The sequence below is a fragment of the Mercenaria mercenaria genome, chromosome 12, assembly GCF_021730395.1.
Source record: "Mercenaria mercenaria strain notata chromosome 12, MADL_Memer_1, whole genome shotgun sequence".
NCBI classification, from domain to species: domain Eukaryota; kingdom Metazoa; phylum Mollusca; class Bivalvia; order Venerida; family Veneridae; genus Mercenaria; species Mercenaria mercenaria.
The window spans coordinates 35,955,289-36,006,842 of NC_069372.1; the positions used below are offsets into that span (position 1 = coordinate 35,955,289).

At 35.0% G+C, this 51,554-nt stretch overlaps 3 protein-coding genes across 7 annotated transcripts; all 3 read left to right on the forward strand.

Moving 5' to 3' along the window:
- Positions 1 to 3,025: 3,025 nt before the first annotated feature.
- On the forward strand, positions 3,026 to 23,179 carry LOC128547316 (NADPH--cytochrome P450 reductase-like). 5 transcript variants are annotated; one of them, XM_053519652.1, is made up of 7 exons: positions 3,026 to 3,120; positions 14,504 to 14,729; positions 18,604 to 18,661; positions 19,752 to 19,880; positions 20,279 to 20,428; positions 21,825 to 21,949; positions 23,020 to 23,179. In XM_053519652.1, the coding sequence occupies exons 2-7, from the start codon at positions 14,581 to 14,583 to the stop codon at positions 23,111 to 23,113; spliced, it is 705 nt and encodes a 234-aa protein (XP_053375627.1). In that variant the 5' UTR covers positions 3,026 to 3,120; positions 14,504 to 14,580; the 3' UTR covers positions 23,114 to 23,179. The 5 variants fall into 5 exon arrangements, with proteins under 5 accessions (XP_053375627.1, XP_053375628.1, XP_053375626.1 ...); XM_053519653.1 differs by lacking the exon at positions 3,026 to 3,120 and adding an exon at positions 3,127 to 3,245; XM_053519651.1 differs by lacking the exon at positions 3,026 to 3,120 and adding an exon at positions 13,933 to 14,042.
- A 1,908-nt stretch (positions 23,180 to 25,087) lies between these two features.
- Positions 25,088 to 34,164, forward strand: LOC128547317 (uncharacterized). Its single transcript, XM_053519656.1, has 5 exons — positions 25,088 to 25,106; positions 25,887 to 26,045; positions 26,843 to 27,043; positions 28,306 to 28,375; positions 30,076 to 34,164. The coding sequence occupies exons 2-5, from the start codon at positions 25,926 to 25,928 to the stop codon at positions 32,778 to 32,780; spliced, it is 3,096 nt and encodes a 1,031-aa protein (XP_053375631.1). The 5' UTR covers positions 25,088 to 25,106; positions 25,887 to 25,925; the 3' UTR covers positions 32,781 to 34,164.
- Positions 34,165 to 36,012: 1,848 nt separating this feature from the next.
- On the forward strand, positions 36,013 to 44,055 carry LOC123533221 (heat shock 70 kDa protein 12B-like). Its single transcript, XM_053519657.1, has 6 exons — positions 36,013 to 36,169; positions 36,900 to 37,043; positions 37,613 to 37,876; positions 39,029 to 39,247; positions 40,233 to 40,377; positions 41,435 to 44,055. Exons 1-6 carry the CDS (start codon positions 36,161 to 36,163, stop codon positions 42,502 to 42,504), a joined length of 1,851 nt encoding a protein of 616 aa, XP_053375632.1. The 5' UTR covers positions 36,013 to 36,160; the 3' UTR covers positions 42,505 to 44,055.
- The last annotated feature ends 7,499 nt before the right edge of the window (positions 44,056 to 51,554 follow it).

Sequence of the window (51,554 nt, forward strand, 5' to 3'; positions counted from 1 at the left end):
GACATGTTATGTTGTATATAAGAAAAATAATCTGTTCTGAGAAACATCAGCCTCTAAAAATACCAGTCGTTTCACCCCCTAGATGTTTCACGCCTAGTTGTTTCACCTCCAAAAACCCTAGTTGTTTCACCTCCCATATGAATATGAATAGTATGATTGATTTAAGTTGAAGTTCAAGATTAAATGATTAAGAAGAAGTTAAATTAAAAGGAATGGCTATATATATGCAAATATGATATGTAATGTTAGTTGATTTATGGTGAATATAAAGCCTTTGTAGATAAATATGAGTGAATAATATGACAGATGGTCAAATAAAAAGAAATGCATTAAAGTGGCAGAGTTTCAGTATGTATTAAAAGTTATGCTGTTAAATGATAGATTTAAAGTTTTCATTATTCTCAGTTTTCAAAACAATAATAATAAAAATAACAAAACAAATATAATTACTTGTTTAATCATAAAAAGATATATTTTGATTGATGTAAACATGTGTGAATAGATTATTTATCACACCTAATTACAAATATAAAGGAACATGTGTATGCCTACATAATCAAATTAAAGGGATAATTTAATCCAATTATCACATATCATAATTCAATGGTCAGTTTGCTGCAAAATGTTTAATTTGTAGTGTTTAAAAAATTTCTTTGTTTCCGGTAACATGCTTAAAAAAATTAAAGTAGGTAGGTCGGAAATATTTTTTTGGTGTGGGGGGGGGGGGGAATTTTTTTTATTAAGTGAGACTTTTCGGAAGTTAATTTTGCGTCAAAACCTGAACACAAATAAGGGGACATCACTGACCAAGTTTAAAGCATAAAAAGTGCAGTTTTGCAAATTGTTGTTAAAAGTTGAAAAAATGTTTTCAAAGGCCATAAAAACATTTAGGGTCGGGCCAAAAATTTTAGGGTAGGTCGGGATACCGGAAACAAACAATTTTTTTACGCCTAAATATATTATTATGCCGATGGCTCGTTCTCCTCCGTATATGCCCGGCATCTAGTTGTAATATGCAATATCTGTAAACATTGGCAGCACATCAAGTGTGGAACCACTGGTAATTATGGTAATTATTATTTCATTTATTTTTTTTATATTTTCTGTCATCCAAATTTTCCAGATAAGAAAAAGTTTAGTTGAATTCAACAAAACTACAGAACACAACATATCTTTTATTTTTACACAATTCTTCATAATACTACAATTCATGGGATTTGGAAAAAAACTTAATAAAACACATCACAACGTTTTTGTTTCAAAAGTCTCATAACAATTACAATATAAAAAAAGTTGTTTGATTTTTTTTATAAACTGTCTGAGAACAGCCGTTTAGCAATTACGTGTAGGTAGAAATTTCTCGCAAAAAAATAAAACTTATTCCAAGAAAATCACAAGGAAAATGGTCTAGATCTTTTCTCAATGCAATAAGCAATATAACTAAGCCAAAAAATATAACTCCTCATGTCACAGTGACTCATTATACCAGATTTTATCCGTAGCATGGAACTACATTTTGGACTACTTCACAGGTAACACTGAGTAGCCACTTCAGGTTTGGTGTAATCCGTCCTACCTTATGCACATGAGTAAGGCTCAACTGTTGGACCCGATCTTCAATTCTCAAAATACCAAGCATTTGAATATCCGAATTTGTAAGCGAAGTCCTAGCAGACACATTCAGCATAAATCTGACGACTTCATTCTGCGGAACCTGAACCTGAACCTGAAGCTTAGAAGTGAATTACACTTAAATCGCTAGTTTTTCTTTATGAATCGTTATAAATGAAAAGTAGATTTTCAAAGGAAGATACAAGTTGATGCATATGTTCAAGGTCGCCGTTAACAAAATCTTTGTAAATAATTAAACATCTTCCTTCTTTGAATGTCTCACGCAGACTTCGTTATAGTATAAATTAAAGAAACACCGTGTTAAGTTCTGAAATTGACAGATGATATACTCATTAATTTATTATTGTTTTAATGTGTAGTTTTTAGATTATTTCTTTCTTGTTTTTTGAAGGTGAGAAACACCGTGTCAAGTTTTGAAATTGACAGATGATATACTCAGTAATTCATTATTGTTTTAATGTGTAGTTTTTAGATTATTTCTTTCTTGTTTTTTGAAGGTGGTCGAGTAAGAGACACACTATCATGTGCAGTGTAGGTCATATAGCGGCATTTAATGGTAGAGGAAGACCCTATAGGTGCACTCCCAGGCATTGTTTCATGCATGGGCAGAAACCAGAGCATAAGCCGCCTGGACTGTTTACGTGCATGAAGAATTCAAACACCTTATGTAAGGTTTTGGACGGAGATCTCACTTGAAAGTATATATAGACAGTGCAGAAGTATGATTAAAGTTTTTTCATGAAAGTTTCTAAATATACAGATCACCAGTTAGAGATAAGTTAAATCACCTACATAATGATTATGAATTTTAAATTTCAAATAAGTGACGTAATATTTGAAATTCATTAAAACATTAAGACATTTTTTTAAATCCAGTGTAAATTGATTTTAGGAGTAACAGGAATAACTTTAAAAACTGACAGACGGTGTTGAAAAATAAAACAACAGTAAATTTTGCATTGAAAACATGAAATACTATACAGTAAACTAGTCAGGTTTTGTTTTTATATTACCTACTGCAGTAAGTCGAAAACTATATGGAAATCGGTTTGTTTATTTCAAACAATTGGAAAATATCTGGGCACTACTAACTTGACACATACGCGTAGTTCATATGCAAACTAATTACAGTTTGTTCGTCGCACTCGATTATAGCTCAAAATAGCAATTTAACTAAATTACAAATAGCAATTTAACTAAATTACTTACATCACTTAGCAACTTTCCTTTGTTCTAATTTAACTGAGCGCAAACTCCATGAACCGGATATTGTAGTTGAGAGATTTTTATCATGTAGGTAACTTTAGAGTTATGTAATTATCACTTTCATTTCATTTCAGTCCGATACATTCCGGGACTCGCATGTAACGGAACTACTTAGTCCGAATATGAATGACGGTACGGGTACGGGGAATAAGTAGGATATCGAGGTAACTGAATTAGGCTTTTGACCACATGGAAATTAAAGTGTACAGCACATCAGCTGTGGTGTGTGTTGGGTGTTTAATAAATATTTTGCCTGTTACAAATACTTTGTCAGATGTTTCTATTTAATTTTTATTAAGTTTCTGTTTTACTCTGTTGATATCATCCGAGCAATATTTAGACGTATGGTAAGTTTATGTAACATGATGTTGATTTATGACCTACTTTATAACCTTTCACAGGAAACTAGGTGAACTGATTCAATATATCAAAGAAGTATAAAATACACAGAATGGCAACTGGCTGTAATCTCGCGTGAGCTCGTGTCAGAGCGTGATTCGGCGTTATCTTACTAAAAACAAACATCGGCAAGCATGGAGTTACAATTTGTACCTTTAAAACTACATTTAAAATACATGTTAGCTTCTAAAACAAAATTAGTTTAATGAGAAATGGTCTTAAGACACGAAGTACAGGGGTTTTTTTTGCCATCGAAAGAAGCGTGGTCATACGGTGATAATTATTTTACCGATGAATAATTGCTTTCGCATACAAAATGGCGCGTGGAGAAAGCGCCACTTCCGGTAACGAGATCTCGTTTTTTTGTCACGGGAGGTTGGCGAGATTTGCTCTATATGCCTTGCAAGTTGCCAATCTATTTATTTTTATAGCTCTTTGAATATATACTATATAGTATCGGGTTATCATGAGCACCTGATCGGTATACCGAAATGCACTGCGATAGGATCATATACAGTACCGCGATATCCAGGTCACATAATTGGTATACACCGAAATGCGCAGTGATGTTTTGAACAGGCAGGGCACATCTCCTGATCGGGGTACATACGGAATAATTACCTCATTCATGGTAAAATACCTGATCGGGGTAAGACAAGAACATAAATTTTGTACTTTGTTTTTCTTTAAAGTGCCAACAGAAATATATAGATCTACTGGTTTCGAAGCAGTCCGTCGGCTAGTAGTATCCGTCAACACGTTATTTTACGTTTCGTGACGTTCTTCACAATGAAGTCGAGATTGTTTCCATAACGCTACCCCTGCAATCCAGAGCTCTGTGAAATTTCAGCAACAAAGGGTAAAAACTTTCCAAGAAAACTCGAATTGTTCATTCCATAATTGTTTTATTTACATTCCGCACATGGGGGATTTCACGTGCAACTAATGCGCATGCGCAAAGAATAACTCCGTAATCCCCAATTAAGTTGAAAGTTCCTCCTTTTGGCAGTCGAAACCTGATGATTTACCAAAAATACATAATAAAGATAAAAATGAGTCATTTTTGTGCATCAGCAATAATTTTTTTTTCATAATTAAGAAAGCAAAAACCAATATGAAGTATAGATGATTAGGTTACCCCTGCCAGATTTTCTTGTCCAATGGGGATAACTGGTCACATACTATGTGCTATACAAAGTGACGGATGTATCCCTTACTTAGTATATGTGTATATAAGATATATAAATTGTCGCTTTGATGTCAACTGGCCGATTAGCTCAATCGGTAGAACATCGGATTTACAAGCATGAGATCGCGAGTTTGAGTCTCAGATTTTGCTTTTTTTTTTACCTCCTATTTTCAACAAGCCTAATTAAACACCTGAACCTTCAAACTTCTTAAAATTGTATTAATTAATTTCACCAGAAAGATTAAAAAAAACACGGATGGTGCTTTTCTAGTCGTATTCACTGTAAAAATGTACATAAATATTAAAACAAAAATAATTGATGATGGAAACTACTTCTGTAGTCAACAGATTCAGCTCTATTTATTCACCCCTTTTGGAGCCCCTCTGTGTGTTATCACGTGCGCTAGACACTATTGATATTTATGTTTTCGTAAAGCAGAAGAGCTAAGGTGTTCTCTTTGGGAGCATTTTATGGAACTGAAACGTTCAAGAAAAAAGATATTTTAAAAACCTTCATTTTATGACGGAAACTGCTTCGAAACCAGTATACTAAAGCTTTATATCATCATTACAAACATGCTTATGTACCATTTTATCAATTTTGCATTTGTTAATAAATGTTGAAAATCTAAAACTTTTACAACAAAATCCATTAAAAAATCGTTATATTGTTTACTATTTATATCGTGCAAAGTTTACCTGAGAATATGAGCATTACTATTAGCACTTCCTTAATAAAAAAGTAATCAAATATTTTGTACTTTTCTATTGTTCTTGTTGTACCCTGATCGAGGTATATTGCCCTGAACGGGTTATTTACCCCAATTGGGAGATGTGCCCAGCCTGTTAAATTTCGGGATATTCAGCAGATCTAGCTATTTCTGTGGAAATTATATATGAAAAAAAAATCAAAAATTGAAAATCCAAGAATTTAAGTCACCACGAAACCGCCGTTTTGGTCAAAACCAGAGATAATCCTACAAGGCGATTTGAGCGAAAAGCTGATAAACTTGAGAGCAATGTTTTGATCTTATGCAACAGTTGTATATTATTTTTCATTTTATTAAAGATTACTTCAAAAATTATTTCAATTACCATGATTACGGTCAATTTCTGTAAATGAATTGCTCGGGTACTGTGGATAAAAAATTATTTCGCAGACGTCAGAACTCCCGTACGAAATATTGTAAAAAGATCGCCATGTTTTCGAAAAAATCAATAAGTAAATTGATTAAATGTATAAATCTGAACAAGTTAAATCAGGCATTATAAAAGCACGAGAATCGAAATATGAATGAACATTTTCACGGTGTTTTGATCGAGTTTCGGACATGTAAATTTCGGATAAAAATTTAAAGGCGACTTTTTCATATCTAAGTGTATACTTAATTTAGAAATTCATGAAAATGATAATGCAAGAATCAATTTATTACTGTTTATAAGTTACAGCTAGCTAGACCCATAGAAAGTGGATATATATAGGCAGGAAACTGAATGCTATGCCGATTCTTCTCCTTAAATTCCTCAAATTCTCCCTAAATTCTGTGGAGAGAGAAGTCACTTCTCCCAAAAAGTTTGACTTAGGATGATCCCTGAAAACCACGAAATTTCGTGCCGACGAAATTAAATGATTTCACAGTATTATTATATGATATATAAGCAAGAGAAATCAGTATTCCCGTTCACGCTAAAACCTGCGTGATTCTCGTATAAAGAGTCATTTGCACGCACAGGGCTTTTCATCCTTGCATAACAGACTTGTATAAGGCCTCTTCCCGATCCAAAAATATATTATTTTTTCCCAACTGTGGCAGAGATATTTCCCAAAATACAAGGTAAAATTTTCCAAAATCATGCCAACAGATGATTAAGGTTTTGTTTACATTTTAGTATTTCCAGAGTAAGCTTTTGTCTGGTATGGATTTTTTGTGGCACTATAATTTATATAGCCTAACAGCCAACAGAACCACGTGTGACGCATTACCAGTCTTATCCGTTATCTTCCCTGGCCTGGATGTTAGTCTGTGTTTCAGGGGAGATAAATTTGATTTTTCTTACGGTATTTACTTCTAGTTGATTATTTTTCCCAAAATGGACAATTATCACTCATAAATTTCCCAATTTGAAAGGCCAAGGCCTCTTCCCAATTTCCTGATGAAAAGCCCTAGCTGACACAAGTTTTAAAAATCCGCGGATACAATGCAAATTTAACATAAAAGATCTGACAGAAAATACAATGTTACAGAGCTCCAGATAAGGGCTGTTTTTTCGTAAATATGTATTTGTTTGGGATCAGATATGAATTTATTTTTAAATGTGGTTGTATCAGTAAGAATTCATTTTAAATGTGGTCGTATCGGTACTAATAAACTTAAAAAAATGTGGTTGTATCAGTACAACATGTAACTGTATTCAAAGGAAGATCGAGCCTTATCGCATGTCCATGCCGAGTTGCACATTTGGTGGTCTGTAACCCAATATATTTTTCCAGTATTTAATTTATTTAGGGAAAAGTAATAGACCGGTTGACCACTTTTGTGCATTATTTTGCATCTTTTTTCCAAATCTATCAATCGAGTCAAAATATAATGGCAGCACGCAGTGCAAGAGGCAGGTCGAAATTCAAAAGAACACATTGCTGCTTACATAATTATGTTTCTTTATTGGCGGAAGATATAAACATTGAAAACAAAATTATGACACATTTTTAGCCAAAGAATGATGTAAGAGTCTTACTTATTTTATTTCAAAAGTAAGTCACTTGGTATCAGTACTAAACAGATTTCCTTGTTACTAACTTTTGTCTGTTATCTGGCAGTAATGTTACTAATTTCACAAAATATCAGGTAGTACCATTGTTGTGGTTAATCAAAATCTCTTTTAGTCCAAGCCTGACCTGATAAGCCTAATGGGATATTAAGAGTTTTATAGCTTTAAAACTTTTGTGTAAAGCTTTATCAGCCTTGCGTAAAACTTTTTACTGCATAGCTGGAAAGATAAAAGGTCAAGGATTCAGGAAATAATTGCATTAGTCTCATTCAAAATAAGGAATAGGTACAGGAGGGCTTTGAAATATTTTATGATAACTGAAACAAGTTATGAAAGTTTAAGCAATAACTAAAATGGGTTATAAACTGCGATAACTTGAAACAGTTACACCCCTGACTGTATATAGGAAAAAAAACTTTAAAAATCTTCTTGCCTGAAACTGCAAGGCCTAGGCTTTTGATACCAAGTATGTTGCCTTTCCTAGTGTTTCTCTACCAATATTGTTCAAATTACGTCCCTAGGGTGAAAAGAGGTCTTGCCCTGAGGGTCCCAAATTTAACATAGACTTAGGAAAAATATTAAAGATCTTCCTGTCAGAAAGTTCAAGGCCTAGGCATTTGATATTTGGTATGTAACATTGCCTGGTGGATCTCTAACAAGTTTGTTCAAATTATGCCCCTTGGGTGAAAAGAGGCCCCACCCTGGGGGTCACTTAGTCTTGTTATAATTATGAGTTATATAGGAAAAAATACTTAAAAAATGATCAGATCATATTTCCCAGACTGTTTGATTATAATTACCTGATGATCCAAGTGATTAGGGACCACTTGACTGTGACCTTGACCTGCTGACCTACTTTCTTGTTTTTTAAAGATACAGCCTTGAAATTTGGAAGACATGTACAGTTTTGCACACCAATCTTAAAACTGTCTTTCAGTGACCATGAATGTGACCTACTGACCTACTTTCTAATATTAATGTGCAGTTTGCCATTTGAAACATTGTGGCTCATATTACTCAGGTGAGCGATTCAGGGTCATCATGACCCTCTTGTGTACCTTTGACAAACATTAAAACAGCTTTAGAATTTGGAAAAAATTGTTTAAAGAAGTGACAGATTTATACCTTGCACGCCTCAAAGTTTGCAACAGAAAAAATACTGACAGTTCTAAAGTATTATTGAACATACAACAAACACTTTTGACTGAGCAAAAATAAAAAAATACAGGCCTTACAATGAACTTGAGATTGAATGTCCTTAGAAAGATAAAGACTTTAATAAGACGCCTGGGAGTGTGTGTGGTGGGTAGGGGGAGGGGGAGGTAGGGCTTGGCGGGGGTGAGGGAGATAGGGCATGTGTTTGGTGGGGTGGGGGAGGGAGGAGTTGTGTGTGGTGGAGTGGGGAGGGAGGGGTTGTATGTGGAAGGAGGGGGTGGGAGGGCTTTTGTGTGGTTGGGTCGGGGAGGTAGGGCTGTAAATTTATCTGCACAGTCAGTTGGTGACCCTTACTGTTTTGGAGTCAGTAGGTCAGACTGATGTTAATATTAAAAATGGTGATTGATATTAAAAATGGTGATTGATCAATAGTTTGAGAATAATTGGGACTTCAACCATTAGACATTACAGCTTGATTGTCAATGGTCTGGAGGTGAAAACTTTTCTTGGAAGTCCAGGGATGGTTTAATATTTTCCAGGGACAGTCATTGAATATCTCCAGAAAATTTTTCATGGATGTCCAAAGAATTAAGAACTTAGGAAATTCATGGAGATATTTCCCACGTTTTACCAAATTACAAAGTACATATTCCTTTCCTAACTCATGGAAAATCTGTCCAAATACTCAGTCTGGAGTCAAATTTCCATGGAATTTCACGAACATTCCATAAAAAACTCTGGAACTAATCAGCAGGGTTATATCATTGACATTCAGTTCATTGCTGAAAAGTAATTGTTTGTAATTAAGATATTTCTTATAGTTTTAGCTCACCTGAGCAATGAGTTTTTGTGATCGCTCGATGTCCGTCGTCTGTCTGTCTGTCTGTCGTCTGTCTGTCAACATTTAGCTTGTGTATGCGATAGAGGCTGTATTTTTCTACTGATCTTCATGAAATTTTGTCAGAATGATTACCTTAATGAAATCTAGGCAAAGTTCGAAAATGGTTCATCTGGGGTCAAAAACTAGGTCACTGTCAAATCAAAGAAAAACCTTGTGTATGCGATAGAGGCTGTATTTTTCAAGTGATGTTCATGAAATTTTGTCAGAATGATAACCTTGATGAAATCTAGGCCAAGTTCGAAAATGGGTCATCTCGGGTCAAAAAAGTAGGTCACTAGGTCAAATCAAAGAAAAACCTTGTGTATGCGATAGAGGTTGTATATTTCAGTTGATCTTCATGAAATTTGGTCAGAATGATTGCCTTGATGAAATCTAGGCCGAGTTTGAAAATGGGTCATCTAGGGTCAAAAAGTAGGTCACTAGGTCAAATCAAAGAAAAACCTTGTGTATGCGATAGTGATCTTCATGAAATTTGGTCAGAATGATTGCCTTGATGAAATTTAGGTCAAGATTGAATATGGGTCATCTGGGGTCAAAAACTAGGTCACTAGGTCAAATTAAAGAAAAACCTTTTGTATGCGATAGAGGCTGTATTTTTCATTTGGTCTTCGTGAAATTTGGTCAGAATGATTGCCTTGATGAAATCTAGGTCGATTTTGAATATGGGTCATTTAGGAACAAAAACTAGGTCATTAGGTCAAATCAAAGAAAAACGTTGTGTATGCGATAGAAGCTGTATTTTTAGCTCACCTGAGCAGTGAGTTTTTCTGATCGCTCGATGTCCGGCGTCTGTCGTCTGTCTGTCTGTCTGTCGTCTGTCAATATTTGGCTTGTGTATGCGATAGAGGCTGTATTTTTCAACTGATCTTCATGATATTTGGTCAGAATGATTACCTTGATAAAATCTAGGCCGAGTTTGAAAATGGGTCATCTGGGGTCAAAAACCAGGTCATTAGGTCAAATCAAAGAAAAACCTTGTGTATGCAATAGAGGCTGTATTTTTCAATTAATCTTCATGGATTTTGGTCAGAATGATAACCTTGATGAAATCTAGGCCGAGTTTGAAAATGGGTCATCTGGGATCAAAAACTAGGTCACTAGATCAAATGAAAGAAAAACCTTGTGTATGCGATAGAGGCTGTATTTTTCAATTAATCTTCATGAATTTTGATCAGAATGATAACCTTGATAAAATCTAGGCCGATATCGAAAATGGGGCATCTGGGATCAAAAATTAGGTCACTAGGTCAAATCAAAGAAAATGCTTGTATATGCGATAGAGGCTGTATTTTTCGATTGATCTACCCGAAATTAAGTCAAAATAATAACCTTAATGAAATCTAGGCTGAGATTGAAAATGGGTCATTTTGGATCAAAAAGTAGGTCACTAGGTCAAATCAAAGAAAAACCTTGTGTATGCGATAGATGCTGTATTTTTCATTTGATCTTCATGAAATTTGGTCAGAATGATTTCATTGATAAAATATTAGTCAAGTTTGAATATGGGTCATCTGGGGTCAAAATTAGGTCACTAGGTCAAATCAAAGAAAAACTTTGTGTATGCAATAGAAGCTGTATTTTTCAATATATCTTCATGAAATTATGTCTGAATAATAGCCTTGATAAAATCTAGGTCAAGTTTGAATATGGGTCATCTTGGATCAAAAAGTAGGTCACTAGGTCAAATCAAAGAAAAAACTTGTGTACGCTATAGAGGCTGTATTTTTCAACTGATCTTCATGAAAATTGGTCAAAATGATTGCCTTGATAAAATCTACATTGAGTTTGATTATGGGTCATCTGGGGTCAGAAAGTAGGTCACTAGGTCAAATCAAAGAAACACCTTGTGTATGTGATAGAGGCTGTATTTTTCAACTGACCTTCATGAAATTTTGTCAGAATGATAGCCTTGGTAAAATTTGGGTCAAGTTTGAATATGGATAAGCTGGGTTTAAAAACTAGGTCACTAGGTTAAATAATGGAAAAAACTTGTGTATGCAATAGGGGCTGCATTTTACACTGGATTTCATAATATTTGTTCAGAATGGTTGCCTTGATGAAATCTAGGTCAAGTTTGAATATGGGTAGTCTGGGGTCAAAAACTAGGTCACTAGGTCAAATCAAAGAAAAACCTTCTGTATGCGATAGAGGCTGTATTTTTCAACTGATCTTCTTGAAATTTGGTCAGAATGATAGCCTTGATGAACTCTAGGTTAAGTTTAAATATGGGTCATCTGGGGTCAAAAACTAGGTCACTAGGTCAGGTCAAAGAAAATACTTGTTTATACTCATGATTTTTTGCTCCAATTTTAATGATAATTGGTTAGAATATTTTTTCCATGAAATCATTAGGTCAAACATGTTTACACTGTTATGATGTGTTATGGTGTGTTTCTCAGGTGAGCGACCTAGGGCCATCTTGGCCCTCTTGTTCAATTGATCTGCATATAATTTGGTCAGAATGATTGCCTTGATGAAATCTAGATTGAATTCGAATATGGGTCATCTGAAGCTAGGTCACGAGGTCAAATCAAAGAAAAACCTTGTGTTTGCAATAGAGGCTGTATTTTTCAATTGATCTTTATGAAATTAAGTCAGAATGATTGCCTCGATGTAGTCTAGGTTACGACTGAATATAGGTCATCTTGGGTAAAAAACTAGGTCACTAGGTCAAATCAAAGAAAAACCTTGTGTGTGCGATAGAAGCTGTATTTTTCAATTGATCTTCATGAAATTGGGTCAGAATAATTGCCTAGATGAAATCTAGGTCAAGTTCGAATATGGGTCATCTGGGATAAAAAAGTAGGTCACTAGGTCAAATCAAAGAAAAAACTTGTGTATGCGATAGATGCTGTATTTGTCAATTGATCTTCATTAAGTATGGTAAGAATGATTGCCTTGATGAAATATAGGCCATGTTTGAATATGGGTCATCTGGGGTCAAAAACTAGGTCACTAGGTCATATCAAAGAAAATACTTGTTTAAACTCAAGAGACCACATTTTTGGTCCAATCCTAATGAAAATTTGCCAGAATATTTGTTTCTATGAAATCACTAGGTCAAACATGTTTACACTGTTATGGTGTGTTTCTCAGGTGAGCGACCTAGGGCCATCTTGGCCCTCTTGCTGATTGTTTCATTTCCAAAATTTTTAGGTTTTGTTTTAACTAGATTCATTTTGTTTTAATTTCTTTTGTAATCGACAGTTAACATGATTAACATAAACATCTTTTCAGAATTACCACAAGCTTGGCCTGTAGCATCCTGGCAAGATTCACAAATGAGGGCATTTGGGCTATTTTAGGGGCCACCTAAGAGCTAAAAACAGAAAAAAGACTTCTTCTCATGAACTGATTGATGGATCTTCAACAAACTTGATTTGATTCATCATTGTAAGGTCCTCTCCCAAGTTTGTTCAAATTTGGGCCCTTGACCCCTTTTAGGGGCTGCTTAAGTGCCAAAAATAGAGAAACCTTTAAACAACTTCTTCTCATTAGCCACTTGATGGATCTCCATCAAACATGGTCTGCTAGCATCATTGTAAGGTCCCTCTCCAATCTGACTAAAGTACTTGATCTTCCAAACGAAGATCTGAGAAAGAACCCATTCACATTCGTCTACTGTATATTTTGGATTTCCAATATTGCTATTTTTATTTTCGGAAATCTATTTTTATTTGAACCAATCAGACGATTTGTTCGAATGTCAGAGAGTAAGAAAAATATGCAGTCAGTCCAGGGCTGGAACCCGGGACCCCTCGCTTACAGAGCAAGTGCCGTACCAACTGAGCTAACTGGCTTTCTGACATTGTACAACATAAGAATTGTAAATATCAAAAACCAAGGCTAAATATAGATTTTTTTAAGCTTGCAAAATATTGTAAGTAAGCTTTTTGATTGGCTAGCGGAAGGGTCGTCAGAACGAGGCTATCAGTAGCTCGTCTTCAGATCCTAAGCATATATCGTAATAGGAGATGTACTTTAGTCAGATTGGGTCCCTCTCCCAATTTATGGGGGCACTTAGCCCAAAAAACCGATTTCGTTTCTTTTGTAATCTGAGAATAATTACTTCGCAAGTTGTAGTCACACGGGGAAGCCACCAAATTTTGACTTCTGTTGCAAAAGTAAAAAAAAAAAAAAAAGCCCTGTTTCAATAAAATGCCATTTTGGGAAATTATAGCATATGAATTTCCCAATTTGATAGAGGGATGAAAAGCCCTGCTAAATGTAAATTTGAGACATTTTTCGTTTACATTTACATGCAGGCTGATCTGTTTGCTACAAAATGTATTCAGTCAGTAAATTTTCATTGAACACCCCTTCAAATGATAAATGGTACTGCCTAAATTGAATGATGGACCAGTCCATTTTAGAAATTAACAAGGTAAAGGTTAATATATAATATTAAGTTCATCCTTGGGTCATTTAATAGCTCATTCAAGGTTATAAATTGGTACACACCTGACTGAAAATACAGATAACTACACTGAATACGTGACCTGGATTTCGTAGCTAATACTGTCATTGCCTATATTTACACATTTAGTAATTTGTTTAAATGACCTTCATTTCAACTTCGTACACTCTTGATACACGTAATATCGGATGTGCATGAAGTATGTGTTAGTTTATAGTCATTACAGTGTCATATTTCAGCACAGTATTTTTATGTTGTAAATATACATTTTGTATCTTCTTGTTGTATTGAAGAGGAAATCAAATATTAAAGAAGTACATAGGATTATATACATATCTTGTGGATTTTTTTACTCAGTATAAGTTTGTATGAGATATTTCACATAATGTTTTTATTTTAAAAAAATGTAATTTGTTTGAAATTGTTTATATTTCTTACACGTTTCACATTAAATTTCACGTTGTTTTTTTTCAAAGACGATTATTGAATGGGGACATGAATTTGGGGATTTCAAATTTGAAGGATAGGATGTATAGAAAATTGCCTGTTTATTGGGATTTTATATCAGAATCTCTACTGACACATGCAACCAAGAAAATCCATTAGAATTAGTCCCCATGAATATTAGTAATTTTGCAGTAACTGGATATGAACAGAGACTGGTTTTAAATTAATTAAATTGAAAAATTTAGTTGTTAACTTTGAGCGATGTGATTTATTTTGACTTCTTTAATTGTATTAACTTTTAATTTTATGATCTTAAATTTAATTTCAGAGCAAATTAGTAAAGAGGGGAAATAATTACTGCTAAATAGAAAACCAGTCCAACAACAACAACAGCAAATTTCAAAAATGACAGAAGAAAGTGAAACAGAATCTGGAGCTTATTTTTCCAATTTAGATTTCTTCATTCTCTCGCTCATGGCAGGGATGGCAGTCTACTGGTTTTTCTTCAAAAACAAACAGAAAGAACAACCAACGTTTAAAAAGCTGACAGTTGCGTAAGTTAAAGTTTGAACTGATTATCTACACATTGTCATTCCTAAAAGATTCTGGAGACTGTTTAAATTACAGGTGAATTTTTCCACCCTATATCATCCCTTGTATCAATAAAAACATGATATAGGGGATTGCATCTTGCACCTGTGGTTCAGATGGCTCTGACCTTACAGGGACACAAACCTGCAGCTTCTGGCCCATGAGTCTGATACACATCGTTTTTACTGTATTGAGGCACCTAAAATTAAGGCTGATATTGTGGTACTAAATTCTTTGAATATAATCAGGATACATTACGATCTAAGGTTGCGAAACTGTGTTTAGTGACCATTCCCAGAATACAGTTTTATCATTGGTCAGTTTCAGATCAGCCAATTAGATGCTGATAAAACAAGATTGATTTCAAATCTGTTTAAAACCGTGGATACAGGTTTAAAAAAAGCCTAAACTGGCTGCAGTTTGATTACATGCATTGGATAGTAGTGTATTAATATTAGCGGAGTACTAATTTTCACGCTATTAGTGGGATCGGGCATGCGCTAATTCATGTCTAGCGCTAATATTAGACTGAAATGAAAGACTTTCCTAATAAAAAGTAACATTTATCGTATTGAAAATATCGTAATTATAATGCAATAGAACACAGAGAAATACATATTTATTGTGTAAATATGACAAAAGCTGCATTCCTAACTAATATGCTGCTGAAAGTTTTGAATAGAATAATTAAACCTATTTGAACATTAGTGCAAAAGCCATCTATTTTCAAATTAAGTTGCATTTTATACCTTCGCCATTGTTCGTAAACATCGTGTATAACACCTTCGGAGTAGATCGCCAGTTTTTCTGGTTGCGCTAATTACGAGTGTCACCATAACATTTTACTGCTTTGAAAACCAAGTGTGAATTTGAAAACAAACAATTATCACCATTCTGCACTGTATACATGTACAAATTTACAGTATACAGATTAACACTGATCTAAACAAATGTAGATTTTATGTCATACTGTAGACCTGTGTATGTTTATTTGCAGGCCAGGTCGATTTCATTACGAATACCAGTCAGCCGCCAGCCATTTAGTATTGTAAAGTTTTTCACACTCTGATGGGCTGTTATAAGCCAGATTGCATAAATAGGCTTCATTCGCCATACCGTATTACATCGGAAATTGGTGTTTCAGATACTGTCAGTTGGTTATTTTAGCGCTGCTGATACTGCGCTAATACAAGTACGCGCTAATAAGTCAAATTACTCAATTTAAGGCGTTTCCACTAAAATTTAGCTGCGCTAATATAAGTACACTTAAGTATCTTTTTGTGTGTAGTCAGGTTTTAAAAATTTGTTTGCCAGGTTAAAAAGTTTTAATGGTTTACAGAAGTCCTTCTAATAAGAAATGTTTACAAATTTATGTTGAATATTCTTGAGGAAGGGAAAATTTGAACCTTGAAAAGAAAAGTAAATATAAGAGGTGCTTACTTACCTAGATTTTTATTGAGTGCATTCATGATGTAAAAAGGGAACTGTATGATTATTTCATCACATTTACATAATGCCATGTCATGCATTACATGATTGATAACTTTTAAAAGTACCAGATCACTTCTTAGTAGTGTGTGTGTACTGTACAGTCAAGCACCGCTTGCTCAAACGTCTGTGGCTGGAACATACTGGCTTAGTCAAGCAATTCTTGTATGGTCCCTGGGCTGTTTTGTTATATTCTATCTTTAGATACTTTAAAAAACTCGAGTATTCTGCTGGGCTCTTTGCATAAGTGATCAGTGTTTAACTGTATTACTGTGCAGTTCTTTAGAGCGAACACCACTGGTAAAAATGGAAATGTGTTTGTTGTGAACAGGTTGTTGCTTTTAGCGGTTAATTAAGAAATTTAGTAAGAATTTGTCTAATTAGAGAGAAAATAGAGAGGTTGTGATTTCATGAATTATACTTGTAAATCTAGGTAAAACTTTACTTACGAAATTTCTGTCTGAAGTTTATACAACCTGTATTTCAATATCCTGTATATAGCTCCCATTGGATGCAAAAAAAAATATTCAGTGGTGGGACTTAAATCAAATATGATGTCAGAAGTCACGTAACATTATGGCGTCACAATATGTCAAGAAGTTAGCTGTTTCAAACCAGAGTTCAGTCATTTTGTCTCAAATTATACATAGTCAGTTTTGGCAGATATTATAACAAAAAATAAAAACGGTCATTAAAGCAGTACCTTGATGTGCACTGGTGCATTTGACTGTCATGGATTTTGCCAGGCCAGATCACACTTGGCACAAGCACTCTGTGGGATCAAGGTCGGCTATATTACAGTCAACAACAGTGAACACAGTCACTGCTGATCAAGGTACTTTACTAGTAACACTTTTATACCTTCTACCTGAATAAACACTGGATATAATTTGTCTGATGTGGCTCTGCACATTAACCACTTTTAAATATTTTTACATTTTGACTAGCACTGTTTAATGATAAGGGTCTAACTTTTACCACAGTCACCTCAGACTGAGATATTTATTTAATGTTGAAATATAGAATAGAATCTAGGCCAACATTAAATCAACACAGGCAGGGTTTTTTTTCGGCCGTTTTTATAGCCGTTATTCGGCTATATTCCCAATGTCAAAAAGTATATATTTTTCCCAAAATGAGTGCAAAAATTCCCAATCTACATTCTGAAAAAAATTTCGTCAAAATTGCACAAACATTGACCAAATTATGGACAATTTTGTAATGGAAGTATGTTAAAGAGGTTGTACAATGTGAAACAAGTGTATGAGAAAGTGCTTAAACACATCTTTACTATATCCTATGGGACTAAATATTTCCCAATTTTGGGGGTATAGGCTATGTTCCCAAATTAGCTAGAAAAAACCCTGACAGGTATTGAGTGTTCAACATACTGACTAAAGGTTAGGGTTAGGTTTAACATAGCTTCATTAGTGTACATTTAATGGGTGCATACACTTAATGTGGGAGACTTAATGCAGACTGTAGAATCTTTCAGGTGTATAATTATGCCCTTACAACTAATACAAGACTTAGTGTATAATTATTGCAGCCTCTCTATTGCCTGTCTTTGTAAGGAGATTATCACTCTTCAGAGACCTGTATCAGTGTTACAGGTTACACTGTATTGGCATATTAAGATGACAATATTAGTGTCACATAAATCGAAACTAGAATAATCCATCAATAATGATGGATAGATACCGTAGTATGTCGTGGATTGAATAATAAAATAAAATTACCTAAACATTTCGAAGTTGGTCTTTTTAATCTCTTTCTTGTTATAATAGGCAGTTACAACATCAATTAACTTTTAGGCTTCAATTCCAAATGAAAAAGAGTTCGAGATACCAGAAATTTTTATGTTCTGGGGTAGTGGTGGAAATGGCTTTTTAGGTTTAAATTTTGCTATAATAATAAAAACAATGTTTTTCAAAAAAAGTTACTTTTCGAAAAGTAAGTGACATTTTTAAATGCATTTTTGGGGTGGGGGGGGGGGGGGGGGGGGGGGGGGGGGGGGGGGGGGGGGGGGTATACTGGATACTATAAGATAAAAAAATTTTGGCAAGGGTTTTATTTTGTATTTTGTCCAAATTTGCTAATTGTCCATATCTGTAAATAACAGAGAAAGTGTGTAATAAAAATAAAAATAAAAAAGTCTTGAATATTGTTTTAGAAATGGCAAACTTTAAGCTTCTTAAAGTCTGAAGTGAAATTAACTTGTAATGGTATAAAAAGTTTTTGGGAAATAGGAAATTACCCATATTATAGGGTTTAGCAAAGAAGCATTTTGTGATCTTTTTAAAGTTACGTTTAATTTATTTATGACGTTTCTATTTTGTATTATTTCAGGCCATTAGCGCGAAGTTCCTCATACGATCCCAGCTTTATCAATAAAATGAAGAATTCTGTAAGTGCAGTTCAAATAATCTTTGCAGATTTAAATTTTCTTTAAATATTGAAATATTGAATAGAGCAGACATTATGTAAACATTCACAAGATCTGTATTTGAGTTCATTCGGTTCATTTAGTAATAATTATAATTATGTATTCACATGATTGTATGTTTAACATATGGTGTAGGAATATTAATAAGCATAAAGTTATACTTTGACTAGACCTTTTTATACGCCCGAAGGGACGTATTTTGTTATGACACCGGTGGCCGGCCGTCTGTAGGCCCGTTAGCAATTTCGTGTCCGCTCTGTAACTCTTGAACCCCTTGGAGGATTTCGAAGACACTTGACACAAATGTTCACCGCATCGAGATGACGTGCAGAGCACATGTTTTGGATGGCTGGCTTCAAGATCAAGGCCACACTTAGGGGTCAAAGGTCATATGACTTTGTTTCGTGACCGCTCTGTAACTCTTGAACGCTTGAAGGATTTTAAAGAAACTTGGCACAAATGTTCACCACATCGAGATGACGTGTAGAGCACATGTTTTGGATGGCTCGCTTCAAGGTCAACGTCACACTTGGGGGTCAAAGCTTATACCTTTGGGCATATATTGCTCCGCATTGAGGTGCTCTTGTTATACGCTTAAAACACACAAAAAAATGAATCAGTCCTTCAGTGCTTTTTGCTCCACCTCCAATTATGCGAGGGAGGTTTGTCAGTTATTATCAATTAGTAAGGAATTTATCAATATTCTCTATTCAGTCATTGACTTACCTGCTTAGCTCAATAGGGTGAGGGCAGATCTATGGATCGCAGGGTCATGAGTTCGATCCCCGGGCAAGGCATTATGTTCTCTGTGACTATTTGATAAAAGATATTGCGTCTGAAATCATTGGTTCTGCACCACAGTTCCATGTGGATAAGTTGGTAGTTCCTTGAGGAGAACAGGTTACTACTGGTACAGAATCCAGGAACACTGTTTAAGTTAACTGCCAACTTTACACAACTGAAATATTTTTCAACCCAGAACAAAGAAAATATATTCTGTCAATACAAGCAACATGGGTATATTCTTATTTTGTATCCTATCTTGGTACAGGGAAGGAATGTAGTGGTGTTTTATGGTTCCCAGACAGGGACAGCTGAGGAGTTTGCAGGTCGTCTAGCCAAGGACTGTGCTGGTTACGGTATGAAAGGCATGGTAGCAGATCCTGAGGAATGTGAAATGGTAAGGAAAATTCAACTACCTTGTGCAGTCTGTCTTTACTATGCAAACTGCATCAGGCAGTTAATAGTTATGCTTTAAAGGATCTTAAGGTAGTGTATAAAATAAAGAGGAGTAGGACAAAAAACTTTCCACAGCTATTCGATGAAGCTGATTAAACCGTTGCTACTATTTTAACAGTTAATGGATTTTTGGATTTTCAAGGCAGATAAACCCTCCAAATGAAATTTCACATTAGACATAACCCCTCCCAGTTTAAAAGTTGACACTGAAAATATAAAACTTATTACATGTAAGCATAATTTAAGCATAAATTGACACTATTGCATTACTTATGAATATAGATAACTAGGCCCTTACTGTTAAAACCCCAAACAAATGTGACATCTTCTTTTAAACAGGAGGATCTGGCACGACTAACTGAAATAGAGAACGGAATGGTGATATTTTGCATGGCAACGTATGGTGAGGGGGACCCTACAGATAATGCACAGGAATTTTACGAGTGGTTACAGACTGGAGATGTTGAACTTCCGGGCGTTAAGTTTGCTGTAATACAATCTTTCTTTTGTTGTCTGAAAATTGGTATAATATGTTATCTTCTTAAAATTTGATCAGGCAATATAATATTTATGGAAAAGTGTAGTGGGTAAAGATTTGTACTCTCATTTTCATATCCTCCCCTGGCATTCGTTGGTCTAGGAAGCATTGGTATGAAAATTCTGATTACCGTATGTTCTCTAATTAATGCCCGTCTCTTTAAATGGCCACTCCACCCCCACATTTTCCTAAAATATATATTTTTTAATTAAGGTCATAAGTGAATACCAGCGGTATACTAGTGCTATAATTGTTAAGATTTCTTCGTTATATGCTACATTTATAGTTATATTTATTTAAAAAGATGTGAAAAAAGGCCTAATTTTTCTTAGTAACTCCTCCTCCTTTCTTTTGCAAAATGTAGCACCCCTTGGGGGCATTAATAAGGTAATATATGGTATGTCATTGTATGTAATAAGAAATAATACTTTGTTCTAAACATCTCTGTCAGAGATGATGTCTCTGTAGTAACCAGAAGGACTTCAATTTTACATCCATTATTTTACATTTAATCTCCCTGTAAGGTGTCTAGCCTTTGAAGGTATCTAGCCTTTTAAGATTTTTAGCCTTTGATGCTAAAACCAGCCCTCAACTTCAAGGCATAATAAGCTGTTTAGAAACGAGGAATCAATTTTGTATTTGTCTTCTCAACTTGAGATATTTGTCCTGAAAGATATTTTTCTAAAGAAAATGGAACAAAAAAGAAATCAAAGTAATGGAAAAGGGATGCCTGTATCTATAATAATTGTAAAATCATTAACGATTGTGGTGAACTAATTTTCGTGGAATTTATAGCTGCTTTTGAGCCGTGCCATGAGAAAACCAACATAGTGGGTATGCGACCAGCATGGATCCAGACCAGCCTGCGCATCCGCGCAGTCTGGTCAGGCTCCATGCTGTTCGCTTTTAAAACCTATTGGAATTGGAGAAACTGTTAGCGAACAGCATGGAGCCTGACCAGACTGCGCGGATGCGCAGGCTGGTCTGGATCCATGCTGGTCGCATACCCACTATGTTGGTTTTCCCATGGCACGGCTCATATATCTATGAAATTAAATCCAGACAAAGGAAGAAGAATTCACATTTTGTTTCATAGTTTATATTACTTGAAATTCACACAAATTTATTTTTTGTTGAAATAGCCATTTTGTGGTAAAAATCTTAATTTGTTTATATAAATGAAGTTAAATTGGATGGCAGTATTAACATGCTGTATTTGAGTCTATATATTTTTTCCTGAAAAAAGTTAAAAAATTCACAAACTGTCTTAAGTATTCCTGAAAAAGTTAAAAAATTAACAAAACATGAAATTCAGTGCACATATAGCTTATCAGTTGTGTCTTTTAGGTATTTGCCTTGGGAAATAAGACATATGAACATTACAATGCTACGGGGAAATATGTGGACAAAAGGATGGAAGAGCTTGGTGGTGAGAGAGTGTTTGAACTTGGCATGGGGGATGATGACGGCAAGTTAGTGGATCTAAATTTAAGTTTGTTTAGTTGTATTAAAGGCACTGGCCTCCAGATTTTGAAAAAAATGATTGTTTTAGATATCTGAAAATTAATGCTGTATTTTTTAAGAATGCTTTGAAACTAAATTACTGACATACTAGATGTTACGGAAACACATGACAATCAGTTGTTTTTACTACTTTTTACGACGAAAATCGAAAAGCATTTGTAACACTTTGCGCGAGGTAAATTGCCTCGATTATAAATATGTACATTTAACACTCCTTGAACACTAAATACTCTATAGCGGTATTGGTAATGACAGTGGAAAACTTCTTTATTTCCGTGGTGGTCCGGGTTCGATTCCAGACGCGGTCATCATTTTTACTTGATTTGGCATTTTTAAAATCGTTTAGAAACAAAAACTCATATTCTAATGTTCATAATATGACCAAACTTCAATTTGAAAGAAAGATCATTTTTTAGCCAAAATCTGGAGGTCAGTGCCTTTAAAGTGTTTTTACCAGAAATTCAGAGACATGACCACTTTAATGGTTTGGACTTGACCCATTTGTTAGATTTTCAAAAAAGATCATTTTAACCCTCTGAATTAAGGTAGTTTGGCATGTTGGATCAAAATTTATTCTACTATGTAGAATTTGATTAAACCCTGATTTTTCAAAACTTCAGAATATACTTAGAAATTTTGGCAAATAAAAAAGACGATTGTTTGCTTCATTGTTGCTAGACTGATTTGAAAAATTTTCGTAACAGGAGTTTTTGGGAAAATCACAATTTTGATAACATTTTCTCGAATAAAATTTTTTCTACAATGTAGATTTGAATGATGGCAAGTAAGTTGACCCAATTTAAAGTTTGTTTAGAGACATGGCACTATCAGCTGCTGACTTTCCAGTCAAAAGAGGTTATGTGAGAAAAAAACTGGCATTTTGCCAAGTGTGAAATTTGTTCACTGCTTTTTGCATAGTCGTATTGCATTTATTTTCACTTGATACTAGAAGGCATTTACTGTATGACTGTTTCATTATAAAGCAGTGCAGCTAGGAATATTTCAATATTTATTGCAGTATAGAAGAAGACTTTGTTACATGGAGAGAGAAGTTTTGGCCTGCAGTTTGTGAATATTTTGGTGTAGAGGCTACAGGAGATCAAGTTAAGTAAGTAATGGTCCAAAGTTTGTATGCATTTTGGGGTAGAGGCTACTGGAGATCAAGTCAAGTAAGTAATGGTCCAAAGTTGGTACATATTTTGGTGTAGAGGCTACAGGAGACCAAGTTAAGTAAGTAATGGTCCAAAGTTGGTACATATTTTGGTGTAGAGGCTACTGGAGACCAAGAAAAAGTAACTATTAACCCAAAGTTATTATTTGGTTTGGTGTAGAGGCTACAGGCAATCAAGTCAAGTAAGTAATTGACCAAAGTTGGACATATATTGGTGTAGACGCTACTGGAGACCAAGAAAAGTAACTATTAATCCAAAGTTATTATTTATTTTGGTGTAGGCTACAGGAGACCAAGTAAATGAAATAACTGCATTCATTTTATCAACATTTTGATGTATTGACTACCAGGGTGTCCACTGGGATTTTAGAAGTTGGAGCCACCAGTTTAGACACTTTCAAAATTTTAGAGCCACTTTGAGCCACTTTGGAGCCAATCCATTTTTAGCTCATCTGATTTTTTGAAAAAAAATGATGAGTTATTGTCATCACTTGAGCGGTTGTCGGCGTCGGCGTCGGCGTTGCCTGGTTAAGTTTATGTTTAGGTCAGCTTTTCTCCTAAACTATCAAAGCTATTGCTTTGAAACTTGGAATACTTGTTCACCATCATAAGCTGACCCTGTTTTAGCAAGAAACATAACTCCATCTTGCTTTTTGCAAGATTTATGGCCCCTTTTGTACTTAGAAAATATCAGATTTCTTGGTTAAGTTTTATGTTTAGGTCAACTTTTCTCCTAAAGTATCAAAGCTATTGCTTTGAAACTTGGAATACTTGTTCACCATCATAAGCAGACCCTGTACATCAAGAAACATAACTCCATCTTGCTTTTTGCAAGAATTATTGCCCCTTTTGGACTTAGAAAATCAGTTTTCTTGGTTAAGTTTTATGTTTAGGTCAGCTTTTATCCTAAACTATCAAAGCTATTCCTTTAAAACTTGCAACACTTGTTCACCATCAATAAGCTGACCCTGTACAGCAAGAAACATAACTCCATCCTGCTTTTTGCAAGATTTATGGCCCCTTTTTGGGCTTAGAAAATATCAGATTTCTTGGTTAAGTTTTATGTTTTAGGTCAACTTTTTCTCTTAAACTATCGAAGCTATTGCTTTAAAACTTGCAACTCTTGTTCACCATCATAAGCTGACCCTGTACAGCAAGCAACATAACTCCATCCTGCTTTTTGCAATAATTATTGCCCTTTTTGGACTTAGAAAAATCATTTTCTTGGTTGAATATTATGTTTAAGTCAACTTTTCTCATAAACTATCAAAGCTATTGCTTTAAAACTTGCAACAGTTTTTCACCATCATAAGTGGACACTGTACATCAAGAAACATAACTATCCTGCTTTTTGCAAGAGTGATGGCCCTTTTTAGACTTAGAAAATCATGGGTAGGACAATATTTCTATTATACAAAAAAAATCAGATGAGCGTCAGCACCCGCAAGGCGGTGCTCTTGTTTGAAGCCGTGGTCTGTTTTGTATGCATAATGTAAATGTTATATCTTTTGTATTTATATTTTCTTATAACAAATAAATAAATAACAATTTTAAGTCTTTTTATCAATGATGATACAAAATTAAATAAGCATGCTTATTAACAACACAATCTCATATTCATCATAAATCAACTTTCAACTATCAACAGACTCTTTTAAACAGAAAGATGTGCATTTATAGGGATTTTTCGAGAGCTCTTAAAAGGGCAGGGTACTGTTAAAAATGGGACAGGGTGCAGTTTGCACATTGCACGCCTTTGTCTACAACAAACAAAAGGTATATTTTCAAGGTTTTTTGGTTATAAATGTCTCTTTTGTAAGTTACTGCATTGTTTACTACATGGTGTGCAATACAATTTATGAGAACTAACATTTTAATTTTCAATATTTCACATCATATACAATGCCAGTGCACAAAACGACGTCTTCTCACAGGTAAGATACAGCTGATGTAAAAAATCAGTGCGACTACTAGTATAATCAAACTAACTTTGCTTATCACATGTTTAGACATTGATTAAAACTAATTTTTGAACGATAACTGATAAAAAGTTCATATTAATGCGAACATTTTCAAACAAAACTGTTGAAAAGCTGAAATAACTAAAAATGAAATGGAATAAAACATTGGATTATATAAATTCTATTTCACACATGGACAGCAGTTTTAATATTTTCAGTTACGGGAGCGATACTTGTCTGCTTTTTAACTCGCCGAAGATAGCTTCATCTTAAACTGAAAAAGTATGTGAAGTTTGACATTCGACATTATAAATGAACAACAACATTTGGCACCGTCCTGGATTCTAAAGTCAAATGCTGTTCTGGGTCTGAATTTCCAATGTCGTTCAGGGTTTGAATGTTCAATTTTGTTCTTATTTCGAATGTCCAATGTTTTTCTAGGTTTAAATATCGTTTTCTAGGTTTAAAGTCGTTTTAAATGTCCTATGTCTTACCTTGAATGTTTATTTTCTTACCTACATCACGCTTTGAATATCATTTTCGTTTTTCTTTTGAATGTCCAGTGTCCAATGTCGAACTTCTTCTCAACATCAAACACTTTAAGTTACATTTTCTTTCCTTGCTCAAGATGTTTGAAAAAAAAAAGTTTAACTATTACATGAAAAATGTTTAAAATGAAACTAAAGGGCACTGGGCGAAATTTATTTTAAAAACAAGCTATAATAAAACACAGTCCATTACATTATAATACAGGTAATAACAGGCAGGAATGAAATATTCCACTCTAGTACAATGCAACTAGAAGAGGCAGTTGCAAATAGTTACATAGAAGATATGATTGCTGTTCTGCAAGATGGGAAGGAACTGAAAAACAGACAAGATTCTCAGTGCGCTGTACAGAATCTTCTAAAGGTAAGAATTAAACATTCGGCGATATAATGCCAGATGGCAATTAGACATTGTTCATACCTATCATTTTGTTGATATGGCAAAAAATGTGGTCGATATTGCAACAAGTAAGCTAAGCATATGACAAAACAGATTCTGTCAGACCTTACGAGTACCAGAGACTTTTTTCGTGAAATTGGGTGAATAGACAATACAATATTGAGAACATGCACGTTATTTAATTTTCTCCGTTTTTCCATACGTTTGTGCGTCTTTCCTTTTTTCTGTCAGTAACAAACATGGCGGATTTTGTCCTATTTGGACTTGTACAAGACATTTCTTTCATTAAACATGAAAACTGGATATATGGCAAGATGGAGAAAAGGCACATCCTTTTGTTGCTATGGTAAAAAATGTGTTTGCTATGGCAATAAAAAAGCTAAAATATTAGATAAATGTAGATTCTGCGATAGCTTTAAAAGGACATGTATTTTTGTCATGAAACCTGACTTGTAGCATGACATTGTATAGATGGTTTGGAGAATATGCTGGTTCACCAGTTGTATTTCAATTTAAAAATGTGGTTGCTATGGCAGCAGGAAGGACAAATGCCCCTTCTAGCTGAGCAGTATTGGGAATAGTCTTGTTTCAACGGCAAAATGATTAAGAAATACACAGTCATAGGAATGAAAGTGAATTTTAATTTATTTATCAATTGTTTTCTAACCGTAATGAGTTACACTTTATTTATATTTTTCCTTAGCAGGTGGTTTGTGGAATATATCTGTTGTATGACACGTGTATAATTTAACTATCAACAGTTGAAGAATGAAGACTTCATAATTTCAACAAAATCAGAAGTGGAAGTAGTTCACGCGGCCGTGCAGTCAGTTAGCTCTACGATGGAGGAGTTCGAAAAGAAATTACGAGAAAAACTAGAAAACGTACCTACTACAGAAAATGTTACAGATTTAGAAACGAGAGTCACACTTTTGGAATTAGACATGGATACGGTAAAAGAGGTACATTTTATGGATAGTATATTTTAACTTATTTCACATTTACGTACGGTTACTGCATTTTGTATTATTTACTGTTAGTTACATTATGGACAGCACGCACATGCGTTGATGTAACACGGAAAATGTCAACGTCAGGTTCAATTTACCGCACGATTGTACTGTAACTTACAAACCTAAACACACCTTTTTTTTCTAGGAAACGCTGTTAAAGCAACTGATTATTAACGCTGTCAAAGCAACTGATAAACGCTGTCAAAGCAACTTTGATAGCAACTGATAAACGCTGTCAAAGCAACTGATAAACGCTATACTGTCAAAGCAATTTTGATAGCAACTGATAAACGCTGTCAAAGCAACTTTGATAGCAACTGATAAACGCTGTCAAAACCGCATTTCAGTGTTTGTTAATGCGTGCCATTAGCACCAAGAATTGTTTGCAATAGAACACGTTGATTAGGTCGACTTCCTTAATTAAATTGTATTTATTTATTATTTCGGAAAGATTGTTACTAGAAGCATTATGACTTATGGATAGGAGTCAATTCAAATCAGAGTCTTTAGGTACCTTATTGGAGTCTTTAGGTACCTTATTTCTGTTTTGAAAAAAAAATCAAGGACCTCAGTTGATACATTCAAGCCGCTTGCTTAAAATCATTTGCTTCGTATTTCTATTTGTTAACGGAGAATTATCTCACGAGAGGAAGGTATCTATCCGGTTCAAGCACCTCTGTGACTACATTTTAACGGTGACTCCGCGTCACTCTCTTCTTATTTCTATCAGTTCGAATCCCCGCTGCGGATGGAGCAATAGCAGGTTATTGACTCGCCAGGGATGACTGACGTCATTTTTGCGCCATTTTATCATGTGTCGTCACGATAAATGCATTGACGTAGATTTTTTTTACATTATTAATTGATTCAAGCAGTCGAGTAATCGTTGTTGAGTTAAGGTATAATATGTACAGCCTTATAACTGACAATGATGTTCCCTATGACAGTAACGTGTTTTAGCACTTCTAAACCAATATTGGTGTTCGTTTGTTTGTTTGTTTTGGGTTTAACGCCGTTTTTCAACAGTTTTTCAGTTATGCCTTCGTGCAAATATAGGTAAAGTCGTGCTGAGCCCTCGTGCAAATATAAGATTAATCGTGCTTATAACCACGTCAGACCCACCACTGCCGTTTAATAAGTGTATAGTGTTGAACATTCAATAACAAACGTAGTCACGGGCAATAAATCTTATAATTCACGTATATTTTCAGGAAATAAAAGAGCTCAAGATAGCACGGTCAATTCAAAGAGATCGCCATGATTATATCAAGTCCAAATTAGGTAATCCATGCTTACGTCATAGATATTTCATAGATAGTGAATTTTAGCACGGGACAAGAAATTTGTCTCATGTCGGATAAGTGTGTAGCAAAATTTCTGATTTGCAATGAAAATGACCATGCTATAGTTCACAACTTGTACAAATCAAAGACTACTAGTATCATATATCTATATACACTTGTCAGTACATAGCCTTTGCACCTTTACACCATTTCTATCACCATTTTGGTATTATATGTATTTTTGTAATAATGAAACCTTCCTTACCACCTAATACTTTGTTACCTTAACTTCTCTCCTGCCTAAGTCAAAAGAAATGAATATATATTGTTGCGTCGCATTGTCGTTGTGCTGTGTCGAATTGTCGCGTGGCATTATTGTTATCCGTGATCCTTTGTCGTATTGTCGAATCCCATTGTCGTTACTCGTATTGTCGGTCGCATTACTGTTGTCATTTAGCGTATTGTAGCGTCTTATTTTCATTATTATATGTCGTATTGTCGCGTCCCGTTCTTGTTTACCCTTGTCCTATTGCCATGTTCCATGGTCGTTATCCCTTTTCATACTGACGCGTCCCTTCGGCATTATAACGTGTCGTATATTTGCGCCGCATTGTCGTAATGCTGTGTTGTATTAGCAGAGCCTCATTACTGCCAAAACAGTTATCCTCGAACCGGATATTCAAGTCTGCATTTACAACCAGTGACAGATTATTATAATCCTATAGTCCCTCAGACTTAACTTGTCTTAGGACCAGCAGTAAACTAAGACCGGTCTTGGGACCAGTAAGGGACTAAATATGATTTGTTTCGGAAAATGTTTGGTTTCACCATCAGGAACCATGGAGAACATGATTTTAATGCAGTTTTAGCTCTTGTACCTTCTTCCGAAGGCAATAACGAAACGAAAATATGACGCGACAATACAAATAATACAATATTATAGATCATATATTAAAATTTTAATACAGATGTGTAAATAATATAAAAGTATAATGTAAAAGTATTAACAAAATCAACGATTGTCCTGCCATAGGTAATAATAGCATAATTTCTCCATTCGAAATGTTAAATTAAAGAAATCCGTCCGACTAGCTTAAGAACGACAATCATTTGTACTGCTCTGTCACCCGCCCATGTCTTAAACTGTGCCCGGAAGGACACATTGGGTCTTTGCTGGAAGTCGCCATGTTATCTTATTTTTATCAGTGTGACTTAGACCCCCTACTTCCCCCCCCCCCCCTCTCTCTCCTCCCTCACACACACACACGCACCCTTGATTTAAGGAACAACATGAAAAGGAACAATCAAAATAGTCTTGTTAAATTTGTATCGTGCTGAAATATGCACGAGTTAATTAGCTTGCAGATCATTATTCTGAATATTCGCATGTCTATAGAAATAAATTTCGTTTTTCTTTTGCCTCAGTTTTTGAGCTGGCATTTTTCATGAGCAGAGGAGTCATGAATCATTTTGACTTTTTAATCAGTCTGCATTTGAATCAATGTTCGTATTGTTCTCATCGTAAATGTCGAAAGAGTCCAGAAAACCTATGAGTGATTATAGATCAGTCAATAGCATAAACTATAGAACGGAGATTTCTGTAATAATATACGATATATGTACTACGACTCCTTAACGTCTGTTACACTAACTTCCTTGTTCTGCTATACTTTTATCATATATCCGCTTATATTATAGAATTTCAGGAACAGCTGATGAACCTTTACAAACACTCTCTGTTACAAGTGTCGGCAATTCCATTGCAACCAGGACGTAAACATTGTAACTTCAGGGAGGTGTATGTTAGGCCACGAATAACGTTTGAAACTAAAGACGATAACGGAAGACCAAAAGAAAATGAAATTAAATCTTTGTCTGATATCTTCATTAAAGAAGGCAACCTACTGAAATCCATCTATGTTCTTGGCGATGCTGGATCCGGGAAAAGTAGTTTTTGTAAAAGTTTGGTAAATCATTGGTGTTTGGCACACAGTGAAGAACAGACAATTGAAGACGAGTTCAGTGGAATCAAAGAAATGAAGAAATTTGATTTCTTGTTCTATATATCTCTGCGTCGCTATCAAAATATTGTCAGTATCCAGGAAATGATTCAAAAACAATATAAGAGCGAAATTCTAAACGAAATATTAAATAAGGAATCGGCAAAGATTATTATCGTGCTCGATGGTTTAGATGAATGGTCTTCTAAAATTGTTACATCCAATCAATTTCAGACGGAAGGGCTTCCAGAACGTGAAACATCTAAGGAATATACCATCATAACTACGTCACGACCATGGAAAATTGAAACGCTAGGTATAACTGACAAGGAGATAGAACAAAGATTAAAACTAAAAGGGTTTAATAAATCGTCTGTTAGAACAATGATTGCTAAAACTGTTCCAGTACTGAATGAATCGTTTGCAGAAAATAAAAGTTGTAGTGCCTGCGAAGACAAACTTGAAAACAAATCAATAGCTAGTATGAAAGAAGTACCAATTATGCTGCTGCAGTTGATTTGTCTTTGGTTTGACGGTACACTTCTGGTATCATCAAGATGTGCTATTTACTCTGGCATGCTTGAATTGTTCTTTTCGTGGACCGAAAAGAAAAATACAGAAGATCGTTTATTTAGAAAAATGAGAGGAATGTCAAAAGATTTCTTGAATATTGAACTCCCTCAATATCTAATAAATAAAAAGTTATGTAATTCGTACAAATATCTCATTTACGGCATGTCGCGTTTGGCGTATGAGACACTTTTCACAAATACAAAGGAGACATCCTTGACATTTGAAAGTTCTATTTTTGAAGACCTTGAAATATCGGATGAAGTTAAAACATGTTGCTTAAATCTAGGAATCTTATCTGAGGATAGATGTCCGAATTTATCTGCAAGCACAAGTGACAGTTCGTTACTTTCGTTTGTTCACAAGTCAGTACAAGAATATCTGGCCGCGGTGTATATTACTACTAAGTTCAAAGCTCATATCAGATCATCGGCCGATTCGGAAAAACAAAATTTGTCTGATTATTGTGCACAACTTATTAATAAGGTTTTCAGTATGTCTACAACTTTGGACGAAATACTAGAACAAGCAAATGTATTCATTATGCTCTGCGGTCTGGAGCCTCGAATCGCTACGTTCATTTCAAAGTATATATACGATATTGTTGCAGTGGACAAACGTGTTCTAGAGTACAGAAGATCAGTTACTGTACATGAATACAGACATAAATATATTATATCAGATATCCAGGAATGTATTTTACACTGTACAGAAGAGGTCCGAGCATGTCAAACACACATTCAGTTTGAGTTTTATCTTGGAGACATTATCGCACAGAGTATGTCAGTTTGCGATAATCTCTGTATTGGTATCGATAAGCAGTATATTTCCCCCGGCACCGTCCTTTCGTTCAGAGTTGATAAATATAAAGCGAAAGAGTATCTAAAGAGCATACCGAACTTTTTGCCGAAATGTCAGCGACTTGAAGCAATTTACTTTCTCTCTAACAGCAGTTATGGGATTGATGATAAAGATATCAAGTCTTTCTGTGGTGCAGTTGAAGGTAATACTTCAACACTGAAAGCACTGACTTTAGATTGTGGCTATAATGGTAATTTAAAACCTGTATGTGAAAAAGTAGTTCGTCATCTGCTTGATATGAATCATCTTGTCGCATTAAAGATAGAGCGTGTCGCTGTGACACATGAAGACTTTACCTCACTATGCACTTTCCTATCTGGTACTAGTTATCTTAAAGAAATAACTATTCAGGATGCAAAATGTGAGCGCTCGGACCGGCATGAAGTAGACTTATCCAAGCATCAACAACTTCAGTGTCTTGAGTACAGTAAGTTTATCATTGTGACACGGGTGAACAACCCGAACCTAGAAATATTTGAATTCAGATCACTAAACAGCACAAACTGTGTGAAAGTATATGATATTCTAAGTTCAGCTTACAAACTAAGAAGACTTGTATTGTTCTGTGATAAATATAATGATTCAACTCATATAACTGACAGATTGATCACATTGTTACCGTCATTGTACAGGCTCCATGAATTTATTTTAGAAGGTTTTCCATTGACTAATAATATAATGAAATGTCCCGCTGAGATGAAGAGCATGAAGAGCATTTCACTTGGTGACGTCAGAATGGGCTTGGCAACATGGCGACAGTTTGTTGACAGTCTTCTCCTAATGCCGCTAACTGTAAAGGTGAGAGCATGGAGAATGTGTATAACACGAGACGGTATAGACTTTGGGACACCAGAAGGTGGAGGAGGAGAGACAACCGCTGCATGGCAGTATGTTAGAGAACAGGAGGCGTTGTCCATAGCGGCAGTTGAATATGTTGATACATGTACAATTTCTTTTTCAACAAAGAAGTAAATTGTAACTGTTATAATATTGATTTTAAATGAGGAAAGTGCGTCTACATAGTCATGTAACCAGTTTTTCCTCATGAACCGTTTGATGGATCTTCATCAAGCTTGTTCTGTAGCATCATTATATTGTCTTCTCCTAAATTTGTTCAAATAATGACATTTGTGTAAGTATATGGTACACAGTCTGTGTACAGATTTCAAATTTAGTTAATCCCTTCAAAGTAACCACCCTTCGTTTCCGTGCATTTCAGCAGTCGGGAAATCCAGGAGATGAACGTTTCAGAGTAGTCTCCCTTCGGTATGTTCTTAAGTAACTTAATAAATACCATTCCCAATTGCTTTATTCAATAAATATTTAATTGCGCCAAACAAGCATCCTTTCTAGACATCGGAAGATGAAAATGTCACAAGGACTTAGATCTGGTGAATAAGCGGGATGATTGATTTATACTACTTTTTCGTCTCTTAGAAAATCTTGACCGATGACCCTTTTGTAAGCCGCAGCATTGTGATAGAATTACTTTAGACCGCGACCAGCCCTTTGGCGCTTTTTTTTGTATTTCCGTTTAACAGCTTTCAGCACTTTGTGTTTAAAAAATTTTCCAGTGACTGACTTTCCGTCTTTGCGTCTTTATCAATCAGACGTCCTACAGCAGCAATGTTCTTTGACGTCACTGCTTTTTGGGCCTGCAAGGACGAGCCCTGTCTGAAAAGACCGCCTTGCAATTTTTAGAAAATACCCTAGTAGCTACTTGTATTTTTCTTAGTGTATATGACTACAACAGATATCACCGAAACTGTGCGATAATTTTCAACTAAACTTTACATGATTTACAGGAGTCATTCATGTATCACCCATGTACAAGGCTTGTTTCTTGCATGTCGAACATTTTCGGAAGCGCGCGATTGTCATAATTTTGATGATAGCACTCATACGTATTTAAGTAACTAGGACGTCTAGAGCGAGATAATGCAACAGGTATATGTATATACATTTGCATTCCACATGCCTTCAAATAGATTGCAACTGTCTTAAATTGCCGATACTTTTACACGTAGAAAACTCTGTTGCTATAAAAGCCAACCTCTTGAAACCTTTAAAATGACTATCGCTAAAAATAGTCGAAATTCACAAAAACTATTCCGTAGATTACGGAGGGAGTACCGTAACATTTGAATGTGCGCATGCCCAACCGGAACCTATATATTACAACGTTTACGTCAAACTGATTTGGTATCTTTACCTTGGAAGTACGTAATTTTAGTTTATCATTAATTTTGAAACAGCTATTATTTGCCAAACGTTTTTTCTTGAGTCTTTCGTTTTGATCATTGATCAATACTTTGTGGCTTTTGCATACTTTAATATGTGGAATGTAAGATAGTGGATGATGGTAACTGATGTTAATGGGGAAAATAGCTTGATTTAAGGTTACTTATTATGAGTGAAGATGCCAGTTTCCTATTTAATTTAATTTAAAACTGATTGCCAAGCAAGGGACTTACTGGTTCCATTGTTCACGTCTTTGGTATGACGCGGCCGAGGATCGAACGCACGACCTCCCGCACTCAAAGCGGACGCTCTACCCCTAGGCTTGTTTAAATAAGTGAATATAAAACGAACATATTTCTTATTTTGAAAATAAAATGCCTTCTAAATAACTAAAATGTTTTAGACATACCGTCTAGGACATATCAGACCTATTGACACATCAAATAGCTAAAACTATTTACCTTCGATTTATACGAAGTTTTATTTTCCGCCTTCTCTTTAAAAAGTCATAAGTTAAGTAGAAGTAACGTACATATAAACACAAACTTTGGCTCAGGAGCATTACTGGTTTGAATCCGTTGAATATAAATGAATCTCTGAAGTATATTCTATGATTGTACTTGTTTCTTCAGAGAGTTCTTGAGATAGTAAGTTTAATAGTGAAAAATATATTCGATTATATGATAGTATTTATCATCTCCTTTCTATGATAGTATCTTATCATTTCCTTTCTTATAGTAAGATAATGTGAACTTATTTGAAAATTTTGCTAAACGAGGACACTTCAAAAAAGGCAATAAAAGGCTATATTCATTTGTTAAACTTGAAACATAGAAATTGCAACCAGTATGATATAGAGAGTATATGTTTGTTCCAGTGTAAGATCGAAATATATTTCACCAAGTGATTACCATATGCAATATTTTCAAGAGTAACAAAGCCACGGGTGAAAATGTTAGTTAATTCTTATTCATCAGATGTTCGACATGGTACCCGAGACGAACCGGGGAACCATGGTAGACCTCTGGTATGCGAGAATGATGTTTGTTATGGTAAACAAACATTATTATTATTTTATGAGTTTACCTCACGACAACGAGGTATTATAATTGATGCAATATGTTCCAAAACCATAGTAAAAGTGTACGTCCGTACAAAAGTCGTGCAAATTTATTTGTTCAAACCCGTCTAAGTCATTCAATGTATCGAGAAAAGCAGAAATTTATTAACATGAAATTTACCAAGTCTTAATTGAGAGGTTACGAAGTGTTTTCCTTTGCAAAAAAACGACTGGACTGTTATTACAGTAAAAACTTCGAAATCCGGGTGCTGGGGGTGGGGGGTACGCACATCTACACACCTCAGCACTCAAAATTGGGGGATTGGGTGGGGGAGTGGCAGTCCCCTTTGCCTCCACCTACTTCCTTCCCTCCTGTTCCAACGCCTATGACATATGTTACAGTTTCTATAACACCAAGGAAGCCATTTTCTCAAACAAATTCTTGCAACCCACTAGCATCAGACCTCGTAAACTACCCTATGTATAAGACATGTTTATGGACGGCAACAAATCTTACCCCGTTCCAATCTCCAATTTCTCATCTAAACACAATTGATGACGTGCCTGTCTTGTTGATAATTGCTTGGTTACAACTAACCAAATTTATAGACAGTATTTGGCATTGAACATTTTGCCGTAATAATTAAGCATTCCACAATTTTGCATTTAGCATTTGACAATAAACATGGCGGAATGGCGATACGTAAGCTACTGTAATTATCTAAAATTTATAATAATATATAATTTATAAAAGCACACATAAAAATGAAAGAGATACATCGGAATCGGAGACAAAGTTATTTTTAAAAGAAATTGTATAGATGAAACAAACAGTCATGCGTTAAATTTCCGTATATTTTACATTCTGTCGCACAGTAAATATGTATACCAAAACCGGTAATCCACGCCTTATATAACCATTTAATTGGTTTTATATTACCTGATCTATATTTAGTCTTTGTAAGTTAGAGAGTTTATAGGTTAAATATGTGAAATTCAAACTTTCGTTTTGGAATGTGCATGAAGTATAGAAATAGTTGGGCTTCTGAAAATGGAATTGGTAGGTATCCTTTGAATGACAGTATTTTGTGTTAACATTCAACATTAGCGTTTCGCTTTTCGTTATCCGGTTTATTGTGACAATACGCAATACCGTCATAGTTCTTCATTTCAGACTATTTATAGAATGTTTATTATGATTATTGAACAAGGGTACAAACCATTTTAACTGAATTGTGAAAGATAAATGTACTATTCAGTATTCGTTACATATGTGTAAGTTAATTAATAATTGAAAGCAATAAGTTGTTTAAAAACATACTTTCTGTTTATTGTTTTGTTTTTGTAAATGATGCAATTTTTGTAAAATGATGTTTTGCAAACTACTTTCATGATTTAGTTTTGGCAAAAACAGTATGAGCATGTTTAAAATACATGAAATGCATCCATTTTTAACTGAAAGAAATTTTCTGACTAATTTCCACATATGAATCAAAATGATCATGATGATCGTGTTATGTTACTTTTTTCAAGTTAATTATTCTAAACAAAAAAAAAATAAAGTTCGTATTTATAAGAATTGATTGTCATGTATAGCTCCTTATTTCTTTAATAAGGCCTTACTTACATTTTATCTTCTACACGTACAAATTTTACAATTACTAAGTTTCTTTAAATCTCTAAATTGTTTGTTAACACAATGCATTGAAATCTATATATCTCTGGTCGTATTATCGATAATGTGGCATATTTTCTTCACATAACTTCAAATATTGTATCTTCCTATTCAGAGCATCATTAAGGGACCTAAGTTAGTAGTGGCTCTGGACATTGGCAGTACCTATTCAGGTTATGCTTGGCAAGAGAGATCAGAATTTGAAACTAATAGAAGTGAGATTCACTTCAATACAAACTGGGGGGCAGGTGCTTTGCAAGTAAGTATAGATAGTAGCACTTTTACAGTGTAAGAGTAATATTGATGTTAACGGCATAATATGCCTACAATGTAGTTCGACAGAATGATCATAATACCAAAAGGTTCAAATCATCGGTAGAGCTAATATTCTCTACGACAGTTTGACACAGGAAACAAACAATCTATTGAATTAGTTGTAGATGTTATCGGGTACTAGTGAGAAACAAATTACGGAAGTTTAAAACGCTGGTTAGGTTAGTTTACCACAATAACATAAAGGAAGTAAAATTGGCTAAATCACATAAATTAGCATAGTTTTTAAATGATCTTATCTTCCGTTTAACGTTTCAAATACATAAATTGACATTGAAGTTTGAATCTATTATAAAGATTGAAGCGTTTAAAAATGTACATAATCAGTCACGATGAAAGAATTTGGCAACTATTCACATATTAAGATTGTAAAAATTCATTTTCAAACTTTAACATTTAAAATATATGACCCCTTCTGATCATATGTTTTATTACTATTCTAATTGTCACTAGATTAATAAACACTGCACTAACCATTGAAAATTTCTGATTCAGCTGCACAAAACTACAACATGTATCCTCCTAGAATGTCAACAGAATGAGGACAAAACTCTATACCTAAGAGAAGGGCAAAGACAAGAAGATACCATTTCCTTTCCTTATGGACTTGTGCGAAATAGCAACGACGAAATAAAAATAAAAATTGGACATGAAGCTGAGAGAGCTTATAGCGTACGGGCTGAAAGGCAACAAGATACCCACGAACTTGCTGGCCACTGCTATTTCTTCAACAGATTTAAATTACAGCTGTACAATACGGTATCACATACTTGCAAGACTGCATTCTATGATTATCATAATATTAAATGTTTAGTAAAGGAAATTGTAGACAACTAAGCTTAAACGTATTTTTTCATATATGTCCACTGATACTCACTGACTTAGTAAATAAAAAACTGTATATCTACTGCCATGTTTTGCAAGAACTCTATTTTTCATGAAGTAACGTTCAGAAATCGCATGACTAATGATACAATGTCATAGTTTCCTGCTTATACTGCTGGTCACCAGCGGTTATGGTACGCCAATTGTCCAATAATTACGTGAACCCTGGTTCACGGTCGAAAAATTAGGATTAACGATCGATAAACTAGGTTTTTTGAACTAACCTATATTTTCGAGCGAAAACATAACGGGCGTAAACCCAGGTTTACGTCCGATAAACTATGTTTCTCGATTGAACTATGAATTTCGGCCGTTATTCTAAGTTCATGTGCGTGAACATATGTTTACGGGCGTAAACCCGGGTTCACGAGCTTAAACCATAGTTAACGAACGTGAACCTATCTTAACGAACACGAACCTATCTTAACGACCGTGAACATGGGTTTACGGCCGTAAACATAGGTTCACGCTCTTAGGATATATATACATAGGATAACGACCGAAAATCATAGTTTTGTTCGAGAAACCTAGTTTATCGAACGTAAACCTAGGTTCACGTTCGTAAACTATGGTTCACGCTCGTAAACCTAAGTAAACCTTACTAGTAGTAAGTGTGGATATGCCTTTCATTTTTCCCTCAGGGTATGCTTGTTTATAGTCAGTGTCTAGCACAATTGAGTCATCTGGTATGAAAATACTCTTTGAACTTCTATAAATAAGTTATATGTATTGTATCCTCTGCGTTAACTTACAGAAGTACGCCTTTATGTATTAATGTAATTGTTTGCATTAAGGTAACAGGAGAGTTGCTAAGTGCGTTTGGTATCATAGAGTTAGATTAATAGAATTCCGCTTAAACCTGTTTAAGAGAAGGTGAGGGATGTGAAACATTTTTAATATCTCTTGAACAGATACAATCAAAACAAGTCTGCCAAACAATGTATGCTTCCAAAGGATTTTTTTCAGATTAAATCAAAAAATGATAATACATTGTTCTCTTGTGTAATATAAGGCATATTATTACAGGGTTTTCACAGAGAGCAGTTAGTAGAAGACCAGATAGGACAACAATTACCTTTATTTGATGTTATGTCATTCTTCATCAAAGCTTTGAAAGATCATTGTTTGAAGAAGCTGGAGACAAACGGCTTAAACGTTGAACTAAGCAAGACCCTGTTTGTAGTCACTGTTCCAGCAATATGGTCTGATGAAGCAAAGAAATTTATGAGGGACGCAACAGTAGAGGTTACTAAGATGAATTAAACAATTAATAAATTATGTAATATTTCATTTTTTTCTGTAATGTAGACCATTAGTTTTGAAATTAAAAATAGAAAACTTTTCAAACGACATTTTATCTTAAACCGCTAGTCGGATTATTCAGATTATTCCGATTCGTCAAAAGAAAAATGCCACCAAGGGCCTCTTTATGTGTATAGTGGAAACTTAAAACTCTCCTTTTATTAAACTTATGGCCCGATTTAAAATGATTTACTCTACTTATTACAATTCTTCACAAAACATGAACGTCAGAGGGCGTGGTCACTATTCCCCTTTAAGTATAAAGTGGAAAATTTAACAATCATTTCGTGAGAAACTGCTGACCCGATTTAAAAAATAACTCAACTGGTCATTGTGTGACCCGTTACCAATATTGTTAGAATTATTCAGATTTGTCAAAGACATGGTCATCAAGGGGCGTGCCTACTCTTGCCTATATGTATATAGTGGGAACTTTAACAAAGCTTTTTTAGAAATAGCAGGCCCGATTTTAAAATACTTTCTCACAAAAGTTCCTTTGATGCTCTTTACGTAGATTGTTATTTTGATTCGTCAAGAACATGGCGCCAGGGGTTGCGGACATTGTTCCTATATTATCATAATAATGTTGTGGAAAATTTAAAAATCTACTTCTTTGATAATGTCTTATTGTACCCTTTGTCATTATCCCCCTCCCCGCTTTTTCCATCTGTCACTACCCAAAACACAAACGCACACACATTACCCGCCCGTCTTTACTTAATAAAAAGTTTTTCAAAATATACTTGTCCGAAAACACTGGCGCTATTAATAATAAATAATTTCACAGACATTTCCCATGCAAAACAATTTGCCAAAACTGTTCAAGCAGTCGTTGTAATTCAAATGAGCAATCTAGAGACATGATTACCATTTTATTAATTTAATTAAGAGTTGAGAAGACTAGTAATTTATGAATTTCATTCTTTAGGCAGGTATTGGTAAAAAGAATGTTTTATTGGCACTAGAACCTGAAGCTGCAGCCATTAATTGTTTACATCTTCCCGAAGACCAAAGAAAAGAAATGAATGACCTTGGGATGAAAGGACAGAAGTTTCTTGTTGCAGACTTGGGTGGTATGCCATAGAAAATTTACTTTTTGTCTTAAGCGTCTTTCCATGCGGTTTAGCGGGATTGTTGCTTCAGTGAAAGATAAAAATGTCTCTTATCGAGTGAATGTCAGATGCAATAAATGTAAAATTTGACAAACAATTAGAAAAAAGACATTTCTTCCTTTAATTTAGGGTTTTGTTAAAGTTCAGTATGTCGCGAAATTAACTGATAATATTGATATGTCGTGGATTGACACTTATATATCATTTTAGTTTTATTTTTATATATATTTCTATGAAAAATATTAATCTTAAAAAAATTACTGATTTAAAAGTTATATAATATAAAGACTGAATATAAGTACCCATTCATGTAAGCCAATATGTGTATGTTTTGAATAAAATACATGTCAAGTTGTAGGCTAAAACATATCACAATTAGATGCGTGTCCACAGGACACTTGTTCCACTATTTCCTGTAACTGCTGGCCATATGTTACTTGTTGACAATTCAAGATTACTATACTTTCACAGTACAATGGGTTGTGTGTTTGAGTCATAAGGGTTGGATTGGGAAGTATAGATGCTATAAAACGTTTTCAAGAAACAACAGCTAAAAGGAACTGAATGTGTTAAAACAATAGGCATATGAAGATGTGTTGTTTTGGATTTAGGTCCACCCCTTTCCGAAATAAAAATAAAACTATATATTTGTCAGCTTCTTTTATTTTGTGTTTCTTGATGATGTTTTCAATATCCTTATCCATCCTCCTCCTCTGGGATTTATGAACGTTTACCTAGTCTTGCTTCTTGATCAAGTCTACAAGTTATATGTGACCCTAAGTAATTAAGTACTCTCTTCGAAAATAGTTAAATTGTACAGTGAAATATTTGTATTTCGAAATATTTGAAAACAGTAATGGCGTCCAAGTAATTTCCAAATATTACGGTGTTATAACATTAAATCAACGCAGCTATACTTCTCTAGTTGTAAGCTGCCAATTGATCATAATTTACATTCACATATACAACATTTATTTAACATTTCAATTCATAGAGTAGTGTCATACAATTGTTGTAGGTGGAACGGCGGACTTATCTGCAGTTGAAGTAGAGGAAAATGGGCTTCTTAAAGAAATATGTCAACCTTTAGGTGATCCGGTAGGGGGTCAGAGGATAAATGACGCCTTTCTGCAGGTTTGTCATGATAACTTTAAGGGAGATGGATGGAAAGAGACTTTCAGTAAAGTCACTCCACTTGAAATGTTAAAAATGGAAGCAGACTTCGAACGAAAAAAGGTGACGATTGGTGCAGAAGATCCAGAAGGACAGATGATTGAACTGGAAGTGCCACCACTGGTCCGTGATAAATTGGAGGATAAAACGATCCTATTGAAGGAGAATAATTATCTTAAATTTGAAGACAGAGAGTTAGTATTTGATTCATCGCTTATTCGTGACAAGCTGTTTAAGGAAACCTGCAACGTGATATATACAACAATTGGAAAGGTACTTAACAATGTTAAAGCAAAGGGACTGGAAACAGTTGTCTTGGTTGGTGGTTTCGCCGAGTCGCCAATAGTTGTCGGAAACATCCGGCAAATGATAGCAAAAGACTTTCCAGATGTAAAGGTTGTGGTACCGTCTTCACCTTTTAAAGCTGTTTTAAAAGGAGCTGTACTTTTTGGGCAAGATCCTATGATATTCAGAAGCAGGATTAGTAGAGACACTTTCGGAATACAAACGAATAGAGTGTTTGATGCAAAGATTCATGACGAGACGAAAAAGTGGAAAAATGAAAAGGACAGGACATACTACTGTAAAAATATATTTGTTGTGCATGTACGCAAAGGTCAGTCTGTAGTTCTTGGCAGTAAGCAACCGATCGAGATATATCAGCCAATGAACAAAGATCAAACCGAGCTCACCCTTCCTATATATACGTCTTCTTCTCCAAATCCAAAATACACTGATGAGAAAGGCTGTAAAGAGATTGGAAAAATTAAAATTGATATGCGAGATACAAAGGGTGGTACAGACAGAAAAGTTGAAGTGACGATGATCTATGGTGGTACAGAATTGTCCATCATTGCAAAAGACAAGGCATCAGGAAAAGAATATAATGCAGACATCAATTTCAATCACATGTAATTTGCACTATATAAAAAGTCCTAAGGAATTATTAAACGCTGGTCATAACGTTACCTTTATACCTCTGCAGGAAGTCGTTGGTTGAAAATCAACGGTAGAATCGACTCTCAATGAAAAAGCTAATAGCCTTTTTGATGTTACTTAAAGGGAATTCCTATAGTTTTTTGTGCGCATCTTTCTGCGCAGCCGACACTTTGTATGGAAAACTGAACTGAAGTCAACATTTGTTGAGACATGTTACAGACAGTCTTAAATATGATGAATCTTGAATGAAATAACATTTTTGATAAGTTTTATCAGTAATCAAATGTTGATACTGGTTTATGTTGTATTGACAAGTATCATGCCTGACAGGTATCTTGCTATTTTTGTGGCTGTGTTTTCACATCGCATTTTAGTACAAAGACAGTGTTGTTCATATAATGTAAGATAATTGACTTAGTACTGATAAGACAATATCACCTTTCAGATTATTTAGTATTCAATTATAGAAAGAATTAAGAATTTTTAAAACTTTTTTTAACTTTTAGCAACATACATATAATCAGTTTGGCCAGGTTCGCGCCATTTCCGTCCGAACAGGTGTTGTATTCTAGCGGCCTTAACATAAAATTTAGCCTGGTGACCCATACATTTTAGCCATTTTTATGCTCACAGTACAATTATCTATACACAAGAAAAACACGAAAAAATTCTATGAAAGATTTTTTTCAAAATTTAAAAAAATATTCTTCATTATGGGTATTTTTCATTGAAAAAAGTTCACAAAAGTAAATATGAAACAACATTTCTTTTTCATTTGTACCCATTATTGTAAGGATAGAGTATTACAAATATGACTATGATATCAAATAAGTATATTATAAAATCTGTAAAAAGAAAAAAAAACCGTATTGTGCTGTCTTGATGTATATTTTGGTTGGTATTTATAAAAAAGCAGAAAATTTGAAAATGTTGAAAAATCGCTGGCAGTTTCAGCAACAGTGGGTGTGTTCAAAACTATTTTTCACAAAAACAAGCCTGGTGACCTATTGTCTTTATTTGTTCATTGTTTTCAGCACAAATTTTCCTATCATATATGTGAATTAAAAAAAAATCTATGAAAGGAAAAAAACTATAGGAATTCTCTTTAAAGTCAAGGTCATATGTTGGTCGTTTACATGTTAAAAGCAAGGAATGTCTTCTCGAAATTTAGCATCCTGTTTCTTGCACTTTCTTCCAAAATTTGAATGACTTGGTCTCTTGTGGAGGAGTCGTCATTTTGCAACCGCTGAACACTTTATATCAGCACAGGAAGTAACAATATTCCTTTTGTTTTTTAAACAATGTTAAGTACATATGTAACAAAATTATGTCATAATTTGAATAAAAGTGGGTTAAAGTGTTTATAGGTGTTGAGGTACTAGTACATATTATAGATACAATAGAAATAAGAACTTTAATGATATCTGAATTGTTAAACATTTATACGTTCGTTGGATATATGTATATTTATGTATATTAACAGCATTATATTTGTTAACAATATATATATATGTATGAGAAAGTCAACTGTTTTGCACTTGCTTATATTCCTTATTGCAAACTATCTATATAAATTCAGTGTATCTTTTGAGATTCATTTAACTTCTAGAGAGAAAGAGAAAATAGAGCTTTCCTGGTCCAAATGTGTTAAAAAGACTAAACTGTACCTGCTGATTTCTGAGATTTAATAAAAGTTATTTGAGCACATACACAAATGTTGAACCAGTGCGAATGAGTAGTATGATTCGGATGTGTATAAAGCAGCATTGACACTTGTTTTTTTTGGGGGGGGGTCAGTGGCTTTGTTGCATGTGCACGCTCGTTTGTACTGCTAGGCGCTTAAATAATTTGCCGTACTTTGTCTGGTTAATAGTGGTGGTGGCAAGTTCGTATAAATTATCTTTACATACTATGATAATTGATAATGCGAACATGATCTCGCGTATGTGAAAGTCAACTGTTCTGGATTTAATTATATCCCTTAATGCAAACTTTCTCTAAAAATTCAGAGTATCCTTGAGATCCAGTTAAGTTACAGAGTGAGCAAATATAGCTTCTCTGGTTCCAATCAGTTAAAAAGTCTAAAATGCTCTGGTTGATTTGTGAGACATGATAACCGAGATTTGATCATATATGCAAATGTTCAACCAGTGCGAATGTGTTGTACAATACGGGTGTCTATATAGAGCAGCTTCGAAACTAATCTTATTGGGTTAGTGGACTTGTCGTGTCATAACTGATGTAATTAGTTACAACTGTTTTGTTGATCATATATGCCGTAATAATAACACTGTAACGTATGCACCGACTGAATAGTAAGGCATAATACTGACTCCAAACTGTGCAATTCTTTCAAACAATAAATCAATAAATTAACTCGTTCATAGTCCTGGCATTTTTTGAAATTTAACTGAAAAGTACTGACTCGGATAGTGCCTGATGAATAAGTACCACAGTGGTAAAACATTTATAAATTTATTAAAAATGTGACATATATCCGCACAAACTCAGACCATAAAAAGGCCACGGATTATAGGAATACAGCAGACCTAAAATTAAACGTCAAATGATAGGGACTTTTAAGGTTTGTAATGTATTTGAAACTACATAATAGGCACTTCATATATGTCATATCACTAAATTAATGATACAGGTTTGATTCTTTAATCGTGTTTTCAGTTAACATGTCTTCTTCTGAAATTGCTTTCACAAACCTCTAATAGGCGAACGGTTATCATGTTTGTTAAAGACACTTGTTCTATTACATTCTACGAGTTTAGTTTATACTAATTTATGTTTGCTTGATTGTGATGAAAGCTTTAAGCCTACTGGAACCACTCTCGAGTCCGTTTCCTGGAAAAAACCAGTACTGGTGTCATATGAGAAGTCATGGTCGTGACCACAGTGCGGCTCGAACCGGGATTGAGCGGCCGACACATTATCCACTAGATACCGCTCTCCTTGAGTTATTCATGAACACGTAGTAGTAAAATGAGTTTGTTTAATGTACCTCTGCTTGCAAACAAAGTGGAATCACTTCATGTGGTCATGTGGATGAATAACGTTCGTAAATCCCGGTCGCTATAGGACCGGCAAGAATAATCAAACCCACCATATTTTTTGACACTGTTTTACTCAACGGAGGTTTCTGTATTTGCGATTCTGCCACCGAAAATGGACTTTGTTGCTTGCGAAATTTGGAAATCTCATCAGCCTGTTCCTTTACTTTACTTTCCAGATTTTTCCTTCTTTTCTGCCAATCCAGTACCATTTGTTCATACGTTTCTTTTAATTCTTGTTTCTCCTGTTCCCTTTGTGCCAACAGTTTTTCCTTGTGAAGCTCTGGATTGTTCTACCCTCTTCCACTTTTGATTTGTTTTCTTGTATTAGCTCGAACTTTTCCAGTTTGATTTTTACATGCTGTTCTTGTATTTCTGCTGAATATAGATACAACAGCATACAAGGAGCATTAGTAAAGTTGTTCTTAATTCGGATTGAAATGTAGGTAGTGATTATTGTTTGTATTTTTTAGGTTGTTTTGGTTGTGGGTAGCCGTAGTTTAAACGTCGAACGTTACAGAATTGATCAAAACGGACGATAATCTTATTTGATTAAAACTATTTACATATATGTATTTCTTATTATATATAAATATTATATATATAAATATATTAAAATATTTGTCATTGGTGACAGCTTAGAGTAAGATATAGCTACATGTATATAATGTCTTTTACCAGCCAGTTTTATCAATCGCTATTAAGCGAGGTACATATTTCAAGGCCTTGATTGTTTCTGACCTTTGAGGTCAAGCAGCGCACGCTAAAACATAAATATTTCAGATGACAACATGGTGTCAATAATCACTCGCAAATATGCAAATTCTAGAAACTGTTTGTCTGTTTGAAGTTATAGAGACGTAAGTATGTTTGTATTTACAATGCCATGTTCAAGGGCTAAAGCGTACAACGATTAATTCTTAACACTTACAAATGTATTTCATTTGTTGATAAACACAATTCTAACACCTTCGTGACAATCGCTGCGGCCTAATGATTTAATTTGTACATAATCACTTAGATACTAATAGCAATATTGACGCGAAATGAGATATCGATCTCACAGATTTATACTATCTTATATAGCGTGTCTACGTAACACCACTATATATCATATTCATTCATCAATCGTTTAACCCTACCATCTACTAAACCTACCTACCTATCTATCTACTTAATATACATCTTAGATTGATGTCTGTCTTATGTTTAAAATATTGGCTGAATAAATGAAATGTTCTAAACGCTATCAGTAACCCACTTACTAAGGTTTATTTCGGCGTAGCTGACTAAGCCAACTTAAAGAACCTAACACACGCACACACACACACACACACACACACACACCCACACACACACACACTGCAATCCAGTATTGTCAATACATTAAATCCCCACCAACCCCCACTTTCTTTTTAAATGATATTTCTTGTTTCAAATGTTTTATATTGAATGTAACATTTATGAAACCTCTCGTTAGTTTAACCTATTTGTGTTTTTATCACGTTCACAATTAAGTTTAAGGAAAACGAAAATGGAGGTCGTAAGTAGTTTTCTCTCATTTCAGACAACTATGTATAACCTTGTAAGGTTAGGAATTACATACTTTGGATAGAATGTTTTACTTTTGAAAATTATCTATTATTGTACATTTCCGAAATATTGAAATGAACTACAACTGTAAAAATACAAAAAAAAACTAACACATAGTACAGGATTCACACATTGAGAACTTATTTGTAATGGAATAAAATGTTTGTTTGTTATGATGTTGAAAAATGTATTGTTGAAAAGAAGTTTAATTTCATAAATGTCAGGAAACTTTGAACCAAAAGCAGGTGAATCCGAGTTATTTAATGATAATAGATATGCATCAAATTATTTGCATACAAGTTGCAAAAATGGAATGAATATAGATGACTTGAGTGCATTTCGTCTCTTGTCAATATGACTGTAAATTGCCTCGTTTTAAAGTAGTTTTATTGTAGTTCATAGCAGTTTAAACTTAATGTACATGTATATCGCTTTTCGAGCTCGGTTAGATTTTACAGACGTTGTCGTTACTACTGATAAACATTTTAACATTAAATAAATCTGATACGCACAATAACACACTTTTTGACTTGTTCTCATATCTGGTATAGTTAGTTTACAATAGACCAGATAAAAGTACACAAACATTATCTGTTTTTATCTACTAAAAGCACTGAACGAGTTCAGTTCAGGGTCTTAGGTTGTTATCAGTCTAATATCTACCTGTCGTGCCTGCCTTCTAGAAGAGCTGTATTCTACTAACTCTGTTGAAATAGCTCTGGCTGGTTCCAGCATTTAATTGTCACGCAGAATGTTTAAAGGATGGATTGAAGAATAATGCGTTGTGTTGGTGGACCGATGGTCTAGTGGTAACACGCTTGACTGTCAATCCAGAGGTCCGGGGTTCGAATCCCGGTCCAGGCACTGGCAATTTCTAAGATGCTTTTTGAGTGTCTCCCACCTAACTAGAGGCCTGTGCTGCTTCTTCCCAGGAAAGACGGCTTCGCGTGTATCGGTGCTATACAACGGGCACGATAAAAAACCACTGACTGTCTATTCGAAAAGAGCTAGGCTAAGTTAGCCGGACACGTCTGTATCTGAAAAAATTCTCTTTGTCTGTTCTGGGGGGCTTTATCTCGCCCTGTCTCTCTGGTCAGATCGCTCTGTGTCTGTACTAGTAGAGGATGATTTCGCGCCCTGTGCGGCTGCAGTTGCTGTAAAGCGCCTTTGTGTTTATCATGAAAAGGGCGCTATATAAATCGGGTATAATAATAATAATAATAATAATTTTCAACTCTTTTATTGTCGGAAGTAATACAATGTTAATACAATGACATAACCTACGTCGACGAGCCGGCAGGAACGCACTATATTTGACGCCTACACTTCCCAACATTCTCCGGGCCGCTAAAAGTTTAAATTGTATAAATGCAAAATTTGTCATTGATTTACTGTAAGGGTTCATCGTGTGAAATTGATTCTAATTGGCACAACTTCACTACAGGTCTTAAAGCCATGTGTCCGTTCCTGGTATGAAACATCGCAGCCAGTGTAAGGCCATCATTTCAGGTCCTTGATAATACAAAGCTTCCATTGATTCCTCGGAGCGTCGGATGTGACAAATGAACGACCTAGAACTTTTTTTAGGTTTTTAGTAAGTCCATTTAGCCGTCCCCACCAACAACCAAACCAAAGAGCTCGTTTGAGGATGAATGGACACAGTTTCTTCGTTGTTGAGGGTTTCACGAACAGTTTTGGACTTCATTAACTCTCTTGTATTACGTGAGGCAGCGTCGGGGCTTTGTCCGAAATCATGGTAATGAGGAGTGACTTTTGGCTAGTGAATCTTCAGAATGCTGTCATGTAGGGTTCCTCTTATAGATTATGTACATTTTCGAGGTGGACGACTCTAGTAGAAGTACATGTAAAAAGGCAGGCAAAAGCTTTCGACTCACTTCAGCTTTTTACTTCCTTACATACGGCGATGGGTCAGATGCAGTATACTGTCTCTCGTTGACCTTGCTCCCTGATTATGCGCTGCACAGCCTGATGGATCTTTCGTATTCATAACTTCTGACGCAAGTGGATGATAGTAGCACTAATTCTAACATAAAGTTGACTCTCTCGTTTGCATCTTGAATAGGTTGTCGTGTGAAGGGGTATTTGGGCTGAAGTAGATAGCGAAATTCGGTCCACTCATCAAGTGGTGCATTATAAATTATAAAGGGCACCACTTCAAATAATTCCAATGTCATCTTTGAATAGTCGTAGCTTCCTGACTACAAAAGGTAGATAAGTACCTTAGGAGTCCAAGTTTGCGATTTTTATGGCAGCTTCTGATCTACATCATGTCTGCATGCTTTAGTTCGTGAAGTGAGTGGTTCAAGATTAAATGAGCCTCGTCGTGATCTGCAATTGTCAAATGGACCGCATAATGCATGCTGCGTACATGTGGCGTAGCATCTTTAGAGTATTGAAACAGTGAACTCTGGTTGAAAGGTCCTTCGTAGTTACATGACCCTTACAAATGGCTGAAGTGGGAGACAACCGACAGTGCCGTGTGTAACTACAACAGCAGAACTGCAATACGACAATTACAGCTGTAACATGCAAACATATTCTTCATCAAAAAAACACCATCGTTGGAATTAATAATAAGTATGTAATAACATACAAGATATCAACAGATTCAGTAGATACAGGAAGTTGCTACGGGTAACAGATCGACAGGGTTGTCATTTGTTGGACAATATTCCACTTCCGGTTTAGGTATCAAGCCAATATAATACGATCTGACTCACCGACCATAAATGTACTGACACTAGCAATGGACTGTAAGATGGGATTTGCAAGATGTGCAGCAATGGCGGCTACTATCAATTCCAACTTGGGTAATGTTAGTTCCTTAAGAGGTGCATCTCGGTTATTTGACATAATAAATGATTACTGGTTCCTTCTGCATACGCTACTGCTCCATTGGCTTACAAAATACAAACATGAAATCAGTAGGACACCACCTTGGTACGGTCAGTGGCAAAAACACCACTTTCGAGTTTAAACTAATTCACTTTCGCCAAACCTCACGCTTTAAGTCCTACCATGTTCCTATATGATTATGACAAGACCCTAACACATGAAACAGTTACCACATGAACACATCGTAAAACAGAATATACTCATGTTTAGATATATATTAAATCAAAACCCATGTAACAGAAACATGTGTACTAAATTAATTTGCAGAAGGCAGAGTACTTAGGGAATATCATTAAGAGCACGACGTGGCAGCTGCAGCGCGGAGGACAAATATCAAAAATATCCGTCAGCAGAGTGGGATTTAAGAGCCGTCACGTCAACGTACAATTAAAGAGGAAAGTGTAATAACCAACTGTAAAAGGTCTCAAAACAATGTGTCTCAGGACAATTCGGTTATAGTCTCTAGCAAAAAACAAAAAACAAAAAAAAAGCGTTTAATTGTTTAAATAAATAATGGTCGGAAATGGCTATGCCCTAGAATTTTACGAAGTTTGTACGAGGGGAGTTCAATATGTAATGTTACTCCGTATGTAGTTCCGTAACCGCTTGTTATTTGCCAAGATTCCTAGCACATTTTGTTGATTTTATCACAGAGTCATCGACCTTTACTTAGATGTCCTCAATACTTGAAGTTAAACTTTGATGTTAATAACATATCAGAATTTTTGCCAGACAACTCTCAACGCCACGCAAAGCTTTACTTCTAACCGCAGCTTCTATTGGCTTAAAGGACGGGTATAGTTGAGAGCCATCGGCGTAGAAATGACAGCAGTCCAAGAAGTCTACCTAAGTCACCAACGGGTTTAGTGTACATAAAACAGGTAAAGTACTAATCTCTGGGGCTCACTGTATTCCATCAACATATGCGTCGACATGTCCCCATCATCTCACACAGTTTGAAAGCACAACATCAGATATCACAACATCCATGCTTGTGCTTTATCTGTGACTCGAAAATGATGTTCTAGCCGATGTAACAGTGTTTGGTGGTCAGTCGTGTCAAAAGCTGGAGACACATTGAGTAGCACGGCGACTGTTAAAGACTTTTGGTTGAGAGATGCGAGGATGTCATTCTGTACCTTTATTAAAGCCGATTCATTTAAATGAAACATTCTGTAGGCAGACTGCAGTCCCTTATGAAGTTTATTTTCACTCAAGTACCGCTCGGGACGCGCTCCATAACCTCACATCCCGTCTCTAAATTTCACTTTGTTTTGTGCCCATTATTTTCACGTTTTGGGCGAGTCTATAATCTAAACATCGTTTTCGAGGACGTTGTCATCTGAAATTATTCAGCAATCATAAATTTTCTTTTTTGTTATGCCACCATATGTATGACGTCATATTTTTGTTTCGCGTGCACGAAAAGAGATTCATTGGAAATTTCGATAACTCACT

Excerpts from the sequence above, each read along its gene's own strand:
- LOC128547316 (XM_053519652.1), top strand. The coding sequence starts at position 14,581 with ATGACAGAAGAAAGTGAAACAGAATCTGGAGCTTATTTTTCCAATTTA. Across the intron at positions 20,429-21,824 it reads TTCCGGGCGTTAAGTTTGCT|GTATTTGCCTTGGGAAATAA; the intron begins GTAATACAATCT and ends TGTGTCTTTTAG. Across the intron at positions 21,950-23,019 it reads ATGGGGGATGATGACGGCAA|TATAGAAGAAGACTTTGTTA; the intron begins GTTAGTGGATCT and ends TATTTATTGCAG.
- LOC128547317 (XM_053519656.1), top strand. The coding sequence starts at position 25,926 with ATGCAACTAGAAGAGGCAGTTGCAAATAGTTACATAGAAGATATGATT. Across the intron at positions 26,046-26,842 it reads CTGTACAGAATCTTCTAAAG|TTGAAGAATGAAGACTTCAT; the intron begins GTAAGAATTAAA and ends AACTATCAACAG. Across the intron at positions 28,376-30,075 it reads TTATATCAAGTCCAAATTAG|AATTTCAGGAACAGCTGATG; the intron begins GTAATCCATGCT and ends CTTATATTATAG.
- LOC123533221 (XM_053519657.1), top strand. Across the intron at positions 37,044-37,612 it reads GGGGGGCAGGTGCTTTGCAA|CTGCACAAAACTACAACATG; the intron begins GTAAGTATAGAT and ends TTTCTGATTCAG. Across the intron at positions 39,248-40,232 it reads TGAGGGACGCAACAGTAGAG|GCAGGTATTGGTAAAAAGAA; the intron begins GTTACTAAGATG and ends TTCATTCTTTAG.